General features: G+C 37.2%; 4 protein-coding genes across 4 annotated transcripts; 2 read left to right on the top strand and 2 right to left on the bottom strand.

The window, feature by feature from the left end:
• The first annotated feature begins 7,411 nt into the window (after positions 1 to 7,411).
• Positions 7,412 to 9,039, top strand: LOC113351583 (UPF0481 protein At3g47200-like). Its single transcript, XM_026595540.1, has 2 exons — positions 7,412 to 8,125; positions 8,321 to 9,039. The coding sequence occupies exons 1-2, from the start codon at positions 7,412 to 7,414 to the stop codon at positions 8,993 to 8,995; spliced, it is 1,389 nt and encodes a 462-aa protein (XP_026451325.1). The 3' UTR covers positions 8,996 to 9,039.
• A 33,375-nt stretch (positions 9,040 to 42,414) lies between these two features.
• Positions 42,415 to 44,431, top strand: LOC113351582 (E3 ubiquitin-protein ligase RGLG2-like). Its single transcript, XM_026595539.1, has 8 exons — positions 42,415 to 42,438; positions 42,553 to 42,645; positions 42,762 to 42,849; positions 42,967 to 43,110; positions 43,213 to 43,320; positions 43,400 to 43,497; positions 43,777 to 43,856; positions 43,931 to 44,431. The coding sequence occupies exons 1-8, from the start codon at positions 42,415 to 42,417 to the stop codon at positions 43,986 to 43,988; spliced, it is 693 nt and encodes a 230-aa protein (XP_026451324.1). The 3' UTR covers positions 43,989 to 44,431.
• A 21,385-nt stretch (positions 44,432 to 65,816) lies between these two features.
• LOC113353686 (UPF0481 protein At3g47200-like) lies at positions 65,817 to 67,610 on the bottom strand. The gene is made up of 2 exons (XM_026597210.1): positions 66,922 to 67,610; positions 65,817 to 66,814 (listed from the first exon to the last, which is right to left on the bottom strand). Exons 1-2 carry the CDS (start codon positions 67,555 to 67,557, stop codon positions 66,206 to 66,208), a joined length of 1,245 nt encoding a protein of 414 aa, XP_026452995.1. The 5' UTR covers positions 67,558 to 67,610; the 3' UTR covers positions 65,817 to 66,205.
• Positions 67,611 to 68,884: 1,274 nt separating this feature from the next.
• On the bottom strand, positions 68,885 to 71,835 carry LOC113348340 (uncharacterized protein At2g34160-like). Its single transcript, XM_026592065.1, has 5 exons — positions 71,573 to 71,835; positions 71,276 to 71,324; positions 69,761 to 69,823; positions 69,600 to 69,664; positions 68,885 to 69,174 (listed from the first exon to the last, which is right to left on the bottom strand). The coding sequence occupies exons 1-5, from the start codon at positions 71,687 to 71,689 to the stop codon at positions 69,076 to 69,078; spliced, it is 393 nt and encodes a 130-aa protein (XP_026447850.1). The 5' UTR covers positions 71,690 to 71,835; the 3' UTR covers positions 68,885 to 69,075.
• Between the last annotated feature and the right edge of the window lie 254 nt (positions 71,836 to 72,089).

Genomic DNA, 72,089 nt, shown 5'->3' with positions numbered 1-72,089 from the left:
CATATATATGGTATCTAACTTATATGTGTTGCACATGCCCATAGGATCGGTTCCCCTTTGCCTAAAAACGTGTTGCACATGTCCATAGGATCGGTTCCCCTTTCTGCTATAAACCTTGATGCACCCCATACAAGGATCGGTTCCCTTTGATGTACTGAACCCCTTACAAGGATCGGTTCCCCTTTCCTTTTAATTGGTCAGACATACAAAATCCGATCATACCACAGGTGATTACTGAAGATCGGTTTTACTAATAAAAGTTATTCCAATACATAAGTCATGCCTTTGTGAAGAGTTTTACCAAGAACACAACAAGTTGTGAGAGGTTATACTCTATCATACATATTGGTTGTTCATAATATATGCAATGAATAACAAAACCAATAACACCTGGAAATTTCCTTTTTGGTCCACAAACAAGTTTATGAACTTACTTCCTTAGAACACATGTAAAAATTGTTCCCTAGGATGAAATCCTCACCTCATACCCATACATAATCACAATAGCATTCAAATGATTATGGCGATGTCTTATCTACAAAGTTTATTGGTTAACCAATAAACCTCGTATTGTATTCCTTAATACTATGTCTATCTAGAGTTCAAATATGCTTCGCAGTTATGTTTTCAATATTTACGACTTGAAAGATACGCCAGGAAATGAAACAGTACAAGTCAAATATGACTAACCTCAAGTGGAAGGATGATTGCTGTCGTTGTAGCTCCTTGCTTCTTCAAATATTCAAGACTTCGCAATACTTGTAATGTCTCATATCTTAATACTTTCAAGCGAACCTATACGAAGTTGCCTCTAGTACATAATCGAGCGACTCTTAACATGAGTTTTGGTTCACTAAAATATGACAACCAAACTTGACATACCAACGCTTGGTGGGTTCAACCGAGCAATACTCTAACAGATTTATTTTATTAGTTTAATTTATTTTCTTTGTTTTTACGATTCTAAAAATATCAAAAACATCTTTTATTGGTTAATTGATTAGAGATATTGATTACAATATTCTCACCGCTCCCTATGGGTTCGACCCGTACTTGCCTCTGTCTACTAGTTAGACACCGTGCGATTGCGGTTATTAAATATAGGCAGTTCCGAAAGCCTATCACCTTCTAATAAGACTATTTCTTTGCTACTTGGTCTGAATAAAGTTAATTTTCAGAATTTTCTCGATGAACCATGTGATACTTGTTTCAAGGCTAAACAAACTAGGGCTAGTTTTCCTATTAGTGAGAATAAAGCTAATGACATCTTCAATTTAATTCATTGTGACGTATGGGGTCCGTATCGTACTTCGTCTTCTTGTGGTGCACACTATTTTCTTACTATTGTTGATGATTACTCTCGTTATGTCTGGGTTTAGTGGCACATAAAACTGAGGTGGTGCAGAATTTCCAGGATTTTTGTGCTATAGCTAAGACACAATTTGATAGAAAAATTAAGCAGGTTCGCAGTGATAATGGTGCGGAATTTCATTTATTGATTCCATTTTTTTCAGAACAAAGAATAGAATTTCAAACTTCATGTGTGGATACACCACAACAAAATGGGCGAGTAGAACACAAACATCGTCATATATTAAATGTGGCGCGCGCTTTGCGATTTCAAGAAAATTCACCTCTTCGATTTTGGGGGGAATGCATTCTAAATGCGGCTTATATTATTAATCGGACGCCTACTACCTTGATTAATGGTAAAACTCCATATGAACTGTTATATAGAAAGCCTCCTACTTATTCTCTTATTCGAGTATTTGGATGTTTGTGTTATGCAAGTTTTGTCCCCCGTGATTGAAACAAGTTTAATCCACAGAGTAGACGTTGTATATTTTTTGGTTATGCTTATGGAAAAAAGCTTGGCGGTTGTTTGATTTGGAAACAATTTTTTTTTTGTGTGTCTCGTGATTCCTTACATGGATTCTTTAGATACTAATAATGAGGATAATAATGATAAAGAATGTTATATTGGCCTGGATGATTGGTCGGTAATCTGTGCAGATAGTGTGGGAACAGAAAAGTTTGTTGGGGTACGTTTTGGGGTAAAAATTGATTCTGCTGTTTTTGGTAAATTTGGGTGTGTTGATGAGAAACGAATTCAAACCCTAAACAAATGTACTGTACATGAGTACTTTTAGATTCGAGATATCAACCTGTAAGACTCTGGCCTAAACTAAGAAATGGTCATTCCAGATTAAATTTGGTCACAAAGTGAAGGACAAAGGTTGATCTTAGGGAGGGAAGCAAAGAAGGTGTTTGAGATCAGAATGTTGAATTACGAAGATGTAGCTTGTATCAGAATGTGGAACTGGCTTGCAGAATGTAAGCTTATCAGTTCTTGGTGTTTTCTGGATACTTATGTTGATCACCCTTGTCCTCAAAAATAGGTGGAAAAGCCTATTTATACAAGTCATTGAGCGCACCCCTGATCTCGTAGGAAGTGGAGAGGCAGTTAAGTAGTGGAGAAGTGGGGTTGTACAAAAGGTGGTGACCATCACGTTTGTATTATGTGGGAAGACCGGTCACCCTTTCATCCACTACTCCCTCATTGCTGTTAATCGTCCGTTCTTTCTTGAAACTTTATCGTAATGGGAGCGTTGCACGCCGCACGCCGTAAACCACCATACCAATACCTCAGTAAGCATCTCCTAGTTTGTGACATGTTTGATGTCTCGAGTAAGTGGACCAAGTCGTGTGACTTTCCGCTTAAAGCAGCATATGGTGCTTTTATGTCAAATAACAAAACTATTTGTGGAATAAATATTTATAAAACATCGTTTTGTAGTCGATGCATATAAAGCATCGCTTTTAAACAAGCAATTGAAAATGATCGATGTTCATGAAACATCATTGTTTCAGAACTCGTCTGAGTTAGTCGCGGGGGTTAGTATCTTAAAGGAGGGTGACCGCCCTCTTTCAAGGAGTTGGTAGGAGCTACACACGCATCCCAGGGAGTGGCCGATCAATCCCTATAGGAGAGTGGAGACTGGTAGCCATTCTAAAATCCTATCGGTAGATCCAAATTAGATCTGAACCGTTTAAATCGGCTAGCCAAGTTGAGTGGATGAGACGATTTGCGGCAGTTAATCACTGATGTTGAATCATACAAGTAGCACGAATGACCACTTTTGATTGATTGTTTGGGAACCCTATGAACGAGCCATGACTTGGACGATCGTTCCATGTGAAGGAGGGATGGCCGGTGATCGCGGCATTACCCTGTCGGCCTCCTGAAAATAAATCTAGACCATCCGACTAGGATAGCGAAGTTGGATGGACGAGATGATTTGCGGCAGTTGTTTACTGCCATTGATTCAAATTAGGGTTTAGAAGCCGTGTGGCCAACCCTATTTTAGCTAAAAGATTTGGGGTGTTTGTCGCTGATTTGGACAAGTCGATTGAGTACACATAAAGATGGGTTGCCGGCGAGCATGCCAGCACCTCATTGGCCACCTGAAATTAGATCTAGGCCGTCCGACTAGGCTGGCGAAGATGGACGGCCGTGATCGATTTGTAGAAGTTGTGTAATGCTGCTGACTAAGAACACGCGGTCACCCTACTTTGGGAAAACAGTTTGACGCGCTCCTGGATTGCTATGTGTAGTTCGACCGACCAAGGATGAAGGCGAGTCGCCAGTGATCATAACTATACCGCTTTGATCGTTTGAAAGAATATATAAACCGTCCAACTAGGCTGGCTAAGTTGGACAGATGTGATGGGTTTGAGACCGTTATGGTCGGTCTTAGTTCATTGAGCTTCTCTTTTAATAGCGCAACTAGCCTATTTCTGGCTAGCGATTAGGGATGTTAGTGTGAACTAAAGGGATTCCGATCGGCTGGGGTGTTAGTGGGCCAGCCAGTGGACATCATGGAGATTGCCTAGTTCCTTTGGGAAGAGGCTAAGCTTATTTAATCGACTGGCCAAATCGTGTGGTCGTGATTTCTTTTTAAGACTGACATGGACAGTCTAGGTTTTCCTTAAGAAATTTAAGCGCGTCGATCGTGCTGACTTTTTAATTAAAAGCTCGTTGACACGGAAATGTCTTTATTAGAGAGTGGTGTAGCTCGCGTGAGTGTTTTCATGCAGATCTCATGACAGACATTTCGGGAGATTCGTGCTACTCCGCTGCGAGTGAACACTAATCGTCATGTCATGCCAATATTGAGAGTTCCGCTAGGGAACATAGCACATGCAAATACTAGACGGGCAATGCATTAGAGGATAATGCCGGTGAAAGATAAAATTCATAGAATATTTGTGATTGTTGTTGTATGCACCATTCTGAGTGAATTATATATATATATATATACAAATATATTGAATTGCTCAATACATCTGTGAGCGAAGAGATTTATGCACTCATTACTTTCAAATGGCTTTTATTCCTTTACAGGATGACATCGCATTGAATACAAAGCTTCACAATTTTAGTCCTGAACTGAAAACCACCATCAACAGGGTACCAGCTAATGCAGGCCGTGTGAGAACAGAAACGTCTGCTGGGTACCAGCCAATGCAGATGGTATGAATACAAACCAATTATTTCTGTAGTCAGGGACAAGGGACAAACTTCAGTTGTGTCTGGAAACAGAAAAGTATGGTGGTGTGTCAAAAGCTTTAGAAAATTCTGCTGGTATTTCACAAGGGACTGCAGATCCTGTCAGAATAGATGAACCTTCTGGGGTACGAGCTTCAGAAGGTTGCAGTAATCGAACGTGTCATTTTCAAATGACAGAAAAGTATGGTGGCAGTACTCGAACGTGTCAACAGTTTCAGGAGACAGAAAAGTCTAGTAGTTTGTTAGTCTCTTCTGCCGACTCTTCAAAATAAGTGTCAGAAACTTTACTTTCTCCACTGAATGTTACAGGTGAAATTTTATTTCGCCCAATAGTGATATTCTGCAGAATGGGTCAGGGATGAATTCTGATAGTACTCCCATATATGACAACATTACGCCAAAGGTTGTCAACGATATCTCTGATAAGGAAGTTCGACGTAGTGTACAGTCTCGGGTACCTAATACTCAGTTAAAGAATTATATATGCAACTCTGTCAAAGCAATGGACCCCGGCTCCTCCACAACTCACTCGTCAACGACCTCGGGCACGTCTTATCCCATATTTAATTACGTGTCTTGTGCAAATTTTTCTGCAAATCATACTCGTTTTTTTGCGGCGATTACTACTCTTAAAGAACCTACTAGTTATGATGAAGGTGTTCGTCTTCCCGTTTGGCGTGTATCTATGTTTAAGGAAATTTGTGCTCTTGATAAGAATTGTACGTTATCTATTACTGATCTGCCCCCAGGGAAGAAGGCTATTGGTTGTAAATGGGTTTACAAAATTAATTTTAATTCAGATGATACTGTCAAGCGGTATAAGGCTCACTTGGTTGTCCTTGGGAATAAAAAAGTAGAAGGGGTGGATTATCATGAAATATTTGCTCGCGTAGCTAAAATGGTTTCGGTTAGAACATTTTTAGCAGTCGCATTTGCTTGTTATTTGGGAGTTACATCAAATGGATGTTTACAATGTCTTTCTACATGGGGATCTTGGTGAGGAAGTATATATGAAACTTCTTCCTGGATATTCGACTGATACTCTTGGTAAAGTGTGTCAACTCCATAAATCTCTATATGATTTCGTCAAGCTCCTCCTAATTGGTTTTCTAAGATTGCATGTGCTTTTAAGATTTTTGGTTTGTTTAGTCTTATGATGATTATTTTCTATTTATCCTAATGAGGTGAGAATTCCATTAATGTACTTGTCTATGTGGGCAACTCAATTATTGCTGGGAATAATTCCACTGCTATTACTGCTTTTAAAACATATTTAAGCCGCTGTTTTCATACGAAAATTTGGGTACTCTCAAGTATTTTCTAGGTATTGAAATATCTCAAGGAGCTGATGGTCTATTTTTATCTCAACGGAAATACACCTTGGATATTTTGTCTGAGACTGGACTTCTTGGAGCCAAACCAGCCTCTTCACCAATTGATCAACATCATCGCTTAACTCTAGATGAAGGACCTATGTATTCTGATTCATCCCAGTCTCGTCGACTTATTGGCGCTTGATTTATTGACCATTACGCGTCCTGAATTGTGTTATTCGGTTCATGTATTGGCTCAATTTATGGAATCTCCCCGGGTATATCATTGGGAAGCTGCTCTCCGAGTTCTTCGTTATCTAAAGGGCCATCCAGGTCAAGGGATTGTGCTATACAAGGATAGTGCTCTTCATCTTACTGCTTATTGTGACTCTGATTAGGCCTCCTTCCCTCTTAGTCGTCGTTCTCTTACTGGTTACTATATTTGTTTGGGAGGCTCACCTATTTCTTGGAAGACAAAGAAACACACAGTATCTCGTTCTTCTGCTGAGGCCGAGTACCGTTCCATGGCTCATACATGTAGTGATCTCACGTGGCTAAAGGCGTTATTGAAATCTCTAGGTGTGGTTCACTCCCAGCCTATGCGTCTTTACTGTGATAGTCAATCCGCCCTTCATATTGCTGTTAATCATGTTTTTCATGAGCGCACCAAACATATTGAGATTGATTGTTACCATGTACGCGATCAAATTCAGTCATGTGTTATTATTACGTCTCATGTTCGCACAATCACTCAACTTGCAGTCATTTTCACCAAAGCTCTTGGACGTTCTCAGTTTGAACTGCTTCTTCACAAGTATATATTTAATATTTCTGATCTCTATGTTCCAATTTGAAGGGGAGTATTAGGAGATATGTATATATTTATGTATACTGCATATATGATTACGTATTATGTTAGTTAGGAAAGATATTTAATAGGTGTAAATTTGTTAGATTTGCCCATAAAAATCAGTTTAGGATCTCTTCCTATTTATCTTAGGGAAAACCTGTTTTGTATACCAAACTTTTCAATAATAAAAAATCTTCATCTTCTTTGACCTGTCGTTTCCATGATTGATGTACTTATCATGTGCAATGGTCCATCGTCTAATGTGAAGAAAGTGTAATCGAATCAACGTGAAAACTGAAACACGAAATGCAACAATTCTAGTCCCAGCCACCAGATATCAGCATGGCATGTGCATTTTGGACGTGCCGCCATCCACCAGCAGATAATTTGATAAAATATAGCAGCAAAAGTCTCCGATTCAAGAAATTGTTATCATATTAGAGCATCAAATTTTATTATACACACACACCACATTTTTGCACTTTCCCAATCTTAATTTAAAAAATATAGTCTGACTATTCTCTAATAATTTTGTTTTAATATTCTTGAGTATACGCGTTCAGATTGCATCCATGTTTGATATTTGCAGTAGCACCGATACTATTCACTCTTCTGAAGTCAAGTTAGGAAGCATTTTCTAAGGTTCTTGAGAAAAACAAAAACAAGAAAGAAACAAAAATGACAGAAATGGGAGAAACATTAAAACTGGAGCAAGTCGGAGACAAAAACAAAGAGATAGAATTGGGAGAACCTTCAAAACCTTTGCAAGGGATCGATGGCAAGAAAAACAAGAAGAAAGAGAAAAAATTGGTAAAACCATCAAAACTGGTGGAAATGATCGATGATCTCGACTTGGAACGAAAAGATTTTTATGTGGAGTTACAAGATCCTTTACAAATATTCGTAATTCCAACTTATATCAAACGAAGAGATCAAGCTGCATATGAGCCGAAAATGGTGTCTATTGGTCCATACCACTACGGTAAAGCTATTTTGCAGCCCATGCAGTTCCACAAGGAACGAGCCCTTATTCACTTTCTTAGGAGATCTCCGATGAAGGCAAGTAAACAACAGTACATTGATAAACTGATGGAAATTGTGGGTGAACTGAGGAGATGTTACGAGCAGGTCGAAGAGATAACGAAGTGGCAAAATGATGAGGACTTTGTTAAACTCATGTTGGTCGATGGAGTATTCCTTTTCGAATTCTTGAATGTGTTAAGGGGTAATCAAGCAGGCCGTGATTATGCTGATATCGACCCTATATTTGGCAACCGTGGACATAACTTAAACTATAACTATGTGATGGAAGATTTGTTGTTGTTGGAGAACCAAATTCCTTACAAAGTACTTTCTACACTGCTTAGGGTCTCGGAAGGCGTCAATGAAGAGGTAAAAACACTCGACTCCTAGCTAATTAAACATCAATCCATTTTCATATCTCTATATTTGTTAGTAGTAGTTTTTATCTGAATCTCCCTTCTCTGATAAGGGGTAGTTATGGTCCGATTTAATTAACCTCCCTAGTAAAACAACAAATATAGTGTATTTATAACAATTACATGCATGTACAATGCATCAATGCAGGCGGCAAAGAGCATTCTATCCTCGCTTATGCTTGCTCCGCCGAAATACAGAGGTCATCACTTGTTAGACATGTATATTAAAGGAATGCTGGGAGAAAGAAATGATCAGCAACCAAACGCTGGAGAAAGCAATGTAAAAATTTCTGCATCCAAGCTAAGCATGTTAGGAATCAAATTTAGAAAAGTTGGGACCTATGGTGGGATAAAATTTGAAAGAAGTACTAAAACGTTAAGTCTTCCTTCAATCGTGATCAACCAACACACGGTACCTAGATTCTTCAATTCGAAAGCATATGAACTTCGAGCAGGCACCAACAAAGAATTGAACTCCTACATTCACCTCGTTGATTTTCTTATTCAGTCGACGGATGATGTTAGTTCACTCCGTTCCCAGGGGATTATAGTTAGTTCCTTGGCCAGAGATGAAGATGTTGTTGAAGTAATGAAGGAACTCACTAAGGATACAGTGCCGGGAGATGTAGACGATGAGTCTACTAAAATAGTGAGGGAGGTAACCAAGTATTATCAGGATAAAGAAGGAAAAGTCTCCACTTTATGGATATGGATGGCCGATAACTGGGCTTCGATATTGTTTGCAGGTTTTATACTTTACGCACTCACTGCCGTTCAGGCCGTTTACTCAGCTCTCTCATTTCACTACCGCAACACCAAATGAGAACTTGCTTGTTTCAGATAATGCGTTAATGCGTGTCTCATAAAAAAACCGTGCAAGGCATGCGTTTTAATTTTTTTTTTTTTTTTGATGTAGCGTTTTAAGTGAGAAAATCTAAATTTTTTTTGTGATAACCTCTAATTTTGCACCAAAAGATGACTTTGCAAAATTAAAGACACTTAGGGGTGCGAGTTTCTTAAGCAGTAACGATATGAGTCCGGTAACTCCTGTTTGCTTGAAGTCCGTTTGGGTGAATGTTTCGCACCTAATCTACGTATGCAAGTCTTGGCTGCACATGGTCGGCATAAAATTTGTTTGTGGTGTGCATGAAGAACGACGGAAAGGTGTCCAATTCATGACTTTGCGTAATTTTGTCCATCACACCATGTCTTGAAAACTCGTGTGCACATCATTTTGACCATCTGACCCAATCTATGTATTTTGAATTTTGAATTGTTCTGTATACTGGAAACATGAATAATGATAACAACATGGTGTTCTCTGGAGTCTTGTCAACCAAAAACTGAACTTTTGGTTCAACTAGGGTGAGCGTTCTCATCTTATCCGCATCCAATCCAATTTATTACAGATTTCAAGTTTGGCATCCGCATTCACTCCGGCATCCAGCGAAAGGTCATAAATATCATTAATTTAATGGATGCGGATATCCAACGAATATTTAAGACTCCACCTACACCCAATACAATTAGTGAACAGTTTGAATATCCTTTATTTTTAAATAAAGGCTTAAAAAGGCATTTTTACAACCTCAAATTTTTCCTTCACAAGTGTGATATCATGACTTATTTTTCTACTTAATTTCTCCATCGTCAAATACAAGTGGAGTGTTTGGTCAAGATCAAGATAAGATTTTTTAAAACAAGAAAAAATTAACAACCATTTATCCACTTACTTCTCATGATGCAGAAATCAAGTAGAAAATTAAGTCAAAAAAATTAAGTCAAGGGATCTGTTCCGATTAAATAAAGAGGAAAAGTATACAATGTATCAAAAAGATAAAATAAATAATTAACAAACATTGATTAAAAAAGAAACACGTAACAAAAATTGCAAATAACCAATAACCTTCATCAACACATTTTAAAAGGTCCTCATTTAGATAAACACATTGTAAATTTATGCTTTCTCTCCATGAGGTAGCATACTCCAGAACAACCTGCTTATAAACGGAGCCTCTAAAATTGTCATTTCGCTGAAGTCTTCTGAATTTTCCTACTGTTACGTGTTTCTGAATTTGAAAAGCGAGAGCTTTTAGTTTTCTCCAATATCTCAGATTTCATAATAAACAGAAATCTTAATGCCATATCATTAAATTGGACTTCAAATTCTATTGTCGTGGGAAATCAACATCAAAATAAGATAAAGTGTTTATGAACTCTTCATACTAAAAATTAAAACAACCATATAATATTTTTAGCAAATCACGAGGTTTTTGAATTATATTGACACGAGAAAATGACCTTACTTGTTCATAACTTAAGTAATGTACTAATGTGACTACAAAGGTATTGTCATGATAATGCACAAACTAATTTTAGATGGTTGATGAATACCATACCAATAATAAAATTTAGAAATGACATACCTCTCTAATAATGCCATGGATATTTCTAAAAGCATTTAATTATGCTATCGATATTTATATTGTTGAAAAGCATTTCAAAATACATATTTAATGAATATAATCGTGATTATCAATCAAAAAGGTTGTTAATCAATCAAAAAGGTTGTTAGAAATGTTTCTTTGTTTAGTGATAAGTATCAAGTGTTTTGAAACAAAATTTTCAAATGTCATGCTAGGTCGGGGGTGCCTTTTTTTTTTAATACGAAAGGAGATTATATTGAATTGAAAAAATTATACATCATTATCCCTATGGATACATTGTGTTATCCATACCGGAATATTGTTTGCCCGTTCTTTAGCTGAAACACTAATTATACCATGTTTAGCCAGTGTGTGAGCAACATTATTTGCATCCCTATGCATATGTGTACATTTCCAAGTTACAAAGGAATTCAAAATGGTTTTACAATCGATAATTAAATTTCTTGTTGTCCACTTGATTGAATCTAATCCACCATTCAAAGCAGTGATAACATTTAGACAGTCACCCTCCAAATGCAATGCTTGTACCCCTTTGCTTCTTTCCCAAAGTACCGCTTCCAATAATGCTTTAGCTTCAGCCTGTTCAAAATCTATTGCTTTGCTCCTACAACATCTAACCCCATCTGTATTACATGCAAAATCTTTTAGAATTAGACCAATGCCAACATCATTTGTATCATCTTTATATGCTGCATCAAAATTCAGTTTAATGTAAGGATTTTCAGGCCTTTGCCAATCGCTATTATTTTGGATTCTAGTTTGAACACTAGGTATGAAATTTCTAGTATTCACACTATTCCAATATGAATAGTCTAACTTTATCTGATGAACTACTTTGTTTATGCTAGGTTGTAAATCATCGAAAAATTTACGACATCTACATTTCCAGACATTCCACATAACAAAACCAAACCATTTGAGCAGATTATCTCTTGCTCCACTCAGATTGTTCACCTGAAACAAACCACAAAGCCAATCAGTAAAATGAACATTAGCCAAACTAGACCCAAAATTTAGATCAATAGCATTCCAAATAGCCGTAGTGAAACTACAGTCTATGAAGATATGCTGCATGGTTTCATTATACATATTACATAAAGGACATATAGGATCAATATTTTGACGAAATCTAGCTAACTTATCACCTACAGGCAAGCAATTCTGGAGACATTTCCATAAAAAATTGAGTATATTGTTAGGAAGATTAGTTTTCCAGAAATGCTTCCATGAAATAGGAACAGTATTAGTGAAACCAACAACTTGATTTCTACTGTTCAAGATTTCTTTATAAGCAGATTTTATGAAAAATTGACCATTAGAGCTAGGCTGCCATCTGAGATAGTCTTTTCCTTCAAACGGTATCCTTATATTTAAAATTTTCTCCACAGTTGCATTATCAAACAAAGCTTGAATCACCTTCACATTCCAATTTTTAGCATTAGCATCTATTATCTGAGACACAGTCTTCATGTTAGAAGATACAAAATGACAATCGACATTAGAATCTATCGATGGTATCCATATATTCTTCAAAATATTTATAGAAGTTTCATATCCCACTTCTCAACAAGCATACTGTTTGATAATTTCCAGACCCCTACGAACACCATTCCATATCAAGACCCATTAGATTTGATATTATCATATAAAGGATCACAGTTATGAAAATACTTACCTTCTAAGATTTGAACCCATAACTCATCATGAGAATGTAGCATTCTCCATGCTAATTTAGTAAGTAAAGCATAATTCATGATTTCATTTTGTTTTATATTCAACCCCCCTAAATCTCTTGGTTGAGCAATTTCCCTCCATTTTTTAAAATAGACACACAACCTGAAACTTGTTACCCTGACCGCCAAAGCACTGTACCACTGCTGCTTTTTCGATATTATGTGTACATATTTTTAATTTTTAATATTTACATTATTGTAGTCATTAATTATTAAGGTTAATCACATCCTATATATATATTTTTATTTTTGATAAGATAATAAATTTCGTCCAAGATAAAGATTACATGTTGAGGAGAAATTCAGGCTTATCACCTAACCGTTCACCCATTACATTGTTTCTTCTACAATGCTGTGCTGCCTTATCAACCAAAGATGTAAAAATTCGATTAACACAATATAATCTTGAAAAAAAAATTATTCAAAAGAAATTGACAATCGTCTAAAATAGTTTGACTAAACAAACACAGTTGGTTGTTGTTATTATTCAAATAAATGAATGTGTTCTTTGCATCATTGCGAATGCAGAGGCTGCTAATGCCTTTGTCTTTCATCCAGTTGATTCCTTCTAGTATGGAAATGCACTCTGCTTCTTCTGTTGTTCTTTCTACTCCTTTGATAAGTTTACATCCTTCGAAGGTCCCTGTCAAATCAGTTAAAAGAAGTCCAAATCCTGTTTCATTAGTATCTTTGCCAAAGCTTTCATCACAGTAAAGTATATGACATGTATCAGGCAGGTCAATGTTGTCTGGAATCTGGATAGGTGCAGTTGATCTAACTGGAAAAGAGTTTTCTGCAGGCATACATCGACCTATATCTACTATCAACTTCATTGCATGGTTGGCTGTAGTTATCTGCATGACTGATTTATTTTGGAAAATTTTAAAACACCTGTCTCTCCTTATACTCCATGCTGTGACAAATATAGATTTCTTGATAACAAGACTATTGCTGATTTTCAATCATTTATCAAACCAGTCTCTAACGGTAGTGGTAGAAAGATCCTCTGAAGTAACATAATGACCAAAAGAGGTGTTTGCCCAAACAGATTTCGCATACTCGCAGTGAAAAAGAGACGTTCACTTGATTCGTCTGTATTGGTATTACATAAGCAACAAAGATCGGAATGGTTTCTATACTGAGAGAGTCTAACTCCTGTAGGTAAGACATTTTACATACACTTCCAAATGATAAGATGAATTTTCGGAAGCGTGGGAAAGATCCAAAGGGGGATTTATAAGTGGGTTGACTAGGGAGAGTGTTCTGCAAGAAGCTTAACTCACCACTGAGAGCTTAATTGGTTGTTTTAACTGAAAACTCACCATTTTTGGTATGCAACCATACCAATATGTCATCACCAGTAAGAGAAATTCTAATCTTGGTTATTTTTTGGCATTGTCATTAGTGAAATAACTATTAATCAAATCTATGTTCCAAGTCATAGTATTATAGTCTATGAAATCAGACTAACGTATTAGGATTAGGATAACAGTGGCAAATAGGGTAAGAAACATCATGGATCCAATTATCAGTAAAAGCGTAAATGCTAGACCCATTCCTAACTTCCAAAATATAGTTTTCCCTAATAATTTCTAAACCAACAACAATACCTTTCAATAACCAAGACGAGTATAAAGGTTTCCTAGCATGCAGAGGATGGCAGTTTTTGAAATATTTACATTTCAAGATTTCAACCCACAACTCAGATAAGGAATGAATCATGTCCCGAGATAGTTTGGCCAACATGGCTCTATTAAAAGTTTTTTGATCTTTGAAGTCAAGACCACCCTGAAGTTTATGAGTACACAAATTCTACCATTTCTTTATGTAAATACCACCTGGGTTACTTTTCCCCCACCAGATATCACTTTGGGATTTCTCCATTTTATGAGTAACGGTGTCTGGGATGAGAAAAGTATTCATGTGATAAGTGAGAGAAGATTTTAAAACATTCTGCACCATTATGGATCTACCAGCTTGAGTAAGTTTCTTTCCTTTCCACTGTGCAGATGTTTTACCAAAATGATCAAGCAAATAACTAAAAGATTCAGACTTGTTCCTATCAACGAACAAAGGAATGCCTAAATATTTCTCTTTTAGATCAATTTTTCTAACTGCCAGATCATTAATAAGCGATACAACGATATCTGAATGAACATTTTTACTAAAAAACATCCATATTTGTCAAGATTGATTACTTGACCAGAGATATTGCTAAAATATCTAATCAAAGCCATCAAATTATTTTTATGTTCATGGGAAGACTTGACAAATATGAGGCTTGGTCATCAGCAAAAAGTAAGTGTGAAATACTTGGAATCTCTTTGCTGATACTTACCCCTTGAATTATACCGTTGTTTTACGCATGTAAAAGATATCTACTAAATCATTCCATGCACAAGATAAAGAGATATGGGGACAGTGGGTCCCTTTCCGCAAACCTCTAGTTGGTTTAAAAGAAGGACAAGGGGATCCATTCAGTAAAATCGAAATGTTAGTGGTGCTAACATTTGAAAAGCCAAAGAATTTGAAAATGTCAATCATGAATGACCACTCGACTTTGTCAAAGGCCTTATACATGTCGAGTTTAAAGCCCACGACACCATTTCTATGTTATTTCCTTTTCCTTTTCATGGTATGAACTATCTCTTACGCTATGACAACATTATCAGAAATGTGTCTCTTAGATACATACGTCGCTTGGTATAGAGAGATGAGTTTAGTAAGTAAAGGTTTTATCCTATTTACAAGAAGTTTTGAAATAATCTTGTAATTAGTATTACATAAGGAAATAGGTCTAAATTCAGATGGAGATGAAGGATTGCTGACTTTAGGAATAAGCATTAGAAATATATGATTCATAGATTTAAGAAGATGCTTAGGCTCAAAAAAAGACTTGGCAGTATTTAAGACATCAATTTCCAGCAACTCTAGATTTTATTTGTAGAATCCCAGGAGGAAACCATCTGGCCGAGGGGCTGTCCAAGAGGACATTTATTTGATAGTTTCCCTTATTTCCTCAATAGTAATAGGCCTCAGCAAATAACTGTTGTCATCAGCTGTGATACCGGGTTCAATACAATTCAGGATTTCAACATGAATGGTTCAGAAGTAGTGTTGATGCTTTTAAAGTGGTTAATCAATAGGTATTCAAGGTCATTCCTATCTTTAGACCATTCACCATTGGGGAATCTAAGAGTATCAATGTAATTAAAGTGTTTACTTCTATTGATAGAAGTATGATAGAAGTCAGTATTTCTATCAGCACTTTTAATATAGTCATGTCTTGACTTTTGGGCATAAAATTCTTCTTGAACCTTTTGCCAATGCTCAATATCTAATTCTACTCCCTTGATTTCCTCAGCATTCTGAATAGATAGAGGTTGGATATTTAAATGCTGAAGTTGTTCAGTTAGAAACTTGACTCTTTGATCTATATTCCCAAAAATGGTGAATACTCCACTTTCTAAATTCATGTTTGATATTTTTGAGTTTGTTTGTAAATTGAAATGCATGCGAACCTATAACATGTTTAGAGTATACATTTTTAATGACATCTTTAGAAGTGTGATCATTACTCAAACACCTAGAGTATCTACAAGGCTTATGACCATGATTACTATTTAGGTTTGTTGTAAACACTACTAGTATATGATCTGAACCAATAGCATCTATGTGATAAATCTTGGAAGCTTCATAATGGTCAAGCCACAAATTGTTTCCCATGACTCTGTCAAGCCTAGCTTTGATTAAATTCCCACCACTTTGTCTTATTCGACCAAGTAAATTTTGTTCCCACATAACCTAAATCATTAAGGTCGGAAGAATCAATAATGTTTTGGATTTCCGGGGTTTTAGTGTTAGTAGGGTTGGTATTAGTTGATATTTCATGGTTAAACATGGAAATGTTCAAGTACCCTATTAAAATCCATGGATGATTGATTCTCATACATGAAAAATAGGGGGTCTAACAACCACACCCAATATTTCAATTAGCAATATGTATGGACTAACTCCAATATACTTTTAAGAGAATCAACTAGACAGTCAGACTCAATCTTAATAAAACTATATCAAGGAGTCATATCTCTCTTCCTCTATTCAATACTTACTCAAGCAAATAGAAATTTGCGAGTCTTAATTGAATACAAGAGAAATCACTTGAACGGTACCAAAGACCAATGTTTAAGTATCATTCAATTTCAATCAACAACCAAAGGTTGGATTTCCCAATTGATTGATTCAAACGCACAACCTGTGATATTTCAATTATATAACAAAATATTATGCGGAAAAGAAATAACACAGACACCAAAAGTTTTGTTAACGAGGAAACGGAAAATGCAGAAAAACCCTAGGACCTAGTCCAGATTGAACATACACTGTATTAAGCCGCTACAGACACTAGCCTACTACAAACTAACTTCGGTCTGGACTGTAGTTGAACCCCAATCAATCTCACATGGATCCAAGGTACAGTTGTTCTCCTATGTCTCTGATCCCAGCAGGGTACTGCGCACTTGATTCCTTTAGCTGATCTCACCCACAACTAAGAGTTGATACGACCCAAAGTTGATGACTTTAATAAAAAAATATGTATCACACAGAATAGTCTACGGTAATAGATAAATCCGTCTTCCACATAAATACCTACGAGTTTTTGTTCCGTCTTTTTATAAATCAAGGTAATCAGGAACCAATTGATAAACCAGACTTATATTCCCGAAGAACAGCTCAGTATTATCAATCACCTCACAATAATCTAAATCGTTGTTTGAGGGTAAAACCAGTTTCTGCTGGTTTCGGTAATTTCTTGTGATGTGGGTGAGAAACAAATCTAAACCCTAAACAATGTACTGCAAGGGAGTACTTTATATTCGAGAGATCAATCTATACAAGTCCGGCCTAAGACAAGAAATGGAAGTTCCAGACTTGCTTCGGTCACAAAGTGGAGGAGAAGGGTTGGTTTTGGGGAGGGAAGCGAAGAGAGTGTTGAGACCAGAATACTTGATTCTGGAAGAGTAGTTGTTTTCTGACTTGTATCAGAAAGTGGGAAGCTAACAAATGGGAAAGCTAGCAAACGTTTTCTGAGTGTTTTATGCTCCTGATCAGAACTTGTTGTTCGGTGGAAATAGGTAATGCCTATTTATACAAGTCGAAGTGAAACGTACTCTGGTCTCATTAAGAAATGGAAAACGGGTGAGTAAATGGGAGGAGGTGGTAACCGGTAACGCTTGGAATTTAATTTCCATAAAAGAAAGCGTTTCACCATTACTCCCTGTATTTACTATACGCCTCATCCTTATGACACTTTCTAATAAGGAGCGTAGTGTACGCCGCACTGTGTAAACCGCCAAACCAATACCCAATGAGCATCCCCCAGTTTGTGACATGTGTTGATGTCTCGAGTGTTTTCGTGGAAAGCATGTAGCATGTTGTTGTTTTCTGGCAAGTTGATCTTGGAAGAATTGCCGGCTCGGTGGTGACCTTTAACGGTCGAGATTTTGCATCTTAAGAAGATGGTAGCCGTTGATTATTGCAAACTTTCATTTGGTAGCGAGTGGCATGAAAGTATGATCAGTATGGCTTTAATATGGCCCAGTTTAGGTGCGGCCAAAAGTTAGGGTTTTGGATTTGTTTAGGCGCGACCAAACTAGGGCCAAAGGTTGTCATTCGTTAGATGGTAACCTTTGACGGCTAAGATCTGTATCTTAGATGAAAAGTGGCCGTTGATTGTTGCATGCCTTCGTTTTGGAAGCCGCATAGGGAAGGTCGGCACGGTATGGCGCGGCAAGGTGGTTGGCATGTCATTGGCACATGTGGCAAGGCATGCCTTGGCGCGGTTTGGCGTGGCCAAAACTAGGGTTTTGGGCCAAACGTTACCATGCGTTGTTTAGCGATCTTGGACGGCTAGGATTTGCATCTAGGATGGAAAGGTGGTCGTTTATGGTCGCACGCCTTCGTTTTGGTAGCCGCATGAGGAAGGCCGGCATGGTATTGCGCGTCAAGATGGTTGGCATGCCATGGGCACATGTGGCATGACATGCCTTGGCGCGGTTTGGCGTGGCCAAAACTAGGGTTTTGGGCCAAAGTTTACCATGAGTTTCTTGGCGACCTTGGACGACTAGGATTTGCATCTAGTATGGAAGGGTGGCCATTGATCATCGCACGCCCTAGTTTTGGTAGCTGCATAGGGAAGGCCGGCATGGTGTGGCACGACAAGGTGGTTGGCATGCCATTGGCACATGTGGCATGGCATGTCTTGGCGCGGTTTGGCGTGGCCAAAACTAGGGTTTTGGGCCAAAGGTTATCATGCGTTGTTTGGCGACCTTGGACGACTAGGATTTGCATCCATGATGGAAGGGTGGTGGTTGATCGTCGCACGCCTTCGTTTTGGTAGGCGCATGGGGAAGGCCGGCATGGTATGGCACGGAAAGGTAGTTGGCATGCCATTGGCACATGTGGCATGTCTTGCCTTGGCGCGGTTTGGCGTGGCCAAAACTAGGGTTTTTGGCCAAAGGTTACCATGGTTTGTTTGGCGACCTTGGACGGCTAGGATTTGCATCTAGAATGGAAGGGTGGTCGTTGATCGTTGCACGTCTTCATTTTGGTATCCGCATAGGGAAGGCCGGCATGGTGGGTCCAAGGCCAATGGCGCGGATGGCTTGGCATAGTGGGCCCAAGGGTTTGGTACAGACGGCTTGGCATGGTGGGCCAAGGCAAGGTGCGGTTGGCTTGGCATGGTGGGGCCAAGGGCTTGGCATGCCATTGGCGCATGGTGCGGCTAGCATGGTAAGGGCCAAGGAAAGGCACGGTTGGCTTGGCATGGTGGGGCCAAGGGTTTGGCATGCCATTGGCGCATGGTGCGGCTAGTATGGTTGGGGCCAAGGCAAGGCGCGGTTGGCTTGGCATGGTGGGGCCAAGGGTTTGGCATGTTATTGGCGCATGGTGCGGCTAGCAGGGTTGGCATGCCTTGGCGCGGTAGACGTGGCTGGCATGGTTTTCCATTGGCACAGTGGTGCGGCTGGCATGGTTGGCATGCCTTGGCGCAGAGATGTGTCTGCCATGGTTTGCCATTGGCACAGTGGCGCGGCTGGCATGGTTGGCATGCCTTGGCGCAGAGATGTGGATGACATGGTGCGGCTGGCATGGTTGGCATGGCTTGGTGCGGAGATGTGGATGGCATGGTTTGCATGCCTTGGTGCGGTAGACGTGGCTGGCATGGTTTTCCATTGGCACAGTGGTGCGGCTGTCATGGTTGGCATGCCTTGGCGCGGAGATGTGGCTGGCATGGTTTTCCATTGGCACAGTGGTGCAGTTGGCATGGTTGGCATGCCTTGGCGCGGTATCATGAGAATTAGGGTTTGCTATGTACGAAGATGATGTCGGTCAATACTAAGGGTTCTTCCGTGGAACATGACACGTGTATATAAAAAAAGGTACCCTGGTAATTCTTACGTAGGTATGTTGAATGATTCAATAAATGCGCTAGTGGTTGTAGTGACGTCATGTCAGATGTAAGGTTTTACGATTTTAACCCTAAGTTAAAAACCACCATCAACATGAAGTCTCATGCTTAGCTCGGAACAGGAGCATTGTTGCGAGGTAAGTATAAGATGGTGACAGGCCAGGACAAAATCAAAATGAAAAGTCATGAAAAGATGGCCAGGAAGACCCGACTAACCTTTTTCGAGAGTTAAGGAAAATTCATGATTCTTGTGTTGGAGGCCTTGCGTAAATTCTACTCGTGGTGTTGCTGGCTAGACCTTGAAATGGTAGAGGCAGTTGCTGGTTGAGATGCATACTGTCGGCTTGGCTTGGTCACGCGTCATCTTGGCTGGACTAGGGAACACGGAGGTGCTGGATTAGAGAGTTGTCGGTGTTAGTGCGGCTTGAGCGGAACCGCTGGCGTTGGTCGGCTTGGAATGGGAGCCGTAGGCATTGGTCGACTTGGAATGGGATCCGCAGGCGGTTTTCGGCTTGGAATAGAAGCCGCAGGCGTTGGTTGGATTGGAATGAGAGCCATCAACATTGGTCGTCTTGAAATGGAGCTGCTTGCGTTGCTCGGCTTGGAGTGGAGATAGCTTGAGTTCCTTGGAAGGATGACGACTGGATTCAGTTCCGTGGAAAGATGACGACCGACTTCAGTTTCACGGGATGATGGCAACTTCGTTTGAATTAGGGTTTGGCATGCCGAAACCCTAATTAGGTCCCTTTACTAGAATCACAGTAGAATTCTTGTACGAACTCGGATTTTGACGGTCCGCACCCTCCATTCTGAACGGAAAAGAATCTCCTATCTCCCCCCGCGGGAATATTTAGGTTTTGAGCTCGTTCAGGAGGTGAAAACATCTCGACAGTAAAATTCAGGAAGAATTGCGGGCCTGTGGAATGATGGAAGCTTGCTTTAGTTCCGTGGGAAGATAATGACTTGCTTTGGGAAGATAACAACTTGATTCAGTTCCCTTGGAAGGTGACGACTGGCTTCGGGATGATAACAACTTGCTTCAGTTCCCTGGGAAGGTGACGAAGGGCTTCGGGAAGGTAACAACTTGCTTCAGTTCCCTGGGAAGGTGACGACTGGCTTCAGGAAGATAACAACTTGCTGCAGTTCCCTGGTAAGGTGACGACTGGCTTCGGGAAGGTAACAACTTGCTTCAGATTTTAGCATGTTGCAACCCTAATTAGCGCCCCTTACTAGAATTGCTGTAGAATTCTCGTACGAACTCGTATTTTGACGGTCCACCCCTCCATTATGAACGGAAAAGAATTTCCTATCTCCCAAGCGGGAATATTTAGGTTTTGAGCTCGTTCGGGAGGTGAAAACAGCTCAACAGTAAAATTCAGGAAGAACTCAGGAGGGATGTTGCGGCCCCGAGGTGGCATAGTCGCGCCCAGTCATCCGTTTCATGGAGCAAGAAGGAATCTTTATTTTGTTCAAACTCTAGAAACTCCGTCCGCATGAAAAGAGATATTGACCTTCTTCTGTTTTCTGTTGCTCGTCCGGATCCATGCTTTCGTCTGCAGTGTCTCTCCAGTGGATTCCAAAATTTTCAAACTCCATTGCGTTCTTGGGACGGATGGATGTGGTTGCGTTTTCGGTCCATCCTTGATTTTAGGTTGTTCAGTGCCTGGACCCTCTAATCGCGATGACAATATGTTGTGGATGCTTGTCTTGGTCGAAATATTCCGGAGACACTGGATGAAATAGATGAGTTGGGAGACGTTTCGTTGGAGATGTGCTACTATCAAGTCTTCAAGGACTTGGTTCCAAGTGGCATCCTTCAAAACCATCTTCCGAATCTTGGAATATCGTGTGGAATGGGATGTGGTGAACAGTCCCCAGTTATGCTTCTGTTAGATCTGATGGCTGGCCGAATATGTGAATGTATCTTTGTGTTGTGCATTTGGAGTCTTCGGTGCACATGCACTTCATGTTGAGAAATTCCTGCGGCTCGTAAAACTTCGACAGTGATGATGTTTAAATCAGAAATAACCTGGTTTAGGGGAGTGAAAGCGTCCCATGTTAGTAGTCCCCATGTGTAGCCTACTTTCATTGCATCTCCTTGAATCCATGTCCACGGGATTTGATATCAGTTTATCTTACTCCTCTGGATGTGACGCTGGGGTGATCAGAATATCACATGATGGAATATCCTGGATAGTGAAGTGGTAGGAATGAGAGAGTTATGTTGTTTATCATGGCTTCCTCTGTTTCTTCAAGAAAATGTTTCAGCCGCGTCTATGGAGTTATCTCATGAGTCTTTGATGGTCGTCGGGATGGACTGCGATGAGCAGTCCCCAGTCGCATTTTTCTTCAGTTTCTGAAGTTTTTTTCCTCTGAACTGGTTTGGGATCCTCCGCGTCCTTGTACAGTGTTGAAGGCGTCTTCTGGACATATAGGTGATTATTTTCTTGCGAGCACCCTTGAAGAGTAGATGACCTTGTTGTGGCTATGACCTTTTGGTTGAACGTGTCTTATGAGCTTTGATGTGAAAGGATTTCGTGTATATCCTCAGTCCCCAAGTATGGTTTACATGTTTCCATCTTGTATGGTCAGTGGGTTGACCATGATAAAGACATCACCATCTTGCGTTCGTACTGGTGATTTTGTTACTTCTTCCACGTGGAACTTAAAATATGGAGGAGTACATGTTACTTTTGTAGTGATTACTGTTGTGGTGAAGCTTTGGCTGGTATCAACAAATGAGCGGCAACAGTTCTTGGTAGCAGATGTAATCAGAAGAGACTACATTGTCGTGGTAACAAAGTAGGTTGGCTGGAACTGTATGGGCATCCATGGAAGTAAAAGGATTGACGCGTAAGCGAGCAAACTGTCCATGATCACGAGTTTTGGCGAGATGGATCAAAAGGCTGTCATGACTACGAAGGTTGGCTGGCTGTGATCATGATCCTTGACATGGGGAGCGTGGTGGTACGACCCTTTGCAGGAAGAAACGGCGTTGAAGCAGCTTCGGCTCTTGGAAAGGATGTTGAAACTTAAGTAGCCAAACGTTGAAGCTTCGTCTTCGGATTTTGTAGCAGATTATAGAGAGAACGCTGAAGCGGAGCGGGCTTCTTAAGCGAGCATTGAAGCGGAGCGGCTGTCATAGAGAACGTTGAAGCGGAGCCGCTGCTGGAGGACGTTGAAGTGAAGCGGCTGTTGGAGTGAATGTTGAAGTGGAGCGGCTACGTTAATCAGTGTGCTGTCAAAATGGACACCCTTCAAGTGAACAATGGTTAGGAGTCCCCAGTTCCATCTATCCATCGTGCTTTCCAGGAGAGGTTGGGGTTTGGGAACGGTTTCTCTGGTTGGAAACAGCTTCTTCCCTGATGCAGTGCGGTTGAGGGCTGCGAATATGTCTTGACGTTGCGCCTACAGAATCTCACATAAGTGTTTCATCATAGACTGCACGATTTTGTGGGCGGAGTCCCCGGAAATCATGTTGCTCCTGACAGGAAGAGAGTCTTTGTGAACTCAGGGGGGTTGCTGATTTTCTTTGCTTCGATTTTGGAGAAGTCGTTCCTGATATTTACGTGTGATGAAATTAGATTGTTGATTCCCTTCTACTGGGCGTTCAAAAGGCAACGGTGGAAGGATGCAAGCTGCTGGTGCTGGAAAGATGCAAGCTTTTAGCGCTGGATCGGCTTGGAATGGGCGCTTTCTTGGCGTGGATGTTGGATTGGATTTGGTATAGTGCGGACCGTTGGTTGGGCATGGCGCGGACTGTTAGCTTGGCACGACACTAGCATGGCATGGCGCGGACTTGTTCTTGCGGGCCCAGTTGCCTCTTTTCATACCTAGCTCAAATAGGAAATCATTTCCTTATTCAAATTCCAAAAGTGTTATGCGTAGGAAAGGGGTTGGCTCTCTTTTTTATCTCGTATATTTGTTCTCACGTCCTGGTGTTAGCAGTAGCGCGGTAGCAATAAAGTGGGCAAGTGTATTCCATCTATGTACTCCAGCATTTCTCTTTCAATTTGTTTTCTTGTTTTGGGGCAAATCCTAGCCATAGGTATGCCTTCCATGAATCTATAGAAATGTTGTTCTTCTCTTAGAATATCATTATAGTAGCGTCGGCTACCTCATGAATAGTGACTGGTAATCGTTATTATGCAAAGTAGGTACGTACGGGTAGGTGACTGATTCCACGAGGAACTGGGCGTCAGGGTTTCTCTTAGATCCAAAAGTTGCAGGCCAAGATGACCGAAGGTCCTTCTGCGGACATGGTCAAACAACAAGAAGCGAAGGTCGAAAGCCTGTCCAAAGAGTTGGAACTGAAACATGTGGTCCTCCAAATGACGAAGGACACCTTCTTCGAGAAGAGCAAAACACCGTTGAATGACTTTCTTTGAATGCACTTCTGTCTTCTGAAATTCTTCTGTTTCGTTTTTTTTTTTTAAAGGAAAATGAAACACATGCTTTATGGTTTTGATTTTCTGGATTTTTGGGTTGATAGACAAGTATTACCTATGAGGGTTTTGGATTATTATTCGGGATGAACTGTTTTAGGATGATGCCGTTTTTGGTTATGATTGTAAGTGACATAAACATCCCAGGGAAGATATGGAACCGTGAACGTTGCGTGTCGGTAGATGACATGGGATGAAACATAACATGGCTATCGGTTTTATCATTCCCGTGAAAACTTGAAATAGTAAACCATGTATTTTGTCTAGGCAAGACTTACTCGTTTTTTTGGGTATGCTAACGAAAAATGAGTCAGGTGCAAGTCTGAGTTTTGTGAGAAGCACCGCAATTGTGAAAAGTCCCCAGTCGTTCCTGAGTCACTTGATAATCGAGTCGTCAATCCATGGGCGGATCGTTTGCTTTTAACCTCTGGGAAGTCCACAGTCGCCCCTTGCCGTGTCATGACTTGTAATCGGGCCGTCTGGTAACTAAGTCGTCGATCCCTGAGAGGATCGTATCGGGTCGTCTGGTAGTTGAGTCGTCGATCCCTGAGCGGATCGTTTGCCTCTACCGTCCTGACGTCTGGGTCGAAATATGAGATCGAGGATTGAAAATTGATATTGTAACCGAAAGACCAATCTCCCACTGTGGTCGCCAATTGTTTGAGGGTGAAAACAGTTTCTGCTGGTTTCGGTAATTTCGTGTGATGTGGGTGAGAAACAAATCTAAACCCTAAACAATGTACTGCAAGGGAGTACTTTAGATTCGAGAGATCAATTTGTACAAGTCCGTCCTAAACCAAGAAATGGCCATTCCAGACTTGCTTCGGTCACAAAGTGGAGGAGAAGGGTTGGTTTTGGAGAGGGAAGCGAAGAGAGTGTTGAGACCAGAATAGTTGATTATGGAAGAGTAGTTGTTTTGTGACTTGTATCAGAAAGTGGGAATATAACAGATGGGAAAGCTAGCAAACGTTTTCTGAGTGTTGTATGCTCCTGACCAGAACTTGTTGTTCGGTGGAAATAGGTAATGCCTATTTATACAAGTCGAAGTGAAACATACTCTGGTCTCATTAAGAAATGTAAAACAGGTGAGTAAATGGGAGGAGGTTGTAACTGGTAACGCTTGGAATTGATGTTCCATAAAAGAAAGCTTTTCGCCATTACTCCCTGTATTTACTAACCACCTCATCCTTATGACACTTTCTAATAACGAGCGTAGTGTACGCCGCACGCTGTAAACTGCCAAACCCATACCCAATAAGCATCCCCCAGTTTGTGACATGTGTCGATGTCTCGAGTGTTTTCGTGGAAAACATGTAGCATGTTGTTGTTGTATGGCAAGTTGAGCTTGGGAGACTTTCCGGCTCGGTGGTGACCTTCAACGGTAGAGATTTTGCATCTTAAGAGGAAGGTAGTCGTTGATTATTGCAAACTTTCGTTTGGTAGCTAGTGGCATGGCAACCTTTGGCCCAGTTTAGGAGCGGCCAATAGTTAGGGTTTTGTATTTGTTTAGGCGCGACCAAACTAGGGCCAAAGGTTGCCATGCGTTAGCTGGTAACCTTGGACGGCTAAGATCCGCATCTTAGATGAAAAAGTGGTCGTTGATTGTTGCAGGCCTTCGTTTTGGTAGCCGCAAAGGGAAGGCCGGCATGGTATGGCGCGACAAGGTGGTTTCCATTCCATTGGCACATGTGGCATGGCATGCCTTGGCGCGGTTTGGCGTGGACAAAACTAGGGTTTTGGGCAAAAGGTTACCATGTGTTGTTTGGAGACCTTGGACGGCTAGGATTTGCATCTAGGATGGAAGGGTGGCTGTTGATCGTAGCACGCCTTCGTTTTGGTAGCCGCATGGGGAAGGCCGGCATGGTATAGCGCGACAAGGTGGTTGGCATGTCATTGGCACATGTGGCATGGCATGCCTTGGCGCAGTTTGGCGTGGCCAAAACTAGGGTTTTGGGACAAAGGTTACCATGCGTTGTTTGGCGACCTTAGACGGCTGGTATTTGCATCTAGGATGGAAGGGTGGTCGTTGATCGTCGCACGCCTTCGTTTTGGTAGCCGCATAGGGAAGGCCGTCATGGTGTGGCGCGGCAAGGTGGTTGGCATGCCATTGGCACATGTGGCATAACATGCCTTGGCGCGGTTTGGCATGGCCAAAACTAGGGTCTTGGGCCAAAGGTTCCGATGCGTTGTTTGGCGACCTTGGACGGCTATGATTTACATCCAGGATGGAAGGGTGGCCATTGATCGTCGCACGCCTTCGTTTTGGTAGCCGCATGGGGAAGTCCAGCATGGTATGACGCGGCAAGGTGGTTGGCATGCCATTGGAGCGGTTTGGCGTGGCCAAAACTAGGGTTTTGGTCCAAAGGTTACCATGCGTTGTTTGGCGACCTTGGACGGCTAGGATTTGCATCTAGGATGGACGTTGATTGTCGCAAGCCTTCGTTTTGGTAGCCCCATAGGGAAGGCGGACATGGTGGGGCCAAGGTCAGTGGTGCAGATGGCTTGGCATAGTGGGGCCAAGGGTTTGGTACGGACGACTTGGCATGGTGGGGCCAAGGCAAGTTGCGGTTGGCTTGGCATGGTGGTGCCAAGGGTTTGGCATGCTATTGGCGCATGGTGCGGCTAGCATGGTTGGGGCCAAGGCAAGGCGCGGTTGAATTGGCATGGTAGGGCCAAGGGTTTGGCATGCCATTGGAGCTTGGTGCGGCTAGCATGGTTGGGGCCAAGGCAAGGTGCGATTGGCTTGGCATGGTGGGGCCAAGGGTTTGGCATGCCATTGGCGCATGGTGCGGCTAGCATGGTTGGGGCCAAGGCAAGGCGCGGTTGGCTTGGCATGGTGGGGACAAGGGTTTGGCATGCCATTGGCGCTTGGTGCGGCTAGCATGGTTGGGGCCAAGGCAAGGTGCGGTTGGCTTGGCATGGTGGGGCCAAGGGTTTGGCATGCAATTGACGCATGTTGCGGCTAGCATGGTTTGCCACTGGCACAGTGGTGCGGCTGGCATGGTTGGCATGCGGATGGCGTCGAGATGCGGCTGGCATGGTTGGCATGCCTTGGCGCGGAGATGTGGGTGGCATGGTTTGCATGCCTTGGCGCAGTAGACATGGCTGGCATGGTTTGCCATTGGCACAGTGGTGCGGTTGTCATGCCTTGGCGCGGAGATGTGGATGGCATGGTTGGCATGCCTTAGCGCGGAGATGTGGCTGGCATGGGTGGCATGCCTTGGCACGGTAGCATGAGAATTAGGGTTTGGTATGTACGAAGATGATGTCGGTCAATACTAAGGGTTCTGCCGTGGAACATGACACATGTATATAAAAAAAAGGTACCCTGGTAATTCTTACGTAGGTATGTTGAAAGATTCAATAAATGCGCTAGTGGTTGTAGTGATGTCATGTCAGATGTAAGGTTTTACGATTTTAACCCTAAGCTAAAAACCACCATCAACAATCACATGATGGAGAAACTAGATATTCTGGAATCACAAACGATGAAATGAAGATGTTTGTGACTACTTTTAGATCTTGCCTATCGGAGAAATCAATCTCTAGCCAATCCTTACAATTGTACCTATTACGATAGAAACAACAAGATCAGATCACACAACTACGAGAAAGTAGTATCGGCCTGGATTCACAATCCCAATGAAGTATTCAAGTCGTTAACCTACAGGGTCTCGGTAGAAACCTAAGGTTAAAGGAGAATCGACTCTAGCTAATACAACTAGTAACACAGGAGGTGTGGGGATTAGGTTTCCCAGTTTCTATAGTTCTCCCTTATATATTCTTTCAAATCAGGGTTTGCAATCAATGTTAGCTTAGTAACAAAGCATTCAATATTCACCGTTAGATGAAAACCTGATTAGATTCAAGCTAATATCTTTCAACCGTTAGATCGAAAATTAGCTTGTTACACACAAATGAAATGCACGTTTATCTAGGTTGTGTAACCGTACCCAAACATGTACATTTAGTTGGTTCAACAGTAGTTAACCAAATGGTTAGCCATATGAGCACTTTCATATCAACCATATTCTTCTTTACCACAACTAGTTCAAATGACTCAAATGAACTAGTTAGAGAGATGTTCAATTGCTTAGATCTTTATAATAGACACAATTGAAACAAAAACGATTTGACTCACTCGAATCGATTCATGAACTTTATAGCACGATTTGCAAACTTGCATTCCTTAGTTTATATAAGTTTAAGTTAACGAATAATCGTTTTTTTAGAAAATAACCAACTTAAGTACGCGGACTGGTACGCGGACTTAAGTACCCGGAATAAGTTTGTAAATAGTTCATAAACTCCAGCATATTTTCTCGGGAAGTGAACCTCCGAAAGTACGTGGACTGGGTTCGCGGACTCTGTTCCGGTTTTCCTGAGCAGCAAAGTACGCATACTTTGGTTCAAGAAATAAGGACATATACATATATGAGTTACCACATAATGCTTATATCCAACCATGGTTATATAATCTAAACTCTCATTTCAATCATTGAAACATTCTTAGAAGACGTTATATAGTTGTTGTTCACAAAACATTTTTCGTCAAAGCCATTTTCAAGTGATTGAAACTTAACATGACTTTCGTCACTAGTAAAGATGAACTTGGCCAAAGAGAAAGCTTAACAACACATATTTCGAGAAATAGATAAGCGAGATAAACTCGACTCAAAATAACAAATGTGTATATTCAAAGTCTATATAACAAAACGACTTTTGTCTCAAGATAGAAGATAGAGTAGATAGACTTTTGAGTGATAGATAAGTTCAAGTCTCCATATACCTTTTAGTAGATGAAGTTCCACCAGTTCCTTGAGTAGTTCTTCGTCTTTGTATGATGATCTCCATGGAGTCTTGAGCTCAACTACACTTTCTATCCTAGTCCGAGACTTAGCTATAAGTAGACTAGAAATCAAGACTTATAGTTTTGATCACTAACATTGACAAACATGCTTGAGATAGCAACGGATGCGAGTTCGACCGAGCAGTACTCTAATAATACCAATATGCGTAATATAATTCCATCATTCCATTCTTTCATTACTGTATCTTGAGTCATTTACATATCAGAACTAGTAGTACTAGATGACCTCTGCCACGGTGAGACGGCCGACCGGAAAAAATCATCATTAAATCATGATTGTTAGGTGTCTCTCGTGGTGACGGTGGTGGTGAAGATGACCGCTTGCACGGTCGATGGCCGACCAAAAATTGAACCCACCAGTATGCCAAGCCCGACACATCTACATGCGTTTCGCTTTTGCTACAAATCAACATACCTTGGATAAGAGAAAGACTCCACGTATATTAGATTTTTAATGCATGGCCAACACGTGTTCAGATATTTTTGTAAATACGAGGTTATATGGTTATATTGTAAATTGACTGACTGATTTTAGGTAATGTAAGTTTAACAAACGAGAACTTCTCTTAGTTTTTCTCCCCTTCTCTTTTTTCCTTAAACAGTCGCACCATTAAAAAGATTTCACTACTGGTCTAATTTTCTCTCACAACCATAAGTTTATCTTTCTATAAGTAGTTTCTTTGTGGTGGTGCCTTGTTATGGTCCTTATGACGCGGTCGAAAAGAAGCTGGAAAGAATTCTAAGAATCATACTATTCTGCTGTCGTTGTTGAACTCAAAACGGGAATTGCAGTATCTGTAAATCACTAAACGGAGCTTAGTTGTCTCTAAGATTGATTGATTGATTTTGTTTGTAATTGGCCGACTTTAGGAGGCCTTCTAAAGGGTGACTATTGGATTTTGTCCGTCACACTTTCATGGTCCTCAAAATTGGATCTAAAAAAGGAAGAAAAAAAATCGAAATTAACCGATTCTTTATCGTTTTCCTTCGGATTTTTTTCAGCAGAAAGATCTTAGTTATTATATCTGTCATAAATTCAAAGAAATCTCGTAAAATATCATCGATAATCAGAGAATTCCCTGATTGAAATTTCAATCAAAAAAAGTTTTCAAAATTTATCAATTTTTTCGATTTTGATCAATTGTTGATTGTTTCTCTTAAAATTTCTTCCATAAAATTATTAATGATAGTTAAATTGTATTTGGGTTGAAAGATATTTTGAAAATTTTGATCAATAATGGAAGATTTTAGAGTCTGAAATTTTACTCAGAAAAACGGGTCACAATCGGGTTAAACGCGGGCGAAGAAAGAAAGAGTCCATGGATCTGTTGCAACATATATAAGTGTTTCTATGTCGTGATAGCGCAGACTATTGCAAAATACATTAGGAACAGTTTTGTCAGGCTAAAAGTGTTCGTCACTTATCAATAAGCAGTACATTGATCTCTTTGCAACACATACAAGCGTTACTATATGGTAAAAGCTTGGCCATTTCTACACAGTTTAGGAACCGTTTTTCTCGAGCTATAAGTGTGATCTTCACTATCTATAAATAATTAGTACGGCATATACATAAAATTCTAGATTCATTTCCGGCAAAATAAAATGTATTAGTTAAAATTGATTTGGAATAAATTTATTTCAGAACTGCGGTCGACCCACACACTGCTGCAGCAGTAATCTAGTTTATGTTTGTTATTGATGTGGATTTATCACTTGTTTGTTTTGGTTCGATAGTTGAAGAGAAGAGGAAGACAATGACGGCAGAAATCAACCTTATTTGGTGTATGGGTCGGTGCTGGTTTTTCCCGACCCATGAATCCTTATTACCGGATTCTCTGAACTGTTCTGATTTTGTGTAATGATCAACTCTGTTTTACCGAAATCGATAAAAAAAAGTCGTGTAATTTTGAAATTTTTACTGATAATTAGAGATTGATGGTGTTTGTTTATGGAAGAAATTTTGACTGAAATTAGTAAAATCGATCTAATTTGATGCATATGTAATTCAATTGAAAAAAAAAATCATATTCTTGTCATCCTTCATTTTTGAATTCGATCGAATCCAAACTCTGTACTCTAAAGTCGAAATTAAGTAAGGATTAATGGATATTTAGGGTGTGAAATTGATGAAGCTGTTCGAATCATGTTTGGTAGAAAGAATAGATTAGGGATAGGAAGAAAAGAAGAAGAAAAGGGGAGGAAAAATAAATTTTTAGGAGGTGGCCGGCGTTCGACCCCAAGACCTCTTAATTGTATTCGGTGTTTTTGTTTTTTTCATTTTACAAAAATGTCCTCAACATTATCAATTATTTACATCTGTTTAAAGAAGGAAAAAAAATCAAAGAGGGGCAGTGAGGTCCTTTCATCGTTGAACCAAATCTAATCTTTTTTGTGAAATTGGAAAAAAAAGTCATGTCCCGTATTGGTACAAAGTCACCATATATGGAGTCCTTCCTCGCTTCACTCGGTCGGCCTAAAAACACCAAGGTGATCAAATTTGGAGTACAAAAACTCCATTCAAATGTTGGGATCCATTAAAACTCCATATTAAACAAAATTGATACAAAAACACCAAATTTTTAAAAATATTTAAATTAGGTCATTTCTGTTTTGTATTAATTCCCCAACTACCATGTCTATATAAAATGTTTATTTCTCATTTTTTGTTCATCTAACGTTCTTCTTTCTTCCATGGTCCCTCCTCAACGCCACCACCACCACCAGTAGCTCCGCCACCACCAAACCAGCAAGAAGTGACAAATACGATAATAACAACACCTCCATCTCCTCCACGAACACCTCCTTGTCTTTTCTTCCACTTTTGTGATCGGATCTATCATCAACAGTAACTCTGCCACCACCAAACCAGACGATATGTCCAGATCCGCCACCAACAGCACCTCCGTCTCCTCCATTAACACCATCAACACCTTATTCTCTTTCTGTGTTCTGATTTTCCATCAACAACACCCCCTCCTATTACTTATCTTTTGTTCCCACCACTACATGTTAGGTCTGTCACCAGCACTACTTCTGACTCGTCCTTATATCCTCTACAACCTCCACCAATACCTTCAAATCCGCCAGTAACACTACCTCCTCCTTTTCCTTCTATCCTCTACAATCAACATCAACACTTCAAGATCCGCTCCCAACAACACATATGCCTCCTAATTCAATCCTCTACAACCACCACTACCTTCTGATATATCATCACCATCAAATGATGATACATCGTCATCGTCTAAATCAATATTGTGTTGGTGAAATGACAGATTTATATTGAAACCAAAATTGGTTTCATCAAATTCTATGATAAAACCAAATTTGGTTTCAACTTATTTTTTCCTATTTTTTATCATGAAACCAAAGATTTTAATGATGAAACAGTAAGTTTATGATGAAACCAAATTTTGGTTTCACCTGATTTTTTCCTAGTTTATTCGGCTGACTTGGAAGTCGGCGTGTTTGGTTTCATCGTTGAAGTTGTGTTGGCGAAATGATAATTTGTATAAAAATGATGAAACCTAATTAGGTTTCATGAAAAAAGAAAAAATGAAAACTAAAAAGTAACAATACAACAAACGTTCAAGCTAATAGGAAAAATGACATTGTCGTTGGTTATCAATGTCACTGGTGAAATCGTATACTTTTAGTGGTACTGTTTCTGGCTAGTGGTGATGCTAGTTGGTGGTGGTACTTTTTATGATGATGGTAGTGTTAGTATTTGTTAGTGGATGTGGTGTTGGTTGCTAGTAGTGGTAGTTAGTGGTGGCAATGATGGTTATGAAGCTGATGGTGATGGTGGTGTTAGTTGGTGGAGATGGTGGTGATGATATATATTGATGGTGGATATGGTGGTGGTGGTTGGTGATAGTAGTGGTGGCAACGATGATGGTGTTTCTGGTTGGTGATGGTAGGATAGTGGCGGTGATGTTGTTTATCATGTTACCGTTAATTAATAATGGTGTTACTGGTTGGTGGTGATTGGAGGTGGTGACGGTGAGAAGAGAAGATAGAGATTTGGGGTGGGGTAGTTTTGTTTGGGTTTAATTAGAAGGAATGATAGTTTAGACAGTTCATATTATTTGAGATTTTTGTGTTACTTTTGTTTTGATGGATTTTTTTGTGGATGGATAGTGACACCTTTGAGGTTATAACTCACGGCCTGTTTACATATTATTCATTTTTTTGGACATGTAATTTATACTGCATACATTTATAATATTTTGTATTCATATTTATATATATGTGTCCGCGTCTTAGTATTTTCAGTATTTGGTCGTGGCCGAGTCAGCATCATATCGTGTTCGCGTCACCGCGTCCGTGTCCGTGCAACCCATCCTCCACAGGAAAATCTCAAGTCCAATACATATGCATTTCAAGTGGAACGATGCTCTACTGGTTTTTGGTTTAATAACCTGTTTTGTCGCAACATTCATACTTGTTTGATCGTCTTCTGCAGAATCTGATTTTTAATAGTTTGAACGACAGTTTAGTCATTAATTAAGCTCTATCTAGGGTTTGAAATATCAAAAATGAGCTAGCATAAAAGAGAATCCATCAAGAAAGTGAATCCTCAAGTCTATGGCCGATTCAATACCCTTTTTTTTGACTAGGAAGAACTGGATGTTTTTTCTCTAATCATGCCAAAACCCAGTACACATTATACATGAGCTATTAAATTTGTCTAATGAAGCCAAATTTTAAGGGGGGAAAATACAAACAAAGACTGCCAAGATAACATGCACTAGTTTTATAGTTTAACAAAAAAAAAAACTTGTTCTCGCTTTATAAACCGTATACTAACTTCTCCATACCTTAGAGTACGACAGCCTCTTTCATTTTTTTCAATTAGTTTCCACCAACATCTCACATACTGTAAGAAAAAAACATATACTCAACCGATATCAGTCTCATACTGTCACTCTTTGATATTATTTTAGTCATGGAGGTAAGCTAGCAAGCTCCCAAGTCTGGTTCAGACTGACTGAGTCCATTTCAAGTTACATCTTATGGTCATAATCCTGGAGGTAAACTAGCAAGCTTCCAAGTATGGTTCAGGCGGACTGAGCCCATTTCACTAAATGAAGCTTCTTACCAGAATGAGGTTTCAGTAATGTTATGTCTTCTTTACGAGTCTGGAGCTGAGACTAAGCTAGGCATATTATGAAGTTAGGTCTATAAGAAGTCTCAGTTCTAATCCTTTTACTTCTCGTATGATCAATTTTACTTCATCTATCTTTGAAGGTAAATTCTGACTAGTTTAAAAGGCATCTAGGGATTAACAACACATCCCTAAGGAGAGACAGTTTTTAAAATAAACATATTCAAAGAATTCAACATCCCTAGACTCCATAATAGTATTCATACCAATGTTAGAAAATCAGAACTCACAACCAAAAAATTATATGCAATAGGGTATTCAGGATACCCTATAAAGACACAGTCAACAGTTTGGGTCATGTCTTAGTTCTCGTAGGAGAAGGAATAACTACCTTATCCAAAAACCACCACACTTAGATATATGCATAATAAGGTTTTCTATCTTTCCATAATCCTATGAAGTTTTATCTGGTCCATTAAAGGTTACTCTATTCAGAATATAAAAAATTTAGAAGACGACACCCCCCCATACATACACAAATTGGCGGTTATCCTCTAATTAACACGCATATATCATCCCCTTAATGTTTATGTTCATACGTTAAACTATACCATTAGACTATGGTGAATAAGGAGGTGTGATCTCATGAATAATGCCATTTAACAAGTAAAGTTCTATTATATAAATTTCGTACTCGCAATTACGTTCAGACCTAAACCTTTTAGTGGTAACATATACTAGGCTTTTAATTTCAAATTTATACTCTTAAGGCATCATCCTTACACCTAAACAAGTATATAATATAATACCTTGTATAATCATCTACGAAAATTATAAACCACCTTTTACCACCTTAGTTTGGCTTGATTTCATGTCAACTAGGTCTAACTGAATTAATTTTAAGGGCTTAAATTTATTATGAACAATTTTGCTAAAAGGTTTTATAATATATTTTTATTCTACACAGATTTCACTTTTGTGTTCAATTTCCAAACAAAATTTGGGTACGCGGCCTACGCTAGCCAATTTATGCATTGACTTATAAATTAATGATTCTAAGTCTAGCATGAAAAACATTCAATGACACGCAAAATAAAACAAAAGAATTAACTATGTTCACTTCATCATTTTTTCTATTAATCTTATATAGACCCTAATTGTTATAATTGTTGCCTAGAAAATCACTGCCCTTGGTTACGACAAGTTCTCCAAATATTTTACCATCTACAACAGAACAAGATTCATTCATATGCCCGAAACATGAAAAATTCATTCAATGTGAGAATATTACAGATATAAGCTTCTGCTCAACCTTTCCTTTTTATGCAACCTCTGTCGCAGATGAGTTACTCATATAGAGTTTCTCGACATCCCCTATTCGTTTCGTCTGTTTCATCAATTCATTTTAAGAGATAAATTCAAAACTCTACGGCCGACCAAAAATTCGTTTTTTTTCACTCCACAATTAACATCCATGATTATTACAAACGCTAATGTCTTAAAATTATTGGGTGCAATAATCAAAAATAGAAAGAAATCAAATAAACAAAAGTTAATGATACTTGGCTCATTTATACTGGAAGTGACCGATTTGACGAAACGGACGAGCTCCTCAGGTCTCCGAAACAGCAGCAAGGAAACAATTTGGAAAAACATAGTGAGTCACGTATTCAACACGTTGTCCTTAAGACATTAGCACCTGGCTACACTCAAGAGTGATGTTATAGCCTTCACAGGACAGATATCTCCAGGATAAAATACTCTACTACACTTACTACTAGCATATGTAGTAGGTGCTCAACTTGAGCTTAAGAAAACAATATAAAAATATTTTCTCTTTGAGGTCTCTCTAAAATATAAAGAAACCCTTTTCATGGATTTTACGAAAGTAGAGAAATTTGTTTATGTAATGGGATAATACAACTTAACAAGAGGAACTCCCCGATATGGGACTAATAAGATTTTCATTCACAAAGAAAACAAAAATTAATATATATTGTTTCCCAACATTATATGCCTAAAACATCTAGAATACAAAGCATAGTTTGGACAACTTAGCCTAGATAAAGAGCGGCCAGAATGCATTTTGGGGAAAGTTAAATCCATGGTTGTGGTTTGCTCTAATTAAAATTAATCATTATGAGTGCTTTATTAATTAGTGTTTCATTAATCTCTCATAATGAATAATTTATTAAATTTCATCATTAAATGTCTTCTTAATTAATCTAATAAATATGTATTTTTACATTACCAAATAATTTAAAAAATAATTACTTTATCAATAGAAATTAGTGGTTAGTAGTGGAAGAAGTAGTGGCTGGTAGAAGTGGTGGTGGTGGAGGCGATAATATTAGTGGTGGTGGAAAAAATAATGTCAATGGGTGGTTTTATGATGGTGATGTTGGTGAATATACGTGGACAATATTAGTTTTGTATATTTACAACACAAGCAGCATTATATCGTGAAAGATGTAGTTGGTTATCACGATTGACAAAAACAAATATCATATATTTAGGATGATACCATACCATTTAAAAAAATGATCATAACCGCCGGATCACCTAAACGGTACCCTTGCTACCTTTAGCACCCAGTTGTATAAATCATGGTTCTAACCGTTAAAATAAAATTAATTGCAATACAACAGAGTATATAACAATAAAAAATATAATGGAATAAATTAATTAACGATCTAAGTTTGTTCAACCGTAATTTTACTCATGATGTTTGTGATTTAATAATTAGAAGTATGACAAATGGCCAATGGGAGGTAGGCGGCGGTTGTGGTGGAGAAATAAATGGTATTATATATGGTATTGTAATGGTTGCGACGGTTGGTGAGTAGCAATAGACTATGTTAATTTTGTATCGCTAAAAAATAGGTAACATTATAAATTAGAAGTTAGTTGATTGTCTTATTAATAAAATAAAATAAAATAAACTCAGTTAATGAAAGATCAAAGAAAAACAAAAAAAAACCACAAAATGTCACGTTATATAATTACTACAAACAAACGGGCACAAGTCAAAATCAATACAAAACAATTTATTTATTATCGAGATGTGTCGTTACGGTAAGGGTTGTACCCTAGCTATGTACACTTTTCTGCCTATTTCTTTGTACTGTATTATAAAATGAAGCTTTCCTAAGTGAGGAAAGATAAAGACCGGTTCTGATTTTTTCTCCCAATTGGTAAATTCATGGTTTCGTTCGATCCCATGAATACACACTTTAATTGAGAAAAATTCATTACATATTATCTTATTCCCATCTCAAAGCCTAAATCAAAATGGAAAAATTTGATCAACTGAAAATTACAAACCTACCTTCCCACAAAACTAAACAGTTGATTCTCTCTCTCACATTCGGTATGATGAGTGGATTTGAAAACTCTAATTCCTTATTTTGGAGCAAACGAAAATCAGAAATGAAGTTGGGAAGGAGATAGATTGCAGAAAGAAAAATATCCAAGAGTATAGTTCCGCTCAATCTTCTTTCAATTTTCTCTCAATCTTCGTCCACCAAAACATACATTTGTGACCAGTCAAACTATTCTGAGCTAACAACATTTGAGAAAATATTTTATTTTTTACATTGTTTCATGTATGAATGTTTGGGGTTTCTATCATTTTCTTGAATATCATTTGTTGTATATTTAGCTGAAGTATACATTTTCAAATATAGCCTTATTGATTACAATAACCCCATGGTTAAATTTAGGGGTGCCTGTATTTTGTGACAAAAATTTGGCTATTACAGGTCGTCGGGGTTTCAATATATTCACAACTTTTTGGTTTAGAAAGGTGATTTTTTCAAGAACCAATTTTTTGTTTCTATTTGTTTAGATATTAGTGGAAATAGAATTTTGATTTCATCTTGATAGATAAACTTATACGGAAACTTATAAGATTACTCAGATTACACATTATATTTTGACAATAAATTGGTATCTGCAAAATGATCTTACATGTATAAAAAAACCCCGTTCTTCTGGCTTATGTTTCAAATTACAGAATAATTTGATTAGAAGCTATTTTCAGTAAATAATCTAACATGATTATACGTAATTTATATAACATCCATGCCATTATGAATTCATTCTAAGAAAAGCTAAATCTACAATTGTTAAATGATCAGTTTAATTAACTTTCAATAATAAATGTTCTATTGATATTTCATAATAAATATTATTTTAATTAATCAAATAAATATATTTCCACTAATACAATACATAATAAATTTATTTTATATTACATCAGTAGGCGTTAATGGTAGTTGTGATGGTGGGCAAGGCTGGTGGATCGGCGCCGGGGATAATTATGGTGGGTGTTGGTGAGAATGGTGGAGTGACGACGTTAATGGTGGTGGTGGTGGTAGTGGGATGAAAAGGTGTCCTAAGGTTATTTAGTTGCCCTTATTAAAAAAAAATATTTGATATTAGTTTTTCAGGAAAAATCCATTGAGGGAGTATCTTTTCAATTTAATAAAAAAATAGTTACACATCAAGCAAGCGAGCAACAAGCTGCGCCGCGAGCTCTTATTAGTTTTTAAATTTGCTTTTTTTATTTTTATTTTTATTTTTGTTTGAATTAAAATAAATATTAAAGTCCAGATTTTTTTAGGGAGAAAATAAATCAATAGCTATGGATTTTAGATTTGTCGGGTCGGGCAGGTAAGAAGATGAAACCAATAAAAAAAATTACAAGGCTACATGCGAATAAATTCTAATTGATTTATTAGTTTATCATATCTCTGTCTGTTCTCATTTTTTGTCATGATCTATGTTTTTTCCATTTCTTCTCGACTTCATATGATTATGCATGCTTGAGAAATAGTTCATGGTAATAGGTAAAGAGAGAAGATAAGTAGATAAAAAACGAAATGGATCAAGAATTACAGATTATTAAACTTTAGGAAAACACAAATCTATGTAAATTTAGAATAATTTATATCACCAAAGGGAGAAAAATAATCCTTGAAGCTAACAGATTTTGCAAGATTAATCTGATTGATTTTGAAGTAATTTTGTGTTTCAGATTTATTATAAATTTGAACGACCTTTGATGATTTATTTTTTTCCAATAAGGGACACTACTTTGTTTTGAAGAAGTTAATGAAATGGTGTTCTATTACCCATAGGCCCATAAGATTTTGAAGAAGTGGTTAACGTTTAACTATATTTGTCCTAAAGGATTATATGACTTACATATAAAGTATTAAAATATTTGAGGCTAATACATGTTTATAAACCAACACCTCAAAAACATTTAGATTTGGATCAACTTGATCGATTTTTAGCAAACAGTTATGATATGTATGAACCGATGGATATATTTGAAATACATATCATTTCCCATACCGTTAAGCCCTAGTATAGTTATATAGGATAGCTGGACACAAATGTGCGATTATTATTTTCATTATTTTCGTTGAAATGACATGCCCAGGGTTTGTTTGTGACTCACGTACAGACGGTGTATTATCTACTTACGTTCATGAATGAAAAATATTACTTATTGTTCTAATGATTTATCTTGGTATGGGGTAACAAATGTTTGGGTCATTAGTGAATATTGCAAACTCTGATTAAGCTAAGAACATGAGTGCCAAAATTTTCGAAATTGGAATGGGTAATGCTTTGCATCCCTGAGATAAGGGGATCAAGTCCTTCTGCCTGGTGGTGGTGGAATACCGTGGTGATGGTGGATGATGAACGAACTTGTGCTACTAATAGTTGAAATTATGAACACAAGAATAACGATGATATCATCGTGTCCACAAACAAAGTTCGCAGTATTAGTAAAACTGACAAAAAAATAGAAACGTATGAAATGTATCACATAGTAACAGAAAGGAAACTCAGAACCTTCGGGCTCGTCCTCGTTTCTCATCATAGGAATTCCTATGATGATACAAATGATATAAAGCATTAAGATACGAAAATAATAAGTACGTAAATATAAATGAGACGATGATTTACGTAGTTCAGCGCTAAGGCCCACATTCACGGGATTGATGTTTCACTATGTATTATTAAAGGTTAAAATGTTAATCAAATGACTTTGAGTAGGGAATGAAACTAGGAACGAAGCTAAAAGGGAAGTGATTAAGACTCATACATACTTATTCTCACATTTTCTCTCTCCTGAATTGTCTCTCTCTTTCCTAAAAATGGTCGACCCCCTCTCTGTTAATCGAGCTAGGTATTTATAGAGATTGAGTGTGGGGTCTTCTTCTAGGGACATCAGTATCCTTATCGTCTTGGATTCTGTGTCGATCCCGATGATGTCTTCGTGATATACCGATGGCTCCAACGGTATCCTACTGTAACGCTGGGTCGCCTTTCTCTCCTCCAAAGGATAGTTGACACGTATCCTATGCTCGTATTATTTAATGCGGGTGGTTGGGTAGTCCACACGCGTCAGACAGCTGACTGATGTCCCTGTCACACCCTTGTCAGTGAGGTTTATCCTCGCCCTTGATCTTGGATCTTCATTGGGATGATAAAAAGTAATCTTTTAGAGCTTTATAGGGTACTTCACGGCGCTTTTATCATCAGGTGCTCCTCGATCTGTCATCGTCGGATCTGTATGATGATGAATATGTGGCAGATGATAGAAGTACCTGTCGTTTTAGTGTTGCGGCGTGGCATCATTGTCTTGATGCCCCTCATGCTGATGTAGCACACATATCTTCTTCTTGGCGCGTGGTTGATGACGGATTATGTGTATACATAAATTCATAAGGATACTTCATGAACTAAAGAGAAGTAATATGTCAACTATCAAGACTCTAACATTGTTAAAACATCCGACGAACTAAAACAGTGCGAGGCAGTATTGGAGCTATATTTTAAAGAAGAGGAGTTAAATTAAAAAATATACCCCATCATATGGGGCAAACTAGAACTAAAAACTCTTTCTTTTTTTTATGAAATAAAACTAAAAACTCACATTCTAAAAGATTGTATGTGTAAATGGTCTTGAAAATTGTAGTTACTAGAGAACTATACTTTCATTTTTTTAAAACTTCTATAATGGACTCGGTAAAAAGGGGAAAAACATATACTTTCTGTTTTTGGAAATGAGGAATTATTAGTAGAAGGAAGAGTCAAGGGAAGACAATGTAGATATAATGTGCATAATTTTAGGCGTAGAAGAAGTGGAAAACCTATGAATAATACGCAACCTTTTGGCTTTTCGCCTTTTCAAGAGCTCGGCTAATGTGGCTTGTGGACTATTTAAAACGTGGTTTCGGGTATTTGTATAATTTGAAGGCAAGGTTTTCTTTTTCGTTTTTCATTTTTAATTTCTTGAAACTGTCCTTTCTATCTCCAAAAGGGACATCCCTAGAGCTAGAGGTCACATAATGACATGAGGGCAGTTCTTAAGGGAGATATAAGAGTACACAAGTGAAGGATCAAGGATATTGCGAGGTATCCCCGAAAACACTAGGAAAATCCTCCTTTGGCTCTGGACACCGTTGGACAACCAACTGTATAATGTTGTTTGCACGATCAGTAGGTCGATTCTTCGATGAATATCATTTTTCTTCAATCCCTGTTCCCTGATATGGCCGTAAATATAAAATAAGACATAATAATAACAACAACAACAACAAAAAACTAACTATTTCTGTTTTCAAATGACTTGTGAATTCCATTCATTTGTAATGTATTACTTGGTCTTGTGACTCTTACGGTAAATCACGTACAATTTACGTGTAAAAAGTCATCTCTCGTTCATAATCAAGTCACTCAACCCCAGCCTCATAATTTATCTAAATCAATCTCAGCAGGTCACTGAACACATTTGTATTCATGGGGATTATGAAAGTTCTATTTTTCCGGCGATAACATGGTTATACTAATTCAGAGCTGAAATATTCAAGAAACTTTAAAAAATGACTTGGATGCATTACATTGACTAGTAAGGTAAGACAGTCCGTGAATTTGGATTCTTTTAGGATATAATGATATGATATCTTTTCTCCAATTCTGATAAGAATTCACCATTTTGTAACGAAGATCAACGCCATTACTGATCGTTATAAAGATTATTTACATCTCTAGGCTCCCTGCTCCTTTATTTATTTTCCTCCTAAAATCAAACACTGAAATTCAACGTAATGTTAATCGATTTTGCTATCACGCCGACTTAGAGGTACTATGGGGAACAAGTTGTCACGCTGTGTACGCCCTGTTTCACAGTCTATCTATCAATTGCGCAGGAGTGAGAGTTTATCTGAAGAAAAGCAGTTTTTGTCATAATCTTTCTTTCTTTTTTTTTCTTGATGGGTTTGATAGTTCAGATTTCTAGCAGATGAGTATTATTTTTTTATCAAAATTGAAAGAATCGTAGCAGATTATACTTTTGGAAACCTGAAACCAAGAATTAAGGTCAACATATATGGTCCTTTTGATCCCAAGTACAAAATTAAAATTATCTATCGCGATTTCTTTATCGTAGTAAATTAATAAATGGAGAATGACACCTTATTCTTCCACTGCCACAGGTTTCAGAAGGTCTGAGAGAACTATTAAATGGCGAATCAGTTAACCTCATATTTGGAATCTGTTTCAATAGAAGTCAGGGCTGGACAGGTTTGTTTTGACAAATGCTCAGTTGAGAAATTATGTATCCATATACTATGAGACTGGTTTTAATTTCGAATTCAGGGAACTGATCTTTCATTTTTATTTTTCTTATTGTGAATTCAGTGAGGGAGAACAATTTACATTACATAGACCGTAAAGAAAAAAACAACCCGAACGCCTATGAAAGAGCCATAGCTATTATCGGCAGAACAATAAATGACATCCATGCGGATAATCAGTCAATATATTGCTTTGGCTTTGGGGATGGTACTGCCTTCTTGGTTAATTTGCTTGATGCTTCTCTGATTTCGATTTTCTTTTGAATCTTGAGGTCATTTTTATTTTTATTTATGTTACAAATTTTCACAGCTACGACACATCACCTGGAAATCTTTAGATTTTCTGATGAGCCCTGCGAAGGAGTTGACGAAGCATTAATGCAATACAGACATGCTGCAAAAAATGCACGACCTACAGGCCAGTTTCCTTACTTTGTCCTTTGAGGCTTGATCTTCTTTTCATTTTTGCGGCTAATAGTTTCATTTAATTGTGGCAGAAAGAGTATCCTACGGTCCAATTATTCGTAAGGCCACCTGCATAGCTGGTGAAAAGCGTGACCAGCACCATTTGTTGGTTATACTTGCTAGTGAGACGGTACGTTAGAACTTTCATGCACATTATACCTTTGCACCATTTCAGACACTTTTATTTTGTCGTGCATCTATATGAATTAATTTGAGGGGTGCCTGTGGTCCGAGTAAGATAATTGTTTGCGTTATCAATCATGGTTCGATAGACATGTAAAGACCTTCACATAATCACATGAAAAAACTTGACACTATCATCTGGTGCTTTAATTAAGAAAACTGAATTTCACATTGGCGATACTCCCCCAGGACCCGCACTTATTTTTGACACCAATGGTGGTTACAGGTATCAAGGAGTTTTGATACGAAGCGTGGACAGCTAAGCCTTGACGAGAAAAATACTTACCATGTAATTAAGGACGCAAGGTTCGGACATTTTCATTTCGTTCTCTGTTTTTTTAGCTTGGTCAAGCCATTGTTTATGGACATTTTCATTGCAGAAAATTTCGTTTCTCAATTGTCCTGGTTGGCGTTGGGGAGAGACAAATGACAACATGAAAAACGGACTTGGGATCTCTCGTTGCTGTAGATACAACAGTTTCAAGGCATGTCACCATGTCAGTTTACATATGGATGTTATATTGCAGTTCATCCTTATAGTTTTGTCCAGCTATAAATTACTAGCTAGCTCCAAAAATTAAGCAGTTTCTAGCGTTCGTGTTTTCAGAAAATACTAAGGGCAGCTCAAGGTTTAATTGCATTCTTATTTCTTTTGGAGTTTGTGGACTATACACAAATCATGAGAGATTCACCCGCTGGGAGAAAAGAGACAGATTTTTGTCTTGCGGTCACTGAAAATCTCCCTAGGCATATTACACAGACTGCGAATTTGTCGAGGTGATGATGAATATTCACTTATGTTACGGTATCTGGATTCTGTCTTAATAAGCTTCTCTTAGTTTGATATTCCCTCCGATTTTGGAAAAAAATATATTTTTAAAGGTGATAATAATATCTCTTTTCTGGAATTGAGAAAGTGTTTTTCCATGTGAAAGTAAGTTTTGGACCTTGAACATTATGTAAACGTACTGACAAATTTTTTTGTTTCTATGTAGATCTAACTTACATCTTGTTTGTTTGCAGCTGACTCGGCGTCTGGATCTGAGTCAATCTCTGACTCGGGCCGAGTCAGCAGTCAGACCGTTTGTTTTGCATTTTGAGTCAGATCTGACTCGACCTATGACTCAGACAAAACCCCAGACTCGACCCGTTTGAGTCAGGTAACAAAATACCCCTGACTCACGGGACCAAATCACTAACTCACGTTTTTTGAGTCAGATGAGTCAGATCTGACTCAAAATAAACATATTGAGTCAGATCCAGATGAGTCAGGTGATTTCACTCAGATACAGATGACTCAGATCCAGACGACTCAGATGAGTCAGGAGTAAACAAACATAGTGTTAGTCCCGGTTGAAGTGCCTCCTTCCAATGATTTTCTACCTTAATCTCGACTTCGTCGAATACTGCCCAGCTTTGCTTATCCGATTTCCATGTATATACACCGTTTTCCTTTATTTTTATGTCTGTTTATTGCAAGTGATTGATGTAATTACAAGTGACAAGTAAACGAGCAAGAGGAGGATTCATGGACACTCTTAGATGGACATTGTTATACATGATTTGCACCATTGTTATAATATTCGATAGTCTACCAATATTTTAATTAATATTTTATTGGGTCACGTCACCAATAAATAATTCGTCGAATTGAGCAATACTTGCTCAGTTACTCGAATATTGATCCAACTATCAATATTCAGTAATTTATCAGTAATTCATCGAATTGAGCAATACTTGCTCAGTTGCTCGAATATTGATCCAACTATCGATATTCAGTGATTTGTCGAATTGAGCAATACTTGCTCAGTTGCTTGAATATTGATCCAACTATCAATATTCAGTAATTCATCGTTGAATTTACAATCTTTGCTAATACGCGCATGTCAACATCATTCAAAGAACTACGTCTCAACAGACATGTTCAATCCATGAATCACTGAGCATTCTTCACTCATGTTCAATTCAACAAAACTTAGATTCACTGTCTAATCAGTCAAAAATTGACTAATCAGTACACGTCTGTCATGCAGACTCCAAGATTCGTGAGACATCAATCACGTCACATGGGGGGATACCGATTAGGGTTTTGGTCTGGCGGCCTATGGCACGTGGATTCATCCACAATGACAAATGTGAGTAAGTCATGCAAACGGTTGAAGGAGTTAGCAAAGTAGTGGGTGCACGATCAGTCAAGTCTCCACATGACATGGAACTGACTTTACCACGATCTTTCACTTTCCCATGCTTTCATTCCAAAAACCGTCACACTTACTGGGATCAAGGTGTTCACTATTCTGACAATATAAATAAGTCTCTGAATCTATGATTGAGGGACAACAACACTCGTCTACACATAATTTTTCGAGCAATTACTTTAAAAAATTCATCAATCTACCAGATTTATTTGAACTCATCAGTTCACAGAATACTTGCAGAAACCTTCAACACATCCACAATCCTTGATCATCATTGATCCCACACAATTCTCAGCTTCCCTCTCACATATCAACCCATCTGCCTCTTTGTGATCGAATTGACTCTGGAACGACCATTGACTTGGTTTAGGCCGGAGTCATACAGATTGATCTCTCGAACGCATCTGTATAAGGTTGAACAGTTTTCTCGGTTGAGGAGTCTCGACAACACGCTCATCTCTTCAATTCCCTGAAAAAACAACGAATGGTTTTTCCCCATCCACAGTAGTCCATGTAACTACAAGTATCAATATGATATGATACTCCCTCTTAGTTTATGCCTTACTCTTTCGTTAGATATGACGTTTAAGCACCAATGTCTTTTCCCTTAGTGATACCAATCAATATAAATCAATACCAGTATCACTTGTTTACTCCATATATTTCTCCCTTTTTGTCACAAAATGACAAAGGTACGAGCAAATAAAGTACAAACCGAAAGGATCTTACTAATCTCACAAGACTTGCACTCTATAGTTAAGCACGAGGGTTCCACACACCATTTTTGATAACCAACATCAAAACCGAAACGACAAAGTAATTTTGTTTTGATATGTTACCAAGGAAACAATTTCCCGGAGCGATTTTCCCTAATAGTTTAACAAACCAAAAAATCGACTAAACATCTTAGTTCCTTTGCTAAACCGATTGTACAAATACAATCGCTTGTTCGATAAGACCAAAATAAAGATAACTTTATTTTCTCATCAGGTTCTAATTATCCATACAACTTAGACCTTTAACTTTTAAACAAGACAAGTACTAGGTTAGTTAACTAGCATTTCTTGTTAAGGAATTCGATTAGACTTGAATAACCGAAACCTCCACTTTGATAAGTCTAACTAAGATCAGAATTAACTTAGTTTCTCTTATCCGGAATCGAATTGGACTAAACAATTCATCCTGAAAACCTTTCCCTTTGTTAAGCCATAAACAATTCATACAATCCAAATAAATCAACTTGTATAATTATTTGCCTCAACCGGAAGCAATTGAAACAACATAGACATTAAAGTACCACAATTGCACCGAAATTATTGTAGGCCTAAACGATTGATACCAAACAATAAAGCAAGATAACAATAGTTTTTCTTAACCGGAAACAATTGAATCACACACATATCCATATACAAATAATGGAATAAAACATCAATTGTAGCGAAATTTTGTTAAGCAAAAGCAATAAATATACGCAATAAAATTAGGCTTTTCTTAAATAGGAAAACGATTAACTAACAAAGTCATTACCTAAAATTTCGCATCCTCTCCAATATGTTTGCATCTTATTTCTAGGGAGAATTGATAACGAAATATCATTATGTTGTCATCCTTATGCAAAACAAAAGAATAACAGCAACCAACCTTTACCGGAGAAAGGTTGAAAACCGGTTTTAACTATTGCAAGCAAAAGTTGAAACCCCGAAACACATATGCTTTTATGCTAAACCAAACGATTCAACATATTGTGACTTTTTCACATATTGTTTAAATCATGATCCCTCATGATCCTTTGATAAAGCCTACCAACATTGGCTAGAATTTAATCCTGCTAAACCAAAAAGTCACCAAATCCATAAGGGTTCACAACATATGAGATCGAATATTAAGGTCATGAAAATCGAAATCAAACATCCCATAAACATACATAGCAATAAGATAACGCATTCAAGCACCGGCTATGTAAACCAAAAACTAACACAAGAAAAATTATAAAGTAAATAATTTTATTCATAATAAGATAGTTTTATTCCAAATAGACTTTATTGAAGTAATCAAAACTAATCTCTATTTTTCAGCAGATTTTTCAAAGATCATCTGCAATTTCCTCAAATTTTTCAGGATCATCATCAACAGCTCTCGTCTGATATCTCGGATTATGCACACAATACCTTGATTATGTTCACAGGCTAAAGCATTAACCTTTCGATTAATATTTCGAGCATACTCCCTGTTACCGATTCCAAGTTTAATCAGCTTTCTTTGGTTACGGATAACAGTTCTTAGTAGTGTTGCCTGTCTATGATGAGTTTCAATAGTACTGAGGAGGACTTGACGTGGATTGATAATATCAATCTTAGCATCCAAATTATTTTGGAAAAGGAGATGATTCACATCTTCCTTTTCATTTACGATATCTTCACAACCAGATTTCTTGAAGGTATCATCAAGATGAATAGTTTCCTTAGATTTTATTCCAATCAAGGCTTTCAGAAGTTTTGCTTGAGATATGGTTTGAGAATACATCCTTTATTATAAGTTCTCGGACACGTTGAGTACATATACTTGAAATATCTTTAACACATACCAAACATAAATATCAGCCTTAAATAAATAATTATGACAAGATTTGAAAAGATTTTCGCATCTTATGTGTTGCAGAAACACAACTTTCTCCAAAAAGAGATTATCTTCAAGATCAGTATCAAGAGATACTTTAGATAGAAAAATTTTCATGTTAGCACGAGTTGTTTGCTTTACAACTTTTCTACACAAGGAGACAGACCATCGTCTTTATGTAGATTGTGTAAACTCTCTATGCTGAATAAGAGATTATTGACAGGATACAAATTTCCCCAGATATGTGTGCTTCCTTACATCAGAGATTGGGCATTGTAAGGATGCACAATTCAACACAACTAAGCGTTGGGGCGAGGATCTTCCTCACTAAATACCTTTCGAGGAATTTCTTCCTTCTTTATTTTAGGGACATTATCATGATCCCTTGTGTGGGTTTCGAACCCATCCTCTTCATCAGGAATATTGCGAGATGTTATATTCTTGATTAAATCTTGTACCCAGGATGGTATGTTCCTTGAACTTGACCCTGTGTGGTCTAGATCTTCCATCCGACATAGTGCTGATGTCTTTGGTTCAAGACATTCTATATGTCCTCTTAATGTATCCATAAAAAAGAGGGGGTACAACAACCACACCCAATATTTCGCTTAGCAATCTGTATGGACTAACTCTAATATACTTACAAGAGAATCAAGTAGATTCAATCTCAATAACGTATATCAAAGAGTCATATCTCTCTTTCTCGATTCAATTCTTACTCAAACAAATAGAAATCTGCGAGTTTAATTGAATACAAGAGAAATCACTTGAACGGTACCAAACCAATTTTCAAGTATCAATCAATGTAAATCAACAAGCAAACGTAGGATATTCTAATTGATTGATTCAAACGGACAACCTGTGATATTTCAATTATATAACAAAATATAATGCGGAAAATAAATAACACAGACACCAGAAGTTTTGTTACGAGGAAACCGCAAATGCAGAAAAACCCCGGGACCTAGTCCAGACTGAAAACACACTGTATTATGCCGCTACAAACACTAGCCTACTACAACCTAACTTCGGTATGTACTGTAGTTGAACCCCAATCAATCTCACACTGATCCAAAGTACAGTTGTTCTCCTTACGTCTCTGATCCCAAAAGGATACTACGCACTTGATTCCCTTAGCTGATCTCACCCACAACTAAGAGTTGCTACGACCCAAAGTCGAAGAATTTAATAACCAAAACTGTATCACACAGAAAAGTCTACGGTAATAGATAAGTTTGTCTCCCAAAGAAATACCTACGAGTTTTGTTCCGTCTTTTGATAAATCAAGGTGAACAAAAACCAATTGATAAACCAGACTTATATTCCCGAAGAACAACTCAGTATTATCAATCACCTCACAATAATCTTAATCGACGCGGCGAAAGAAGATATTGTAGAATCACAAACGATGAGACGAAGATGTTTGTGATTACTTTTATATCTTGCCTATCGGAGATATCAATCTCAAGCCAATCGTTACGATTGTACTCAATATGATATGAACAGCAAGATCAGATCACACAACTATGAGAAAGTAGTATCGGTCTGGCTTTACAATCCCTATGAAGTCTTTAAGTCGTTAACCTATAGGGTCTCGAGAAGAAACCTAAGGTTAAAGGAGAATCGACTCTAGCTTATACAAATAATATCACATAGTAGGTGTGGGGATTAGATTTCCCAGTTGCTAGAGTTCTCCCTTATATAATCTTTCAAATCAGGGTTTGCAATAAATGTTAGCTTAGTAACAAAGCATTCAATATTTAGCGTTAGATGAAAACCTGATTAGATTCAAGCTAATATCTTTCAACCGTTAGCTCGAAAACTTAGCTTGTTACACACAAATGAAATGCACGATTTTAGGTTTGTGTAACCGTACCCAAACATGTACATTCGTTGGTTCAACAGTAGTTAACCAAATGGTTAGCCATATGAGCACTTTCATATCAACCATATTCTTCTTTACCATAACTAGTTCAAATGAACTAGTTAGAGAGTTGTTCAATTGCTTAGATATTATAGAAGTATACAAGACACAATTGAATAAAAAACGATTTGATTCACTCGAATCGATTCATGAACTTTATAGCCACGATTTGTAAACTTGCATTCCTTAGTTTATATAAGTATAAGTTCACGAATAATCGTTTTTAGAAAATAACCAACCTAAGTACGCGGACTAGGTACGCGAAATTAAGTACCCGGAATAAGTTTGTAAATGATTTACGAACTCCAGCAGATTTTCTCGGGAAGAGAACCTCCGACAGTTCGTGGACTCTGTTCCGGTTTTCCTGAGCAGAAAAGTACGCATACTTTGGTTCAAGGAATAAGGACTTATACATATATGTGTTACCACAAAATGCTTATATCCAAAAATGGTTACTTAATCTAAACTCTCATTTCAATCATTGAAACATTCTTATAGGACGTTATATAGTTGTTGTTCACAAACTATTTTTCGTCAAAGTCATTTTCAAGTAATTGAAACATAATATGACTTTCGTCACTAGGTAAAGATGAACTTGGCCAAAGCGAAAGCTTACCAACACATATTTCGAGAAATAGATAAGCGAGATAAGCTCGGCTCGAAATAGTGAATGTGTATAATTAAAGTCTATATAGCAAAACGACTTTTGTATCAAGATGGGAGATAGAGTAGATAGACTTTTGAGTGATAGATAAGTTCAATTCTCCACATACCTTTTAGTCGATGAAGTTCCAGCAGTTCCTTGAGTAGTTCTTCGTCTTGTATGATGATCGACATGGAGTTCTTGAGCTCAACTACACTTTGTATCCTAGTCCGAGACTTAGCTATAGTAAACTAAAAATCAAGACTTGTAGTTTTGATCACTAAAATTGACAAACATGCTTGAGATATCAACGCATGCGAGTTCGACCGAGCAGTGCTCTAACAATCTCCCCCTTTGTCAATTTTAGTGACAAAACTATTAATACATATGGAATACAAAAATAGATAAATAAACTTGTGTAGCTCATATTCCACATGCCTAATCTTCAGCATTACTCGAAATCTTCGTCACTTCCAAGTACTCCAATGATTCCAAAGGTTGTAAGTTTAGCATTATCGTTTTGGAAAATCCGTAGCTATAACAATGAGAAAACAAGAATTCTCAATCATTGTTACACAGTGTCATAGTATTACTACATAGCATCAAAGTTCAATTTTATCACAACTTCGACAATAATACCATGGTGATATCTATCACTCCCCCTTAGTCAATACTCCATCTCACATGGAAACCACTCCCCATTACATAATGATCCGAAAACCATATGTATTTGTAGTGTGAACTACACATTAATTGTCCCTATTTTTGTCAATAAAATTGGCAAAGGTACGAAAACGGGATCCTAATGAAAATTTTCATAGAGACATTTCATAACCAAAAGCAAGCACATATCAATCTATTTAGATGCAATCATAAATCCGGAGCTAAATGCTTTCATCAAGGAGTTTATTAAGATACAAGATAACCCCTATAATATTCCACAGCCGCACTCTCCACAAAGATTTGGAAATTAAGCACAAGTTCAATTAAGAACTCTCCCCCATAAAATGTCATCCCCGAAAGAACAACAAGAGCGACCTTAATTTCACGATAAAATAAGGATTTCTTTGGACATAACAAATCACATACGAATATGAATTTGAATCCAAATAATACTCAATTAAATTAACCACAATAAAACCCATGATTAATCTAATCAGAAATGCTCAACATAAGAGAACTTACGGAGCCGCACAGTATATACATAAAATAAGGATCGGGGAAGATCAATACTGCGGAATAGACAAGGATTCATTCTATTTTCCATCATTATTTTCACAATGACATACAATAGACATAATCCTCGTAAACAAAAGTTCATCCTATCTTCCATAAATAATGACATAATAGGATTCAAACTTTTGTAATGCCAAAATCTCATTCATTCTTCTATCAATACATGTATATCGATATATGAAAGACTTAACTTTTGACAAAGTATGGGACAATCATAGTTCACGGATGCAAACACACATATCCCATAACATATTTTAATATATAAAACCATAAAGATTGATACTGCAAAAATCATCTTCCAAACAATTTTATAATTTAAACAAATAAACCTAAAAACAGGAAGATGAAAACGTTTTACATAGCTATGTGTAATCACAATAATTGCTATTCCAAACTCTAGTTATTCTTCTAAATAAAACAAGAATAAAATTCCCATAAGAAGATTTACTAGACATTAAGACCTTTGAAGAATTCTTTATCGTCCATGAACTCCTTGTCGTCAACAGCCATTGGGACATAAAGTTCATGAAGATAGGAGTTAATATCAATAAACCATCTTGACTGATGTCGAACCAGGGCCTTCTGAATCTCATGAGTCTTGAACACAAAAGCCTTTATTTGTTGAATATCCTTATGCATATCCGTCAACACTTCAAGAACATCAGAAAAATTCTGAGAATTTGAAGGAACAGCTCTTGGCTTCCTCAGATTCCTTCTTTTTCTTTTCAATGTCGGAGATAACGGAGATTTCTCTTTTTCCTTCATGATTGATGGCTTGACAATCATATTAACATCTTTTCCATCAGAAGACATAATGCTTGGAGTATCCATAAACGTATGGGTTTATGAGAGGAAATCACAATTTAAACTCAACAAGTAGTCTCAAGATAAAAAAAGGTTCCAGGGAAGGAAAAAGGAATGTAGGGTTGCGCAAACTTTTTAACAGGTTCGTGCACGTATAATTCTGAACCCTAGAGAGAGTAGAATTGTCGAAAATAACCCTCATTTCGGCAGAGAATTCCAAAGAAAAAAACCTAAGAAAAGAAGAAAAAAAACTTTTCCTAAAGCCTGAGCGATACATAACCATGTCTCTTTTGATCAGGCACATGAGACAAGATCTTCAAATCAACACAATCATGTTGTGTTGCGGTGAACAACAATTTATCCACCATGTTCCTCTTGATAGGAATCCACAGACCTATGTCTATCAAAACGATTTGACCATACTTTCTTCCTCTAATGGTCTTATTTTGTCTTTGGAAACTAACTTCTTAGACGGAGATAAAATCTTACATACCTCAGCGGTCTTCTGAGCAAGTTTAAGCTTGTTTGCTAGACGATTTGCTCTTCGTTGAAGTTTGTTGACATGTCTCAATTTGTGTTTGTACTTGTAACACTTTGATAGTTCATGAACTTTGAGTGAACAATATGAGCACGTCAATCTTGGATATAGTTCAGGCATCTGAGACGTGCAAGCTGTAAGACACATAGAAGAACCTGAAACATTATACACAAAGTTTCCAATAGAAAGGTCAATTTTATCTTCCAGATTGGTTGAGTTTTCTTCTAAAAGAATATCAATATTGATGTGTGTATTGCTACAGTTATCAAAATAAATATTTTCACAAATAAGTGCAACACTTGATTTTTCGTCTTCATTAGAATCATAATTGTCAGACATTTCATCAAGAGTTGCAACAAGACCTTTGTTCCCAGTGTATTTCTTTCGATTTGGACACTCATTTGAAAAATGACCAAAGCCTTTACACTTAAAGTACTGAGGCATACCATCGTCATCAGTTTCATCAATATCCCTATTTTTAGGAGGAACACGATTATGAGGTTTATCTGATGACTTTGATTTATCTCTGGAAAACCGTCTACTTCTCTTGAAAAGAAGATCCCCAAACTGTCTTGTGATCAACGAGACTGACTTGTCAAGATCTTCATCTGATGAATCAGCCTCAGAAAGATCATCTTCAGAGATATAGATACTTTTACTTTTATCAAGTAATCTAGTGTTCTTTAGTGCTTTGAAAGCAACATCCTTACTAGACTTGGACGTATGCTCATGATCAAAGATCTTTAGCTTCCCAACCAGAGTATTTCTGGAAAGCGTTGCGAGATTATTTCCTTCAACGACGGCATGCTTCTTAGAATCGTATATAGATGGCAGCGATCTGAGAATTTTCATCACAATGTCCTTTTCAGGAATAGTCTTACCCAATGAAAAAGATGCGTTAACAATTTCAGACACTTTGTGATTAAACTCATCAAACGTTTCTTCATATGCCATCGAAGGTTTTCCCAATCAGAACTTAGGTTTTGAAGTCTAGATATTTTTCTCATTGGTATTTCCTTCAAGTATGGTTTCTAAGATATCCCAGGCTTCTTTAGACTTTATGCACATAGTCACATGGTGCTGAAGATCTATGGTAATCGCATGTATGATAGCATTTAAGCCGTCAGAATTTTGCTTTGCAGCAACAACTTCTTTTGGGATGTATCTACCAATATCCTTCGGTATAGGTACATCGTTGTACGTATTAACTGGAGGTTCATAGCCATTAATAACACGTACCCATGTTTGAAAATCACGAGCTTTAAGAAAAGCACGCATAGTAATTTTCCACCATAGGTAGTTTGAGCCATCGAAGACTGGTGGTACGTTTATGGAGATAGAAATTTTGTCCATAGAGTCAGATTGCTACAAACACAGACTTGTAAGTCCTTTAAACGTGTTTGCCTACTCTAATACCAATTGAAAAAGAGGGGGTACAACAACCACACCCAATATTTCGCTTAGCAATCTGTATGGACTAACTCTAATATACTTATAAGAGAATCAACTAGACTCAAACTCAATAACGTATATCAAAGAGTTATATCTCTCTTTCTCGATTCAATTCTTACTCAAGCAAATAGAAATCTGCGAGTCTAATTGAATACAATAGAAATCACTTGAACGGTACCAAAGACCAATGTTCAAGTATCAATCAATGTAAATCAACAACCAAAGGTCGGATATTCCAATTGATTGATTCAAAAACACAACCTGTGATATTTCAATTATATAACAAAATATAATGCGGAAAAGAAATAACAAAGACGCCGGAAGTTTTATTAACGAGGAAACCGCAAATGCAGAAAAACCCCGGGACCAAGTCCAGATTGAACACACATTGTATTAAGCCGCTACAGACACTATCCTACTACAAACTAACTTCGGTCTGGACTGTAGTTGAACCCCAATCAATATCACACTGATTTAAGGTACAGTTGCGCTCCTTACGTCTCTGATCCCAGCAGGATACTACGCACTTGATTCCCTTAGCTGATCTCACCCACAACTAAGAGTTTCTACGACCCGAAGTCGAAGACTTTAATAAACAAATCTGTCTCACACAGAAAATTCTACGGTAATAGATAAATCTGTCTCCCACGGAAATACCTACGAGTTTTGTTCCGTCTTTTGATAATCAAGGTGAACAGGAACCAATTGATAAACTAGACTTGTATTCCCGAAGAACAGCTCAGTATTATCAATCACCTCACAATAATCTTATTCGACGCGGCGAAAGAAGATATTATGGAATCACAAACGATGAGACGAAGATGTTTGTGATTACTTTTATATATTGCCTATCGTAGATATAAATCTCAAGCCAATCGTTACGATTGTACTCAATATGATATGAACAGCAAGATCAGATCACACAACTACGGGAAAGTAGTATCGGTCTGGCTTCAAAATCCCAATGAAGTATTCAAGTCGTTAACCTACAGGGTCTCGATAAGAAACCTAAGATTAAAGGAGAATTGACTCTATCTTATACAACTATTATCACACACGAGGTGTGGGGATTAGGTTTCCAAGTTTCTAGAGTTCTCCCTTATATAGTCTTTCAAATCGGGGTTTGCAATAAATGTTAGTTAGTAACAAAGCATTCAATATTCACCGTTAGATGAAAACCTGATTAGATTCAAGCTAATATATTTCAACCGTTAGATCAAAACTTAGCTTGTTAGACACAAATGAAATGCACGTTTATTTAGGTTTGTGTAACCGTACCCAAATATGTACATCTAGTTGGTTCGACAGTAGTTAACCAAATGGTTAGCCATATGAGCACTTTCATATCAACCATATTCTTCTTTACCATAACTAGTTCAAATGACTCAAATGAACTAGTTAGAGAGTTGTTCAATTGCTTAGATCTTATAGAAGTATACAAGACATAATCGAAGAAAAAACGATTTGATTCACTCTAATCGATTCATGAACTTTATAGCCACGGTTTGCAAACTTGCATTCCTTAGTTTATATAAGTATAAGTTCACGAATAATCGTTTTTAGAAAACAACCAACCTAAGTACGCAGACTAGGTACGCGGACTTAAGTACCCGAAATAAGTTTGTAAATGGTTTACAAACTCAAGCAGATTTTTCGGGAAGAGAACCTCCGACAGTTCGCGCACTGGGTATGCGGACTGGGTTCGTGGACTCTGTTCTGGTTTTCCTGAGCAGAAAACTACGCATACTTTGGTTCAAGGAATAAGGACTTATACATATATGTGTTACCACACAGTGCTTATATCCAACAATGGTTATATAATCTAAACTCTCATTTCAATCATTGAAACATATTTAGAGGACGTTATATAGTTGTTGTTCACAAACTGTTTTTCGTCAAAGCCATTTTCAAGTAATTGAAACATAATATGACTTTCGTCACTAGGTAAAGATGAACTTGGCCAAAGCGAAAGCTCACCAACACATATTTCGATAAATATATAAGCGAGATAAACTCGGCTCGAAATAGCAAATGTGTATAATCAATGTCTATATAGCAAAACGACTTTTATCTCAAGATGGGATATAGAGTAGATAGACTTTTGAGTGATAGATAAGTTCAAGTCTCCACATACCTTTTAATCGATGAAGTTCCACCAGTTCCTTGAGTAGTTCTTCGTCTTGTATGATGATCGCCACGGAGTTCTTGAGCTCAACTATACTTTATATCCTAGTTCGAGACTTAGCTATAGTAGACTAAAAAATCAAGACTTATAGTTTTAATCACTAACATTGACAAACATGCTTGAGATAGCAACTCATACGTGTTCGACCAATAAGTGCTCTAACAATCCATTCCTTGTTGGAAATTTTTTTCTAAACACTTGTCTAGATATAACTTTCGACATGTCTCTGTAAGAACATCTTCAATAAGGATCTTATTCCTTATTTGTGAATGTTCCAGCGATTGAGTTAGAATTTCACACTCTGTAGTCTGTTGATGAACTTAGTTGCATAGAGCCATTTTTTGTTCCTCATAATATATCAGATTATTTTTAAGACTGAGTGTTTCTCGCTTTCCTTCACAAATTCTTACATTCATTTGAACAATAATTTCTAGGACATCATCTAGGCTGTCAATGGTTTTTTCCTTTTCTGAATAGTTTTGAACATGTTTGAAAAATGTTCCCAACACTTTTCGAAATTAAAAACTTGGGCAAACTAGTGAATTTAATCTTTTTTCACAATTGGAAACAGAAGACTTTTCACTAGAGATTGGACTCGGATCCAAAACATGTTTCTTGAGTTTCGGATTCATTCTTTTCTGATCAGGAACCTGATTCGCAATCAAGCTATTAGTCATAGACTTTTCTTTGATTTTCGAAAAGAATTACAAGAACAATTTCCATTGACCATCTCTGAGATATTATTCTCATTATCTTGACATACGTTAACTGAGTTCTTCATAAGTTTAGCTTTGGTTTTCTTACTTTGACTCATATCTTATAGGTTGGATCGCACCAAACACAGATTGTTAGATATTTTCGTGTTTGCCTGCTCTGATACTAATTGAAAAGACGAGGGTACCCAAATATACCTCAATCTAAAACTTTTCCACCTATAAGTCATTTCTACGAAACTCATTGTCTATGGACTGAGTCGAGAGAATACCACTAATCGGTTCACACTTCGTGTAATCATCTATAGATACGAGATCGAGACAATACAACAACGAAGTATGTTTACTTGATAAAAGGTTCGGATTTACCCAAACACAATAGGATTACTATCAAGTAAATAGGAATAAACGTTTGTGTAATTTACTTTAAATTATAATAACAACAATTATAATTACGGAAAATAAAAGTAAATGACACATCAAGATTTTGTTAACGAGGAAACCGCAAATGCAGAAAAACCCCGGGATCTTGTCCAGAATTGAATACTCTCAGGATTAAGCCGCTATACAAAATCAAACCAACTTCATATAGTTGAGACCAAGCAACTTAACCTATAGTTCACCTAGTTCCGTTTATATTCCCACACCTCCAACTTGTAATAAGTCACGTACTTGGAACAATTCCTTTGGTTCGTATTCCAAACAGTAAAGGAACAACAAATCTGTTTGGTAACAACTCTTTTCAACCAAGTGATATGATTTCGACAAAAGGCTCTTCCGTTTATCCCAATAAACTCCTTTATCGGGTCCTTAGATCTATCTAATAACAAGTACCAAATTAATTGTCAAGATTTTGCAATCAATACTTTTAATCACAAAGAATTGTATTGATGCCAATCTTCTCAACTAATTAATCCAATCTACCACAAGGATAAACCGATTGTAGTTGGATCCTTTTTAACAGAAACAGGTATTGTGCACACCAAAGACTATGAACCCAAATCAGAAATCTTCTTCGTCTTCAAATCTTCTTAGATATTCAATAAACTCCTGCACACAATCAACTTGAATCTTTTGTGATCAATCACATACAGAATAGAGTTTGTTAACAATGGATTATTACAAGACGTCTTTCTACAAACAGTCTAAAGATCCTCGTCGAAAATTTGATCTAGTTTGAGTGAATCTTATATCAGAAGAGAAGATTCTCAAGCATAAACAAATTAGGTGCAATCAAATTTCAACAGTCGTTAGTCAATCAAATCAATCGAAAACTAATAATAAACCGAAATTATCTAGCTTCCCACCAATGGTACTAATAGAGCTTCTCAATCCCAAAGAAGTCTTTAAACCAAGCGGCCGCAAGAAATTTCGCCTAATTTGGTTACTTTCCTCTCTGAATAGGCGGCTCCACCAGTAACAACACAACTAGGTATTTTTGTTGGCTCTGAGGATTAGTTTTCTCGAAATGCAAGCTTTGATATTTATAGTCCAAGGAAGTTTTGACACCAAAGAATTTCCAAAACCGAAAATATTCTCAAGATATGCAATATATTTCCAAATTCGGTTTCCATAATTCCTGGAAATGCTTTGTCAAAATATTGACCGAAAATCTCTTAGAAAATCTCCAACTAGTAAATGCACATTACTAATTTTTATTTCCGAAAATAAAATTAAAAACCTTAATTAAAAGATTCTCAATTTATTTTCGATCCGGGATTTTCCTTTAGCTATTAAGGAATATCTTTGAACAATAAAATATAAGCGTTACTGCACATGTTCAAAGTATGTCGACATCTTAACTTTGTAAATCGTTTTTCATAGTTACTATCTTGGAATCGATTTGCCACACTTCCAAACAAGTTTAGAATTGGTTCATCTGACTTCCAAGAACTATGTGGTTGATTAAGAACACTCAATCACCAAACATGGGTTTCACGGTTCTACCAAAACAAGTTTCGGTTCTACCTCCATGTGGGTACTGAAATTAGTCACACTAGATTTCCAAAATTCGGTTGACTAGGTACTAGGATTGGCTCCCACATATATATGGTACCTAACTTGTATTTGTTGCACATGTCCATAGGATCGGTTCCCAATATCTAAAAACGTGTTGTACATGTTCATAGGATCGGTTCCCAATATCTAAAAACGTGTTTCACCTCTTACAAGGATCGATTCCCCTCTTGTGATCAGTTGCACCTCTTACTAGGATCTGTTCCCCTTTGCCTAGAGTTGGTCATACCAATAACACTAAATCGATCATACCATCTCAGGCGATTACTTAAGATCGGTTTCACTAATAAAAGTCATACCAATACAAAAGTCAGGCCTTGTGAATAGTTTTACCAAGAACATAAACAAGTCATGAGCAGTTATACTAGTCACACATATTGGTAGTTCAAAAGATATGCAATGAATAACAATACCAATAAGCCTAGCGATTTCCCTTTCGATTCACGAAACAAGTTCATGAATTTACTTCCTTTAAACGAATGTAAAACGTTGTTTCCTAGGATGAAATATTCACCTCATACACATACATAATCACGATAGCATTCAAACGATTATGTCGATGTCTTATATACGAAGTTCAAAAGATAAGCGTTATACTTCGTATTGTATTCCCTAATACTACGTCTAACTAGAGTATAATCATTTATGCTTCGCGATTCTTTTTTCAATATGCATGACTTAAAAGATACGTTATGAAATGAAACAGTTCAAGTCAAATATTACTAACCTCAAGTGGAAGGATGATGTTGTCGTTGTAGCTCCTTACTTCTTCACTTATTCAAGTCTTCACGTAATACTTGTAATGTCTCATATCCTAATACTTTCAAGCTAACCTATACGAAGTTGACTCTAGTACATAATCAAACGACTCTTTAAATGAGTTTTGGTTCGCTAAAATATGACAACTAAACTTGATATACCAACGCTTGTTGAGTTCAACCGAGCTATGCTCTAACAGTTAGAGAGTAGTGTAATAAGAGAGTGTAACATAAAATCTTTGCAATAATTTTTTGTTAGTATTTTTGTTAAATATTTGTTTTACGTTTGATTTGTTAGCTATTCTTACACTGACATATTTGACAGTCTGCCAATTGAGCATGTAATATAAATAGTGGACTCTCCCCTCTCTCATTTTTTGAGAAGAGCGGAGAAATGGATTGAAATAGTTCCCTGATATGGTATCAGACTCTTGATCCATTTTTAGAGAATAATTCTTCTCTGCTTTGAAATTTAATTTCTCAGTTCAAAGGAGAATCCATATTCTTCTCAAACTTTTCAACATGTTTCTCTAACCTTCAAACCTCTATTAAAACTTAATTCAACAAATTATATCTTTCGGAAGTCTCGGATTGCTTCATTACTTTATAGATATAATCCTTTTCGATTTGCTTGATGGCTATTTTGTTACTCCAATTAAGTATCTCAAGTCTTCGTCTCTTGGCTCTTCTACAATTAAACGAGATTCTACTTCTTCTTCTGTTGATGAAGAATTTGCTTCAGCGATGTTTCTTCGCTCAATCAAGATCAAGCAATATATCTTTGTTACTTTCTGCATTAATTGAAGAGTTTCATGTGCAAGTTCTTGGTTGTAAAACTTTTTCCTACTATATGGAAGAATTTAAAAAGTGATTATAGTGCAAATACTAAATGTAGATTGGTGCAGCTTAAATCTGAATTTCAAAAGCTCAAGAAAGGATCTGGTTCGATGATTGTTTTCTTCAATAGAGCTAGATCTATTTCACAAACTTGCATAGAATTATCGTGCAGTTCCTAATGAATATTTAATATATCATGTTCTTAAACGCTTATTGGCATAATAGAATTTTTTTCAAAACTTCTTTCAACATTCAATAATTTAATAATTTGGAACCTATTACTTCTACTAATCTTGGATTATGACATTCCGAGGAATCTCGAGTTACATCTTCTGTTTGAATCCTGATTTATTACTGCTTCTGCTAATGTAGTTCATCAACAATCTGCTTCTACGATTCCAATATCAGATAAATCACCTTATTATTGAGGTGATTTTTATCCTTATTGTTAGAGCATCGCTCGGTCGAACTTGCAAGTTTTGATATATTAAGCTTGTTGTCTATGTTATATGTGCAAAATTATATCTTGATTTCTGGTCTACTAAAGTCAAGTCTCGGACTAGGATTAGAGTATGGTAGTTGGGTATCAGATATCACTGAATAACCATTGAAGATTGAAAACTGAAGAACAAACAAACATATTTACGAGAACTTCATCAACAAAGAAGTATGTGAAGACTGACTTATCCTATTTACTCATGGAATATACCATTTTATCTTATGATACTATGTCGTACGATTTGAGTAGATTTAATATTGCAAAAAAGAAATTTCGAATTCAAGTTTGTCTTGGTTAAACTCTAGAAATATGATTCGAGCAATGAATTCTCATGGATCCTTAGCAAACTTAGTTAGAATTATTCAGAAACTATTTTTATTTCAAGTTGATCATTTGAAAATTGCTGAAGCAACAATGCATACTTTTTATAGCTATTGGGAATGTTTCAAATTGAATTATGAGAGAAATAGAACTATTTGGTGCAAGGTACGCATACTTGTGTGTAGTCTGATTGAATTTACCAAACTGTATAAGTCTGCAAACCCTTTACATCTGAGTTAAGGAATGGGGGGTTTGCATACCCTATGACCTGACTTTACGAAATTTCAAGGCTTGCAATACCGGTTTGAAAATCCGTATGGGCCGACTTCGCGAACTTCTAAAGGTTTTCAAACCTATAACAGTTATAGTTTAGCAGATCGGTCACCAACTATTCTATATGACTATGTTTGTTTTTTCTTCAACTCTCACAGACACTTATAAGACAACTTTATTCACAAAGTCACGTTGGACTTGGATCATTGTTTAGTTTTTAGAGTTGTTGAACACCACTATGTGCTTGTAAATTCAAAGACATACTTGCACCTATTAACTATCATCATGCACGGTTCCACAACCGGGCCATATTGAATATTCTTCTGTGTAATTTCAAGGAGGACTTTTCACATGCTTACATGAATTCCTAAACTGGATTCCATCTAAACTAGAAAATGTTTGGTTGAATCTCAAGCTAACCTTAGCTTGAATTCAAAATCCTTGAAAATCTATAAATAAAGAGATCCTCGCAACAAGATTTCTTAATCCCTGACACTGTTGAATCCTAGTTGCAAATCTAGAGTCGTCCTATATAACTTAGATTTCTTTACGAAATTGTATTCTATCATTTAGGGATTGTGAATCCCGGTCAAACTATATTTTTACATGATAGTTCTTGTAACTGGATCTTATTGTAATGGTTATTGTTTGAGTGTTGTGCGGTTGAACCCACCAAGCGTTAGTATCTCTGTTTGGTTGTCATATTTTAGTTCCAAAAATTGAGTCACTTGATTAGATTACTAGAGACAAATTCGTTAGGTTAGACTAGAAATTCTAGAAATGTTGAGAAACTCGTGTTACTCTGAAGAACCGGAAGACGTATCGACATCAATGAACACATCATCGTTCTATTCGAGGTTAGTAATACAAGACTTGACTTGTTTCCATTTCTATCTATGTTGCTTTTAAGTTGTTTATATTGAAAACATAACATGTGAAGTTATATATATGAATCTCTTGTATTAGAGACTTGATTACTACATTAGAGCAAGATGGCATAAACTTAAAAATAAAATGCAGGAAATTCAGTATACTCATGGTTTTTAGGAGGTGAATTTTACAGTCGATACTTTAGCTAAAATGGGTGCAAGACTCAATACAGATGATAAGATTATATGTTTCGGTACACCTGATTCTTTAAGTCTTATAGAGATGCCAGATACAACTTATTACAGATTTTATAGTTAGCCTTTTGTGTTACTTGCTTTTACTTTTCCAAGTTATTATTTAGATTAGATTATACTGAACAAAACTTTTTGGGATTAAGTAACAATAAATAGTATCAAATATTTTTGAAATATGGGAACAACTTCTTTCTTAGAAGTGGCCAACAATTTAAAGAAATTTTCTGTTGTTTGCTTGCGGTGCAATTACGATGTGGTCGGCGTCTTAATAACTGACTTTTTGTTTCTTTTTTCCATGGGATTAGATGGGGATATTTTTTAGGAAAACTAACTTTATGGTTTTTATGAGAAAAAGTATGAATTCTTTGTAGTTTAAAACTAACTTATAATACGTGTTGATAAATAAAGAGGGGCCACATACTTCACATCATAGCCATCAGAGTTTTCTTGCACGGTGAAACTAGTATATGAATAGAAGTTCTACTAGTAATTCCTAAATAATATAAATTTGAATTTGAATTTTAGTTTCGAAGTGAGAAGAGAGCACAGGTGCACTACAATGATGGTTGGCAGCTTTGGTTCATAAAGGAAATATAGATTTATTTATTTATTTTGATAAAAAAGGAACGTTTTAATTAATGAAAATTCGAGGTTACAATGAGTTTAAGATCGAAAATAAGTGAGTACAAAGTAATAAGAACATACGGTAAAAGTACAATACCGAGAAATCCGACAAGATAAAGAGAAGAATTACCAGAGTAAGACAAATACTAAATCAGAGGAAGAATGATTTTTCTCAGAATTGATTTCCAAACTTTAGTTTGTTTTTCTTCTTTAGAAAGATGTTCTCCTAAAATAAGAGTGATTTGCTCAAATCTCTTGTAACTAGTGATGAAGCTTCCATCGTCAAACTATGAAGATTTCATTGTCGGATAAGTTGATGATGAAGATTTCGCCACCTGAGAAAACAAGGTGAAGATTTCGGCGTTGGAGAGCATCACTATTGATCTTAATACCCAACAAAATGAATCAGCATTAAAGCGAAGATAAACCTCAAAAGAGTTGATAAAACCATCATAATGGTGTAGATAAATAGAAAAGATGATAACAACTAAGCTAAAACTACTACCTAATCTAGAAAACAAGAAATAGTAAAAAATCTGGTCAGATCTGGTCCAAAATTGACTAGATCTGAGCAGAGAAGTCTTGTTGGTGATAATTTTATTGAAGAAGAAGGAGTGAGAGAGAGGAGAGAGGGAACACAGAGTGTTGATAGGAAATATATATTTTACGAAGTTGCGTCGTAGTAGCCAATATTTAGATTATACATAGCAGAACTTTTTGTAAGTCACTGAGAATTTAGATTATACTCAGCAGAACTTTTTTTAAGTCACTGAGAACTTAAGTCAACTAAATTTCGTGATTAAGTAAAAATAAACAATAGCCAATATTTTCGAAATTTCATCCCTAAAAATAGCCAACATTTTAGAGGAATTTTTTGTTTTTTGCTTACACGATGAAACAAACTAGCATATGAAAAGAAGATATATTATTACCAGTAGTTCCTGAATGGTTCAATTTGAGTTTGAATTTTGATGTCGAAGCGAGAGTAGATCAGGGGTGTACTATAACGGTGATTGGCGATTTTGGTTCAGAAAGAAAATCTAGATTTAGCTGTGAACCAACGAGGAAGCAACACATATAAAACAAAAAACTTGGAGGGAAAACTTGGGGCATGAAGCAATTTCGTAAATTTTGCATCAGGTAATGACAATTGTCACTAAAGATGACCGCTTTTTTTGGGGTCTAACTTAGGGACTTTAAAGGGGAATATGATTCATGGTAACGAAATTCTCTTCCCACGATCCATACATATTGTATGTTATAGTGTGTTTTTTTTTCTCATTTCCTTGTCCTATGCGGAATAGAAAAGGCAGGAGAATTTAAAATGTTGTGAGTGTTTTTCTCATTTCACTGTCCTCTAGCAAATAAAAAAGGCAATAGAATTTGAATGAGTAAAGGATTCAATTTTTGAGTCGAAATATTTAAATGAAAGTGCGAAAAAAGAATTAAAAAACAAAGGAAAAAATCAACGAAATATTTAAATGAAAGTGCGAAAAGAAAAATTAAAAAACAAAGAAAAAAATCAACTTAATTGTGAACATACACTCTTTTGAACAAAATTACAATTATTGTACAATGCATATGACCAGCGGAACAAAAGGTAAAATGTGGTTGCCATTGCGCTAATCACACACCAATCCAGACAAGAAGCACCATCGCTATATGCATGAGAGGAAAAGAATCGAACCCCTAACCTCCAATTCAGGAAAGTCATAAAGGAAATCCTCCCACTATGGGTTGGATCAGGTTAGCGCGCAATGTACATGCGAAACAATAAAGACAAACACACACAATATTCGAACTAAAACTTGATGAGATGAAAAACCAAGAGCAGTTTGTCGAAATGGGTCTGGAAGTATGGCTTCTTTTATAAAACCAAATCGGAAAATAGATCTCAATGCATTCGCAAGGTCGAAGACAAGACAGCGTAACACCTCCTAAATATATTGGTGGCACCTTTTTGATAAAACTCATTCAATTCATTCCGCACCAGATTAGTCGTGCACGTCTTATCTCCTCGCACAGTCTCCTTAGTAATTTCTTTTATCAACTCCATGACAGCCTCGTCACTACTGGAAGAATTAACTATGATCCCTTGGCAGCGGAGCTGGTTAACATCTTTAGGCGACTGGATAAGAGATCCCACGAAGTCGAAATAAGAGTTCAAATCCTTGTTTTTGGTACCCTCCCGACGTTCGTATATTATCAAATTGACGAATTTAGGTGCGTTCTGTTTGTTGATGTGGATAATAGGAAGTTCAAGAGTTGCAGTGTTCTTGTCGAAATTGATGTTGTCGTAGCTCTGTACTCTTACACATCTGACACCGTATTTGTGATGAAGTTTGGAAATAGAAATACGTCCATTTTTATCTTCCTGCGGCTGATCCTCCTTCTCCGCACGTTGGCCTTCGGCCAACAATCCCTTTAAATACATGTCTAATAAGTGGAGGCCTGGTTCTATTTTCGGGGCGAACATCATCCATGATAGGATGCTTTGTATGCTCTGCATGAATGTCAGTGACACAAACATTTTAAGGCGCTCCCGGCAGTTCAGACTAAGATGTATAATAGCATGAATACATAAAATTTTGGTTGAAAAATGAGTATTACCTTCTCAGGAAGGCCTTCCGAGACGGAAAGCAACGTCGAGAGCACAAGATAGGGCACTTGGTTTGTATGCATCAACAAGTCTTGCATTATAACCTCGTATATCAAGACATGTCCCTCATGCCCAAATATGGGATCGGTTGCAGCGTAATCAGAATACTTTTGATTACCTCTAGTAACAGACAAGAACTCCAAAAGGAAAACTCCATCCAGCAGCATGAGGATGACAAAGCGATCGTTATCTTGCCAAATTTCGCCAACCGGATCACCATAAGATTCCCGAAATGGATTTACGAATTTCATTAGTGCTTGAAGATAGGAATCGACAGGAAGACCTCCCCTCTTAACAAAGTGACATAGAGCTCTCAATTTGTCGACTTGCATACGATCCAACTGAGGTTTGCCGTAGTGGTGTGGACCAAGGGAGACATTCCTTGGCTCATCATATATTGCTCTTGGATTTCTCCCGTTTGAATTTGTTGGCATCTGGTCAGATATTTTTTTAATATCGTTGAGATCGCAGGAATAAGACTCTGCATGATCCCAGTTGAGGATGCTGTACAGAAATTCAAGTGTTAAATAATCAACCTTTGTCGATCCATGATTAACCTCTTCAAGATTGTCGGGTACGAATCCCATGGCTTCGACACAAAAAGATATCTAAAAATTCACTGAGAATGATTTATATACTGCCGCGTTATTTTATTTTTTTAGTTTATCTGGCGAAGAAACATTCTAAGTCGTCTATGCACTGGAAGTATGAAATTTTTTTATATTGGATGAACTTATGAGGAATTTCCGCGAAAGATCCCAGGGTAAACTATTGAGAGAGACTGGAATGATAATGATTTTATGTGGAGTGCAATACAATGGGATAAGTTTTTAAATGGACAGTACATGTCAATGTAACTTGTATGAAATGGTTTGTCAATTTTTAATGCAGCATTACTTTGTCCTTGTTGACTGTGCCGGAAAGACTAAGCAACTTATTCGAACATCCAGGACTCGAGCAAGATCCTACGACACAACCATAGGTGAAGAAGCAAAGACAGCAGCTGCACCCCGAGTAGCTACATGGGTAAAGAGGAAATCCATCAGAAATTTCAACATTAAAGGTGACTCTGCAGAAGCATCATATGGACTATCTCCGGGAAAAGCAAAACGTGGCAACTGGCAGAGCATAGCTATCCTCCAGCAAACCAGAAAAATCTTAGCACACGGTAAGGCTTTTAGAACTTTTGATTCAACCTTGAACAGGGAACATGACTGCAGAAGATCATACTAATCTACTCTTATTTGGGATGATGTAACTGCACGAATTACAGGAAATACTGATCTAATAGCATTGGCTGACTCTGATTAGAGTTTGTAACAATAATATAACTTCAATTACTGAGTTGACAGTATGATAGCTATGCGAGCTTACTCGGCCAACTCAGTTTATACTTTTTATATACAAACTATTGTTCTCAATGTAGGTCATGTTTATAAACCTGGTCCTGCCAAAGATGGAAGATTTAGTCAGTTTTCCATACAATTCCTTTCACATTTTATTTTGAATATGGACCGATTCTTAACAATAATATTTACGGTAAAACTGACTAAATCTTTATGCTACCTAGTTCTTGGATATCGAAGCCTTGAATGTTTAAGACAGGTCTCAATTGGCTAAGAAAAAATCAAAAAATAAATCCATTTCAAGAATAAAATCTCTTTTTTTTTCTCCATCAATCTCATTTTTTAATGTTCCTTTTCTTCCACTAACCCAGGTCGTCTACACGTTATAACCGAGCCAAATCGGCAAACAAATAAAAGGTAAAGCTACTAATTAGGTGACATGTTATCGGAGGTGTGGAAGTGTAAACCACTCATTTAGAAGGTACTCTGTAGATTTTCAATTCTGTAGTCAACCATTTAGAAGGTACTCTGTAGATTTTCAATTCTGTAGTCAACCATTAGTGGGAACTATGAGGAGAAGAAACAAATTTTTACTCTTTCAAAAAACAAAACAAATTTTCAACAACGAATTGGGATGCTAAAGATAAGAAAACACAAGTGTTTTGTTTCTACAATAGACTTGAAGATACTATAATCTACCACCAGGCACCTCACAAACTGAAAAACCCAGATATGATCACACCAGTTCAGTCTCTAACTTCAACTCTGCTCCTCACCATTCCCAGCTGCTTCTCTCTCCTCAGCCGCAGCGGCCATTAACTCATCAAAGTTTTCTGTCTTGCCCAGCAATATTTCAATCTACCACAGAAACAAGTCGACTATTAGTACAAACTCCATGCGATAAGTTGTGAGAAGAACTCAGCAGAAAAGAAGAGATTACACAATCAAGCAGAGAACATAAGAAGCAGAACACAACAGTCCTGACATATGCAAACAGGAAATATTCTTTCTAGATAAATCATTACACTATTAAATTCCACTTGAGTTGGTTAACAGTCCTGACAAGTGATAAGCAACATATAACGAAAGGAAACTCTACAGGAAGGAATTATTAATGATTGTTCTTTCGATATGAGGACTTGTAACCTTCTTTCTATGACAAAAAATTCCTGCCGAACTTTAAGTGGCAGAGTTACGGGAACTACCACTCCCACATGTAAAAAATTGCTGATAAAATTCTCCCCAAGTTGTTATATATCAATATGCAGAATAAATTTACATACCTTAGCCTTTTGGACTGGACGCCCTCTAGATTCATCTTTCATATCGACAGTGGATGTCATGATCTCTGCATTTCCAATTGTTCACATAAAAGTTAAGCCCAAGGAAGATCTTCCCAATGAAAATAGGTTAAACATAACTAAACACAAGACAGCAATCTTACTCTTCTCAACTGCAAGTCCATTGTTTTTAAGGATCTCCGCAATTGTGACAACAGTTGCAATTGCTGCAGATACACCAGAAAATATACAGATAAGTCGAATAGCTTTAAAAATACAAACCAGAATTAATACAAAAGCATTGTAGTTCTGATAGAAAAACTTGCATCAGTACCCAAACATGCACGAGAAAAGGGAATGAGCTGTGAGAAAATGAAACTACTAGTTCTATTGAGGTTACGCAGTTAACCTTGACGCTAAGTGTCACAGGAACAACTCAGTGACTAGTCAGATGATAAGTGCTTATATATATACACAATAGATGTCCATATATCAATAGAGAAAATCATCAAGAAGAATAACTAGATTAGATGTTATAAGGTCATATCACGAGGACAAACGAACTCGTGCTTTTTACATAAATCAGTGAGACTATAGTTGCCATTATTGAATATCCATACCCTATCTTGGTTCATGTCCTTCAAAACCTCTAAGTCTGATTATAAAAGATACGTGGTCTCTATATCTGTAATTGAAACACATATAGACACCAAATTTGGCTAGCTTTCGGCTAATTGACATCAATTAATGTAGCCATCAAGGTATTCAGACAAGTAAATTATTGTAAGCATCACCAACACAACTTATTCCTGTAAAACATAGTCATTCTAATGTTATCGCAAAAATCATGTTCAGCTTGACAGAGACAAAACTTACAATAACTAGTGATTTCTCATTCCATAGATTTAATATGTGTCTTATCAACCCTTCATTTTTGTAGTCCACTACTCTTTTCTACAAAGAACTTAATGATTTATGTCTTCTAAAAAACTAACATAAAGAAAGAAAATCAAGATATGCAACTAAGAGTGTAACTGCATGATATAACTAGGAGTCTAACTGTGTTATACAACACATTTTGTCTAATCTTTCATATAAATTGGGTAAATGAAAAACTTATACAGTATTAAGAAGCGCAGTGTTCAGCTGCACTAAGTGCATTACTTCTACAAAATATACGAAGTTAAACATAATGTTGCATAAACTTCTTTTAGAGACTCCGCTGTGAGAGAAACAGTTATATCCATGAATAAGTATAACAGGATAGACATGTGGAAAAACTTAAACTAAAAGAAACTACCATTAGGTATAAAACATAAAGCAATAAAAAAACTAAGAAACTGCCATGTCCAGTCATATGAAGCAGGAAGAAGCTACCTGTAACCTGGGAGATTCAGATCCTATAGAAGGAATTATTCTTAACTCTAGTTAAGAAAATCATAAGTAGGTGCTAGGAATAGGCCTCTACTCTAGATTCGGTACAATGTCATCATCATAAGATGAGAACCAATTCAATGCTTACAAAATTTAAAACTGCTTATTCCAGTTACATATGTTATTCAGGAGACTTACAAATGCAGGGTAATTTTTCATTCTCATATATTAAGAGATATGAACCAAATCCACATAAGTTCATTCATATTACATCAAAACAAAGATTAATGTAGAGAATTAATTACCCATTCCAAGAGCAGAAAGCTCCACCTCATTGTGCTGTTGCATGTACCTCTGCAAAAGGTAAATACATACATGCAATTAATAATTAGACTCTTAATACATGGATTTCCAATCATTTGAACCCCGAAAACTGAAGAAACACAATAATAGAAAACAATAAACAGAAATCCTAACCCTAGACCAAACAAAAAAACACCATAACACATTGATCAGAAATTGACACACTGAGATCCAAACCAAACGAATACCAAATCACTGCGTAGTTTAATCAAGCAATGGAGAAGGGATTAGGGGTATACCTTGGCAAGATTAACATAGAAGAAGAGGGGTTTTTTAGTATTAGAGACTTGAATCCGATTCTTCTTGTGTGAATCGTTGATGTTGAGGTTAGTTACTCCATCAATAACGTCCTCCATTGTCGTTGATTAGAAGAGAGAAACCTTAAACCCTAATTTCAGAACAGAATGAAACGTGAAAACGAAGAAGGAGAGGAGTAAAACCTTGGAAAGTTTCTTACGAAGAGGTGTAAAATTCTCAGTGCTCTTCTTTATCCATAAAACTAGGTTAGTTAGGGTTTCTATTGTTTTGATGAGTGGGGTGTATCCTTTCACAACTTTTGGGGTGTCGGGTAACCAATCTCACTAACACCTTTTCTTTGAGCACCACGTGGCAATGTACTAAAACCTTTCTAAACAAAATTATTCAAGGAAAATGTTCTTTTTGGACCAAATCAAAACCACTGAAAATCCTTGTACCAAAAATGGGAAATCAAAGCGTTAGAGTGGTAACATACATACTACTATTGTCTGTATTGGA

Source organism: Papaver somniferum, chromosome 2 (assembly GCF_003573695.1).
Source record: "Papaver somniferum cultivar HN1 chromosome 2, ASM357369v1, whole genome shotgun sequence".
NCBI lineage: Eukaryota > Viridiplantae > Streptophyta > Magnoliopsida > Ranunculales > Papaveraceae > Papaver > Papaver somniferum.
This window is presented reverse-complemented; position numbering and strand designations above follow the sequence as displayed.

What these genes read in the sequence shown, in the direction of transcription:
- LOC113351583 (XM_026595540.1), top strand. Translation starts at nt 7,412, where the DNA reads ATGACAGAAATGGGAGAAACATTAAAACTGGAGCAAGTCGGAGACAAA. An exon ending in CGGAAGGCGTCAATGAAGAG is followed by an intron (nt 8,126 to 8,320) that starts GTAAAAACACTC and finishes GCATCAATGCAG; the next exon opens with GCGGCAAAGAGCATTCTATC.
- LOC113351582 (XM_026595539.1), top strand. Translation starts at nt 42,415, where the DNA reads ATGGGGAACAAGTTGTCACGCTGT. An exon ending in ACCTGAAACCAAGAATTAAG is followed by an intron (nt 42,646 to 42,761) that starts GTCAACATATAT and finishes CCACTGCCACAG; the next exon opens with GTTTCAGAAGGTCTGAGAGA. An exon ending in TAGAAGTCAGGGCTGGACAG is followed by an intron (nt 42,850 to 42,966) that starts GTTTGTTTTGAC and finishes TTGTGAATTCAG; the next exon opens with TGAGGGAGAACAATTTACAT.
- LOC113353686 (XM_026597210.1), bottom strand. Translation starts at nt 67,557, where the DNA reads ATGGGATTCGTACCCGACAATCTTGAAGAGGTTAATCATGGATCGACA. An exon ending in CGGAAGGCCTTCCTGAGAAG is followed by an intron (nt 66,815 to 66,921) that starts GTAATACTCATT and finishes ACATTCATGCAG; the next exon opens with AGCATACAAAGCATCCTATC.
- LOC113348340 (XM_026592065.1), bottom strand. Translation starts at nt 71,689, where the DNA reads ATGGAGGACGTTATTGATGGAGTAACTAACCTCAACATCAACGATTCA. An exon ending in TCTATGTTAATCTTGCCAAG is followed by an intron (nt 71,325 to 71,572) that starts GTATACCCCTAA and finishes TACCTTTTGCAG; the next exon opens with AGGTACATGCAACAGCACAA. An exon ending in GTCCAGTCCAAAAGGCTAAG is followed by an intron (nt 69,175 to 69,599) that starts GTATGTAAATTT and finishes TTTCTGTGGTAG; the next exon opens with ATTGAAATATTGCTGGGCAA.